This window comes from Miscanthus floridulus, chromosome 10 (genome assembly GCF_019320115.1).
Source record: "Miscanthus floridulus cultivar M001 chromosome 10, ASM1932011v1, whole genome shotgun sequence".
In the NCBI taxonomy this organism is placed as follows: Eukaryota; Viridiplantae; Streptophyta; class Magnoliopsida; order Poales; family Poaceae; genus Miscanthus; species Miscanthus floridulus.
In genome coordinates this window covers 72,393,440-72,465,528 of record NC_089589.1, presented here as the reverse complement: position 1 = coordinate 72,465,528, position 72,089 = coordinate 72,393,440, and the positions used below count along the sequence as shown (strand labels likewise).

Below are 72,089 nucleotides of genomic sequence, written 5' to 3'. Positions count from 1 at the left end.
TGTGAGCTTAGCCAAAGCCCTCCCACTCATCTCCATCATAGATTCAACATCTTTGTGAGATTGGGAGAGAATCCAAGTGCATTGCTTGAGTGTTTGCATCTAGAGCCACTTGGTGTTCGTGTTTCGCTGCGGGATTCATTTGTTACTCTTGGTGGTTGCCGCCACCTAGACGACTTGGAGCAGTGAGGATCATCGAGTGGAGGTTGGTGATTGTGTTCGGCTCCGATCATGGTGATTGTGAGGGGTTCTTGACCTTTCCCTAGTGGAGAGCCAAAAGGTACTCTAGTGGATTGCTCGTGGCTTGTGTGATCCTCATCTTATGTTGGTTGTGCGGCACCCTATTGAGGGTTTGGCGTGTGATCCCAATTAACGCGTGAACCTCCAAGTGAGTGAATCGCCACAACGAGGAGTAGCTTGCCGACAAGCAAGTGAACCTCAGTAAAAAATCATTGTGTTCATCATTTGATTCCGAGCTGTTGGGTCTTCATTGGTATTTATTCTTGTGATTGATTGGCTCCTTCCTCGACACGGCGGTATAAACAAATTACTCACTCTCTTTACATTACCGCAAACTAGTTGTCATACTCTTTGGTGTAGCTAGTTGTGAGAGCTTGTTAGTTTGGTTAGTGTGGCTCTTTAGTTAGCCTTTGAGAGCACACTAACTTAGTGTAGTGAACTAGCTATTGTGTGGATAGAAACTATATAAACTAGAATTGTGGTAGGTGGCTTGCAATTTTAGTAGGCTAGCGCAACACTTGCTTCATCTCATAATTGTCTAACCGGTTTGTTAAGTGTTGTTGTAGAATTTTTTAATAGGCTATTCACCCCCCTCTAGCCATTAGGACCTTTTAGAAGTGTGCCCTGGTATTTGCCTATCAAGAACATACCATCAATGGAGAAGACGGGACGACAGTGCCTAAAGGCCTCGACACACTGAGGGAAGCACCAGAAAGCACAGAAGAATATCTGCCTCCTATCCTTCCATGCATTTGGTTTTGGGATGTACTCATAATGCATACCTAGATTCATCGCTTTGATTGCATTGAAGAGTACTGGCAGCTGCTCATACCCATCCTCCCAGTCCTCATATATCATCTTCCACGCTCGTTGCTTAGCCCTCCAAGCTTTACCATAAGTTATCACATAACCTCTATACAATGCCTCAACGATCCTGATAATTGTCCTAACCTTCATGTTGGGTTCTCCCTGTAATATTCCCATCAACTGCTTGGCAATGAGGGTAGATATCAACTGTCGATACCTCAATGTCAGCACATGGTCAGTACAATTGTGTGGCCCGACAACTTTTGTGATTTTCTACTTTCCTATGACCTTTTGTTTCCTTGCACAAACCCTCCATGGGTAGTGTTCCTTGTCACACACAACTGTGTAATGGCGCTCCGCATATAAATGCAAGACCTTGTAAGGACTCTTTTGTATCACTGCAAACGCCTACAACCACCCCTTCAATGCAGGGAGGTCCTTGAACACCCTCCCATTCTCAATTACCATGTTAGGGCTGACCTCAGGAGAGCTCATCATCACTTCCTTCTACACATGCCTGATCGGAATGAGTAAGATCGCTGAACTCGTGAACTCTTGGATCACGGCGGCCGGGAAAGATACGCCTCAACATCATCACTCACTGTTAGCTCTCCAATAGGGTGATCATCATCAGAATCAAGAGCCCTTGCCATCTCATATGGCTCCGAATCATGCATAATTTCAACACTATTGGAGCCATGGAATCCATCTTCACAGTGCACTTGCACAGCAATAGGGGGCACATCCACATTCTTAGGAATGTCTCCTGCAACATAAGTAGAGAAATGAGGAAAGAATGAAAGAAATGGATGTAAGGAAGGGGGTAAGCTCCCAATAACCATGCGGTTAAGACACTTACTCGGATGATTCTGTGTCAAAGGGATCTCATGAGGAGGATCCGCCACAACAACATGTGTCTGCCAAGCATCTCCAACTACCGCATTGGGGGCAGATTGAGCATCGGGAATTGTAGGTGCAACCTCCACATCCATATCAGGTTCCGGGACAGGAGGGTCGATGTGTGCCTGCTGACCCATTGGTGGGGAAAACCAATGAGGGATGGGATCGACTAACACCCGACGCACAACCACGTCCAAACATTACAGCTGGCTCTTCATAGCTAATCTCACATAGTTCTCCCACTGATCCGCACAACCAATTGGGATCATTCGCCTGAGGATGTTGGGAGGAGAACCTAGGTGCAGTACACCCTCAACTGCAATGCCATCATCACCAAGGCAATGCAGCTCACCCCGAGCCCTTGCAACCATCTGAAAGCTCTAGTTTGGTTTTGGTTAATTGATGAAACCCTAAGTGCTAACCTAGTTTATCAAAGTGATTATGAGATAGGTAGCACTACTCCAAGTGATGAAGCAATGACAAAGATCATGACAATGGTGATGATCAAATGCTTGAACTTGGAAAAGAAGAAAGAGAAAAACAAAAGGCTCAAGGCAAAGGTATAAAATGTAGGAGCCATTTTGTTTTAGTGATCAAGACACTTAGTGAGTGTGATCACATTTAGGATAGTTAGCCGTACTATTAAGAGGAGTGAAACTCGTATCGGAATACGGTTATCAAAGTGCCACTAGATGCTCTAACTCATTGCATATGCATTTAGGATCTAGTGGAGTGCTAACACCCTTGAAAATATTTGTGAAAAAAGGCTAACACATGTGCGCAAGGTGTTTGCAGGGTTGAGATGGGTTTGGGTCCCTCTCTCCCTCCCGCCGAGCTTGCGAGGCGGGATTCGACGCTTTTGGGAAAATGAAATGTCTATTTTCTATTGCGCCGGATGCAAAATTCTTGGTGGTTGGCACATTTGAGTAAGGGTGAAGTAGTTAGAGTTGAAATGGAGTTGGTCAAAATGATGCTGGCGTCGGTCTACTGACCGGACGCTGGGTCACTCAGCGACCGGACGCTGAAGGGCTGCGTCCGGTCGAGCTGTCAGATGGCACAGTCGCTAGGGTTGAGCACCGGACGCTGGGCTACGTCCGGTCAAGGTGGACCGGACGCGTCCGGTCGAAAAAACATGCCTCGGGGAGCTTACTGGAAACGACCGGACGCTGGGGCTTCAGCGTCCGGTCAGTTTTGACCGGAGCGTCCGGTCAGCTTTATAGCCGTTGAAATCTGACGAACAGCGTTTGAAGCTGGTGACGCGTGGCGTCCATCGGGCGACCGGACGCTGAGGGCCAGCGTCCGGTTGGTATGACCGGAGCGTCCGGTCAGAGCGTGTTTTGCCCAGTGAAGGGGTACAACGGCTCTATTTGATGGGGGCTCTATTTATAGCCCCATGGCCGGCTCAAAGGAGAACCCTTGCACATTTTCATTGACATAGCATCCTTGTGAGCTTAGCCAAAGCCCTCCCACTCATCTCCATCATTGATCCATCATCATTGTGAGATTGGGAGAGAATCCAAGTGCATTGCTTGAGTGATTGCATCTAGAGGCACTTGGTATTCGTGTTGCGCTGCGGATTTCGCTTGTTTCTCTTGGTGGTTGCCACCACCTAGACGGTTGGAGCAGCGGTGGAGGATCGGCACGAGTTGGTGATTGTTCGTGGCCATCTCCGGTGATTGTAAGGGGAGTTGTACCTTCTCCGGCGGAGTGCCGAAAGGTAACTCTAGTAAATTGCTCGTGTCATTGAGTTACCTCACTTGTGGGTCGGTTCTTGCGGTGTCCTATCGTGTGGACGAGGTTTGTGAAACACCTCTTAGCCGCCGAACCACCAAGTGTTGGTCGACACAACGGGGACTAGCGTGTTGGCAAGCACGTGAACCTCAGGAGAAAAATCGGTTGTCTCTTGTCATTTGCATTCTCTCGGTGATTGGTTTGATCTTCATCTTGTGATTGGTTCATCCCCTACACGGCGGTATAATCACCCTACTTACTTGTTTACATTCTTGCAAACTAGTTGATACAAGCTCTTTAGTGTAATTAGAATTGAGAGCTTGCTTTATTATTTATATTCATCTAGTTGAGCTCTTTAGAGTAGCAAGGTTGAGAGCTCTTAGTGAGTAATTACATAGCAAGTTTGTGTGCCTAAGTAATCATTGCAACTAGAATTGTTGGATAGGTGGCTTGCAACCCTTGTAGAGCTAGAGCAAGTTTGCATTACGCTATTTGTCATACTAATCAAATTGCTCTAGTTGATTTGTAGATTTTTAAATAGGCTATTCACCCCCCTCTAGCCATATTAGGACCTTTCACCATCTCACTAAATGAAGGCCTATCATTGAATAGCACAGGCACGCTTTGCATGTCAATAAACTCAACATATCCATAGCGATTGTATTCAACGGTGCCTCCATGATATATGGTCACTAGGTTGTCCATCTAGTTCAAACACATAACGAAACACATGTCGTTTAGTCCAAATTAGACGATAGATAGTACCTAACAAGTACTTTCTAACTACAAACTAAGTAAATAAGATAATAACTACATATATAGATACAGTGTACTAACTAAATAGCTAGATCCTATTTAGTTAACTAAATATGTAACTACCTATCTAACTATATCTATGTACCTATATATCTATGTTTCTATCTATCTACATATCTATCTCACTAGATCACTAACTAAATCAACTACCCAAGTCATCACATTAACTAGTAAATAACAAATGCCAAAACTACTACACTACAATCAAAGCTAACTAAGTACGCACATTGCAAATTCACAATTTTTACCTATCCGATGACGGAGTCGCGGACATCGATGGAGTCGTAGCGGACGCCGGGCGTGGGTTAGGTCAACGAGCCGGGCCGGTGGTGGCACGGCCAGGCGCTGCAGGTGTCGGGGCCGGCGGGGGCGCGGCCGAGGACGGCGGTGGCGTGTGGCGGGCGCGGGCGGCACGGCGAGCGCGACCAAGGCCGGCGGTGGCTGGCGGCACGGTCACGATCACGGCACCAGCACGGCGGGGCGTGGCCAAGGCAGCACGTCGGGTGAGGCGTGAGCGCAGGGACCGTCGAGGGGACTGGCGCGGCCGCGGTGGCTGTGCGGCGTGGGCGGCCGGGCGTGGGGCGGGCGCGGGGACCGGCGAGGGGACCGGCAAGGGCGCGTGGGCGCACGGCGGCCGAGGGTGGGAGAGGGCGCGGGCGGCGACGGCGTTGCGCTGTTCGGGCGAGGGAGGTGCGAGAGAGAGAGAGGGAGAGGAAGAGAGAAAGGATTGGGGCCCATACGTCAGACAGGCTCGGCGCCAAGATCTACGGCATCGAGCTCGGCGCCAGGGTTACTGGCGCCGAGCTGTCTGCTATGTCACCGCCACGTCTGCTTCGAGCCCAAGAGCTCGGCGCCAGCAACGATGGCGCCGAGCTAATGGTCCAGATTTTGAAATCTTACCTCCAGAGGCATATTTGTGAATTTTTTTCAAAAAAGAGCTAAAAAATAAAAAATTTGGCGATTTAGCACACCCACATGAAGCTGATTCATTTCGAGCCCCCATCCGATGAGACCTACGGGTTTGACTGCCATCCCTAAACATACATGTTCTGGTGTTTTTTTTCATGCACTAGTCAATTTAGGTCTGGAGGACTCTATTCTTCGGTGCCTTTGGCAGGGCACCAACAGAATTGCGTTTTACGGTACTCCTAAGCAAAGCCCTTTGGCTCCATTCATCCGCTTCTTCACATTCGGGCTTCATCTATTTGGGATGTGTCTTGGACTTCTTGCATGTCTTTTAAAATCTTCATACTAGCTCCATATCCTTGCTTGAGGTGTTGACCACATGATTTCACGTTGCCTTTGTCCAAGTTCATCCTTGCATCTATTTGAACTAAACACCTTGTGTACTAAGAAACGGCATTAGCCAAATAATCATGTTGTCATACCATCACCAAAATTGCATATGACCCTTGATAGGTGCCATTTTCCTCACAGCGGGGGTTGGGGGGGCACATGAGATGGCAAGTGAAACCCCCTTGCTTCTTCTACCAAGTGATAAAAGTGTAATGATAAGTTTGGCATTTTTTGGAGATCTGGTTCACGAGGCATGTAGAACCTATGTTTCTCTAATCTTGCCAAAGCCAAGTAGGATACCTAGTCTATAGTTGCTCTTATGTCGATTTGGTTGAAACTACTCTCTAGTTGTCTATAGATAATATTATTAATTTGTACTCAAATGAGTGACTTGTTAATTATCTATGGACATGGATATCTATGGGTAAAAAAGATGTTTTTATCAAAATATGTGTTTTTGCTTTTTTTACTAATTTATTTGCAATTTTAATATTTTACATCCTAATTCAATTGGTTAAAAAATAGTCATCCACATATGCTTACAAGTCAAAACAAACATCATCCAAGTTAGATCTTTTCCTGGAAAACCTCACGTTACTAGAGCTAGGTAGTTACAAGTCAAATAGCTCCACCTGCTCTAAGATGGGTTTGCAACTCTACAATGAAGCTGTTCTATAGTGGAATTGGTGAAGTAGAGCCGGTTTTGATGGAGCAGAGCAGTTCTAAGGCCCCGTTCGCTTGGCTGAATTTGGCTAAAAAACACTGTTCCGGCTGAATTGTTGAGAGATAGAAACACTGTTCCGGCTAAAAAAAAAGCCGAACAAGCCGGATTTCTGGGTCAGCCGAACGGGGCCTTATGAGAATCTTGTTCGGAAAACAAGTTCAATGAGACTTATTTCAAAATGAGTCGTCATGTGTTTTTTTAGTTCTACCACTCGTTCCTCACATTCTACATTTATTTAGGAAAGTATAGTAGTGTTTGTTATTCTCATTACCTGAGATCTTGGTTGCACTTGTATCCACCTCAATCCAATTCAATACATGTGGATTAAGTTGAATACGAGTGCAGGCAAATAAACTCTAAATAAGATATGAGATTGAGAGGAGACCAAGAGTTGACTAATACATTCTAGTTGTGATTATGATGTGGTCTTTCACAAACCCAGCTAAATCTCCTTTGCATGCAAGTCCCGTAGCGCAATGTGCATGCTGATACCGCCTTAAACTTCGGGCCTATTCGGCTGTTGGTATTAGTAGCTGCAACCGCAACCGCTACATCCGTTAGACAGCTACGGTGGACAACAGTGAGAAGTGCAGCCGCTGCCACTGGAAAAACAGGCAGCCGAACCAGCCCTATTTTCCTGGTAGGTGGTTCTCCTGCAGTCCTGGTCCTACTTATTTACTCCCTTCATTCCAAATTATAAGCCGTTTTGTTTTTTTTATACATCCATTTTGATATGCATCTAGATATAATAATATGTCTAGATACGTAACAAAATGAATGAAAAAAAAAAATCAAAACGACTTATAATTTGAAACGGAGGGAGTAATTAAGAAAGAAAACTCATCTGGATGTTTTTTTTTCATTGATACCCATTATCAGAGGTAATCTATGCAGAAAGAAGAAGAGAAACACTATATGGAAGGATTACGGCCGGATATGCCAAAAGGTTGGGGGGTACAATAGTGCACATCTTGCTAGTTATGGGTAGAAGTTTAGCAATGTGTTTTTGAAACATTGGCCATGCATGGGCTGGCTTCTAGATGTTGCGTACGTACGTACTATTTACGTTGCGTGCTCGTGCTTCTGACTTTGGGAGTTTGGGTCTTCTAATACTAACTATTATGAAAGGCTTTGTATATCTTTAATTGATTTCATTATTAAAGATAAATAAGTCAAGCATCTCCATTATCAAATTTCTCCTCATATTAAATTTGTTGCAAGTAAATACTGTAACACAGTGAGCCCATGTTGGTATTAGGTGGGCCCTGACGTCAAAATTTGTAGCCCATGAACTTGGCCTAGGTAATTGTATAAACATGGGCCTGTTGATACTGGCTAAGTCCATATAGACCCTGATTGTTTTTTTTTTTTTGCTTTTCCTGCTTTAAATAGGTGGATTCGGCACATTAATGCTAGTTAGGCATCTTTTGACTTTTTCTCAAGATGGCTAGTGAGTTTTCCTTTTGGGCTGATGTAAGTTGCTAGCTTTGTCTTGTCGACAGAAGTATCTTCGTGTTTTTAATTTTCACAGGACCAAAGTTTCATCCTCACTCCGTTCCAAATTATAAGTTGCTTTGACTTTTTGGTTTACCCATTTTGTTATGTATCTAGACATAATATTATATCTAGATGCATAGCAAAATAAATTTATCAAAAAAGTCAAAGCGACTTATAATTTGGCACGGGGGAGTACTAAGTTGCATTAGCCTTTTGTCATAATTATCCTTATAATTATGTGCTTCCAGTGAAAGGTACATGTATGTTGGTAATATTTTGATTTTTTATATCTACTAGCAAACATGTCGGTGCATTGTAATAGGAGAATTAGGAGAAATTAAACTATCAAACGTTCATGAGAAATAAGAACGAGAATGGTATGTTTCATACTTTCTATAAAATTTTAAAACTATAATTTATTTTGTGATGACCATTACATCTATAATATAATGTTGGCAATAACAGGATAATGTTCAATTAATCCTGTATCGAATTAAAGTACAATCTTGATAGATTATTTTTTTGCTTCCATTGCAAAGTATAAAAATATTTGCTCGCATTGCAAAGCACATAAATGTTGACAATAATATGACAATGTGGTGCTGCTGTATTGCCATCTGTTTTCGTGGTGGAAACCGACGATGGTGTGAAGGTAAACATAAGTGAAGTAGTAGTAGGCCCCCACTACCGATTGGCCTTATTGGTTTCAATCACTGAATTGGGTAATTTGGGTTGGCTAGACGATACATAGCTCGTTTGTCTTTTAGAAAAGTCGAGAATCATGCTACATTGAGGTTGGTTAACAACCGGGACCGATCCACTAATAGATGCATCATAACTAAAAATTTGAATGTCAGGTTTTCCCCTCCCTTTTATTATGGATACCTAGAAATTTGCTAAGATTTTCTTACACTGAGGGTTTTGACAAATCTAACATGTGCAGCAAGAATATCCGCACATTCATCATGCGTCATGCTAGATCTGGAAAGTGGTGTCCGTCCGGACGCAACTCCCACGCACGTGCTCAATGCACGCAACTCCCTTTGCCACCGCACCAAATCCTGCTCTGGAGGCGACGTGCCTCCGGTCAGAGCTCAGCGCCTACACCCGACGCCCACCCGCATCGCATCCCGCGCCTTGCGCCCGCCCGCATCACGCGCTAGCGTCTGGAACCGCGCCCGCAAGTGAACCACCACGGTGCCCCGCAGCAGCACCAGGCCGCGCCCATCCCGTGACCGCATGTGAACCACGACGGCGCCCTGGCAGCGGAACTAGGCGACTGCGGCAGGGCGCTGTCCGCGAGCCACCAGCGCGCATTGCAATATGTGCAACACCGATCTATTTTTGAAACATAAAGATGAAATATTTGCAACATACAACTAAAACAAATGAAACATTTGAAATATACTTTTGAAACATGCGTTTATAGTCATAACAACATGGGACAATTATCTGTTGGACATCCAAAGTGATGATCCTTTGCTGACGGACACCCACTTTGGAGTATTTTGCCACAAGACACTCTGGTTCGATGAAATTAGGCTACAAGACACCACGGACCGGTTGCAGCCGGTTGAGGAGAGAGAACAGCGGTGAAATGACATTCTTGCCCTTGCTGCTTTCTTCTTCCTCTCTCCCTTGCCTTGATGAGCTGAGGGCAACGTCGGACTCGCACGCGCCCATGCCGAGCCACTGATGCCTCGGTCCCACGCGTCAGCGGGAAGCCGTCGTCTTCCCCACTCTGCATCGCGCGGACACTAGCACCGCCATCGATCCGCCCGTGCGCGCACCCCGAGGATGGCCGTGGCCTATAAAGGGCTTGCCCCTAAGCACCGTGCCCCTTTGGAACCCCAGTAGAGCCGCCGCCGCCGCCTAGACCCCTAACCCTAGCCGCGCCGCCATAGCCGCCGCCCCAAGCTCAGAGCCGCCGCCGTCGATCTCCGTGGCCACCGTGTCTCCACCAACAAGACTGCCACCGCAAGCTTCGCCCCGAGGTGAGCTATCCGTTGGTGCCCTTCCCGCCCTCTCCCTCGCTTCCGCGTGCCCGCGCGCCCTTGTCGTTGTAGCGTCGCCACCGCTGCTCCGCTCCTCCACGTGCGCTGCCGTCTCCGCCAGCCTCGGCAACCGTAAACCCTCGCAGCGAGATCGCAAGACCAAGCCACACCTGCCCGTGCCCTCGCCTTGGCCCGCCGTGCGCCGTAGTCCCGCGACGCCGATCTCCGGTGAGCTCACGTCGGCCACCCATGGGGCGCCACCGCGCGCAGCGCCACTCCGGCGACCCAAACTACGCGGCCGAGTTTGCGAGGCCGCGCTCCGCGCCCCTATGCCCTTCGCGCGCCCGGCCAAACCCCTCAGCGCCATCTTCACCGAACTCCAGCGAGGCGCCACCGCCTCCCATGGCCGCGTTGCTGTAGGGGCAAGAATGTCATTTCACCGCTGTTCTCTCTCCTCAACCGGCTGCAACCGGTCCTGTGGCCCAATTTCACCAAACCAGAGTGTCTTCTGGCAAAATGCTCCAAAATGGATGTCCGACAACAAATGTCCATCACTTTGGATGTCCAACAGACAATTTGTCCCTAACAACATATGTAACATCTAGATACACTTTTGCTACATAAGTCTGAAACATCTGAAACACATGAAAACGAACACTTGAAACATGCATGTGCAGCCATAGCAAACATATGCAACATCCAGATGAAAAACACTTGAAACATGCGTCTGAAACAACTGAAACACTTTGAACATAGGCTTGAAACATGCGTATATTGTCATTGCAACATAAGAAACATCCCATATCTACTTTTACAACATCCAGATGAAATACTTGAAACATAAGTCTGAAATACCTGAAACACTTGAAACACAACGTCGCCGCTGGGCACAACCTACCTGGTGGGAAACTCCGGTAGCCAGCAAGCTCAGGTTAGGGGACATCAAGAGCAACGGTCCAACGTACACCCTAGGCATAGCATGCAAGTCTCCCCTTCCTGCCGATGGGCGCCTAGATGGGGGTGAGACACAAGCCTCCCCTGCCTCTCCTTCTACGATGAGCGAGGTGGATGGGGCATGGAGCGGGGCGCAAAAGCAGCGTGGGATGTGGCTAGGCGCGGCGGCGGAGAGGAAGGCGGGGCGGAGCACGGTCGCAAAGCGCAGTCATGGACTAGCGGTGTTGTGGCGATATTTTTTTAAAAAGTTATGGTGCCTGAAGGGGTGTAGATATAGGAGCAGATAAAAAGCCTCGTGGGCATCGTGGCCCACCAATAGGGCCGTCTAGACGGACGGACGTCCTGGACAGAGCATTATCGCAATTTTTACCTCACATGAAGATGTAGCAAGAAAAGGGTCAAACTTGACATCTTTGATCTTCTTAACAACTCCCCGTTGCTCGAGTCCACCGAATTTTGGCCCGCCCATGGACCTTAGTGGACAGGAACTGGACTCAGATCTCGCTATCCATAAAATTTTTAATCGGCCTGAGCCTGGCCCAAAATATTTATTTTAGCAGTTTAACACTTTAAACCGCGTGGATAGCCCGCCTAGGTCCAAATAATTATTTCAGCCCAAATAACCAGGCTTTTTTTTTGTCTCGAGCCCAGTGGGACGGACATGGGCGTGATTATTTCAGCCCGGAATAACCAGGCTTTTTTTTGGCCTGACCTGAACCAGGCCTGGTCCGCAAAAATGCCCAGGTTTATCATTGATCCACCTCAAAGCATGCTAGGGCATACTCCTGATCGGCAACATCTCAGGCATTTGCCCTCTCCTCCATAGGACAGTGTCGCCTACCAAGTCTAGCTTGTTCGCTTACTCGTAAATGATCGTAAATTTCCAGCCAGGAACAGTGTTTTTCTCTCACACCAAACCAGCCAGCAGTAAATAATCCACGATACGATACGGCCTCCCGAACAGGCTAAACGGTCGTCTAGGGTTCACGTACAGTTTAAGCCCTAGTAATTGAATTAAACGCTAGATGCATCTGAACGGCCAAACTTGTAAAAAAAAAGTGGTTCAAATCATGGCATTAAATGGTGGCTAAACAGGTGTAAATGCCAAAACATATGTTTAAACAGTCATTTAGGCAATAAACACATGAAAGTTTAGGTGCTAGAAGAACTTTTTGAGCTGGTGAAATTGGGCTTGCACGTGTGGAGGGGAAATTTTGGTGCTATTTAAACGCTAAAAAAAATAAAGTCGTTTTAGACAAGGCTTAGGGTCAAACATTAGGAATATAAATCATGAATAACTTTAAAGTTGTTGAGTTTGGAAATGTGAAAACCATATAAATAGATTTGTCTTGAAAAATACTTTCATAAAAATATATATATATCAATTTTTGATAAATATTTTTATAAAAAAACAAGGAGTCAAAGTAATACTTTGGAGACCGTATCGCTGTCCAAAACGACTTTATTTTTTAGTATGGAGGGAGTATCTATTATTATATATATGACTGTATGTATAATTGTTTATTGTCTGTCAAATCATGCAACTATGTTCATGCTTCAAATTGCACTTAAAAATTATATAAAACTTATAATTTTATATGTATATTTACTACTTCAATGAAAATCGTTTAAACCATCCAGTCGGTCGTCTGCACTGTCTAAATACTAAATAGAGGGTGGCTGACCATTTAGTATTTAGCGTCTAGGAGTTGATTAGCCGAAGTCTTGTTGACTTCTTAGGATTGTTTGCATATGTAGGATTATCTTGCTTACCATCGTCCACTGTGGTAGCTAGATTTGTTTGCTTTCTTTTGAGTTACCAAAAAGTGTGTTGACGCTAAATCTAATTACACCAGGAAGGGCTTGATCGCCCGGGCAGCACATGATCGAGATAGGGAGATTTAAATGGTGAGGCTCACTAGTGTGTCATCGAGGACGATTTGACACTCATTCTTTGCCCGAAACACCTTCGTCGGAGCATACTGGAGGTGCCCTAATATCAGCATGGTCGCTTAGAATGCAGCAGAGATGTTCTAGATAGCAAGGGGGTTAGAAGAGTTTGAGGTAGAAGAAAGGAAAAAAAGGTAGTAGATTGGTTTTGATTGATTAGAGGGGTTGTTCCTATCCTAGTAGAAAACCTATTGCTCATGCAACTTACATGTTCCCACGAGATTGATGAGTTTCAAATAAGAAAACCTCAAAGTTGCCTCAGACTACAAAAACCGGCTCAGGAACTAACCTAAGCCACTTTTTTACTAGGCCTACGAATTGTGTCGCCACATGCACCTCGCTGTTGAGGGAAACGTCGTCTACCACTGAAAGTACAACACTGTTAAATCCTAGAATATTCGCTCCCACAAAGGGTCGAACCCAGGACCTAAAGTGCTACTGAGGCTCTTGTAACCACTAGGCTACATGCCCTTTCACGGTTTTTATTGAATTTTATCCATTTGCCCTAAATTTGATCCCTTTCAAAAGCATTTGATTTTTCAGTCTATCTTCAACTCTTCCGGTCATATTTTTGCCGTCACAAATTTATTGGTTAATCAAACATGCTATATAGTTCTAGAATATATATCCAAAACTTCAAATGCGGTTTTAGTCCTATTTGTCGAATTTTCATGTTTCTCTCGGTTAAATTATGGGCATCGATTGATTTAAGTCTCTTAGATGCGAGTTTCATTTCCCATCCATTATAGGGTTAAATACTATTAGAGGTGATTATTCCTTTGTTCTTGATTTCACTTAGAATCCTATCGGTTGACGTTACAGAAATCAAGTATCACGATGGTCCAAGCCTACCATCTCATGGTGACGAGAAAGGGACAAGGCCCCTAGGCTGGCCCAGGCCATTAGGGACGCAATCTAATAGGATCTTGACACAACCTATACCTGTGACCACCTCTTCTATTATGTTAAATGTTATGAAAGTTGCAATGTTTTACACTACTACAGCGGAGCTCAGCACTCGCGGTTCTAGACCTATTTCTACTGGCGTCTATTGCCACCACTAGTGTGAAAGGCCAGTAAAAATCGCAAATATTACAGGCGGTTACTTAAGATGTGCCAGTGTTAACATATTTACACTGGTGGTTCGTTTAAGGTAACCACCATTGTTAATGAGATTTACACAGGCGGTCCACCTAAGACGACCGCCGGTATGTATTTGTTAACACTGACAGTTGGTTTAGGTGAACCGCCTATGTAACTCTTTTTACACAGGCGATTCACCTAAAGCAGTCGTTCTAGAATATTTTTTAGAGACGGTTTATTTGTAAAACAGCCAGAGAAATGTTTTTAAAAATTAAAAATTTGGTGCCATATATTTTCCGCCAATGAATTGTTTTTATTTTTAAAAATTAAAACGAACCCAAATATAAATCACAGGCAATTATATATGCATGCATAGAAAAAACAATATTCATTTGAAACCTTCTATCTAACAAAAATTGTAGATCTTGAAAAGTTATGCAACTTTGTAGTTGACAACTTTTTCATTTGAAACCAACTATCTACGTTCGATTTCTAATGTTTAAAATTTGAATTTTTCAAACGACTTCGGATGGAGAAATAACTAAAACAAAAGTTGTAGATCTCGAAAAGTTGTGCAACTTTACGGTTGACAACTTTTTCATTTGAAATCATTTATCGAAGAAAAATTATGGTTGAATTTTCTCACATTTGAAATTCAAATTCTTTAAATGACGTTGGATGTAGAAATGACCAAAACCAAAGTTGTAAATCTCGAAAAGTTATAGAATGTTGTAGTTGAAAACTTTTTCATTTGAATTCGTTTAGGGTCTCATATACTCATTTTAAAATCAGATGAACATAAAAGGATTAGGACAAATATCTCATTTGAACACAAGCGTCTTACGGGTGAAGTGGATAGGGGACGAACACACGAACCAGAAGGTTGGGGGTTTGAGCGCCAGTCGCCGCGAAGCGTGCATTTTTTGCGCGAAAAATCACGTGACTTGACGCACGACCATGTGGCTGTCCAGTGGGGTGTCTCCCAACATCAATTTTCCCTATTTTCAGCCCATTTTTGGGGTTCTCTGGAAACTACATCACTGTCGGTTCGTAAGAACCGACACTGATGTGACACCCATCACTACCGATTTGCCTGTGTCGGTTCAAAATCCAGCAGTGAAGGAGGGTTTGAACCGACACTGATTTGAAGATCTGGGGCAGTGTTTAGAGATCATTGTTCTGAATATTATCGTTAAGAAAGGATGGAGAAGTAATAATATAAACTTTGAATATGATTATTTCATTTAGTTTTTGCGCCTATTTCCTTTTTTTTAATTGTGACCACACTTTGAGCTGAAACGTCATAAGAACGCAGAGGCCGGAACTTCTCCATTTCAGAAAAAAGGTCCAATAAACCAAAGACAACAACGCTTGGCGCTGTACATGTTCTAATCAAACCTCACCTATTTGCATCAGAAGGACGAGAGTAGAGATTCCATTCTCAAACTCAGCAAGTTATCAGTACCAGGACTTTGCGTAGGAAAAGATTGAAAGCATGCCGCAAATACTACAAAGAACAAAGGCTGCGCTTTAAACAAATTGTTAAAAGAAAAAGGTTAAAATAAAGCTGCTGATGACTTGTGGAATAGTATCTAGTACCAGTCCAGGGTATCTAACGCTGCACACAAAGAGAGAGCAAGCACAAGGTATCTATCTCGCCGCCTTCATCAGGCTTCCGGGACAAGCCCAGACATGTGTCGACGTTTTGCCTATCAATGTCTCCGGCCGGCCCCCCATTGTAGTGCAGATAAGCACGAAACGGAGACTGGTCCTTCGTCCTCGGTCCATGATTAGGGACGCTTTAGCGGACGTATCATCATTGTCTGTCTGCCATGGATCCGTCGCACGAAAAACTGCCCTTCCGTTTCCGCTTCGGCGCCCGCCGTTCTTTTTGCGGCGTGCTCGTGCTCCTGCCGGCTGGCGGCCGATCGTTGTCGTCTGGTCTGAATCTGGTGACTGATGGATGGTTCGACTTCTCCTGGCCCACTGTGTTGCTTTTGTCCCCTTGTTGCTGCTGAATGAGTGCTATGGATTATTGCTCCCACTCTTTGATGCGCTGGTATGGCTCACTGTCTCCTGGATTCAATCCTGTATATATGTAATATGTTGTCAAAAAGGATTTCTCAAAAAGACAACTTTTTTGTTTAACTCATAGTAAAAATCCTTGTTCCACGATTAGTAGACCACCTAAGGGCATGTACAGCGCGACGTCGGTCGTCTGTATGCCATACATTTTGCAAAAAAGTCCTTTGCGAGCTAGAAGCCGGGCGAGATCAGACGACGATGACGGCTCGTGCTCCCAGGTGACAAGATGCGAAGGAGGGCGCGTTGTATAGGTCGACGCCTCCAATCGACAAGGCGCTGATCCCGGATGTGGCGCTCGGGGAGAATCCAAGCTGCGCACCAAAATACCCTTTCTCCACTGCCACGGCCCTCGTCAGGCCCGCGCGCATCAAGGCACTGCTCGCGATCTCCAGGTCGCTAGCCCATGCCGTCTAACACACTGCAGATCGGGCCTGCGTCCGCGCCCAGGTGTTGCATGATGGCGCCACGTTCGTGCCTTGCATCCTCGATCAAGAGGAACTGCATGTTGAAAAGTAGGTAATTTTCAAGTTAAAACGAGAACATAAATCATCACAATCTCAGATAGTATGAGCATTGCTCGCATACTAGTTAAATTAAACAACATGAATACAAATACTAGCTAGTACGAGCATTGCTCGCGCATAGTAGTTAAAACAAACAGCATGAACGGAAGTACTAGTATGAGTACTAGTTAAATTAAACAATATGAACACAAATACTAGCTAGTATGAGCATTGCTCGTGCACAGTAGTTAAAACAAACATCATGAACAGAAGTAACATCATGAACAGAAGTACTAGTACGAGCATTGCACGCATACTGGTTAGATTAAACAGCAAGAGCAGCGAAATTGGATCATGGGTTGTGTACCTTTCGACTATAGAGGGAGACAATGTTGCTGGTGGTGGTGACGCTATTGCAGATGGTGATACGAAATCGTTGATGAGTGATGGAGGAAGAGCTCAGAGCAGTTGTCGATGAATATGCTAGGACGTGGCACCGCTTGACTTGGATGGAAGACGACCCGTCATGGAGGCCAGGAGCAGTCACGCGAAGAGCGATTCCCAAAATCCTTATTCGTCCTCTCCCAGTGCAGGATCGCAAGGACAGGGTTCCGAAGACCGCTCTCCCGATCACCGGTGCACGCAGGTGCTTGGGATGGAGAGACTACGACAACAGCGCAACAGCGAAAAGAGGCAAAAACCCTGGCTCGACTTGATGTGTTTTGGCGTGGCCGATAGGCTGCTTATATAGGCCTATCAACCCGATCTCATATCATGATCACGATCTAAACAGTTTAGGACTCTTATCCGCAAATTTGAAGGCTAAGAAACCAAAACTAAAAACTGCAAAAAGCGGCCGTGTCCCCGCAAGGCGAGGAGCCAAATTTTGTTGGACCATTCACGCAGGCGCCCACTCCCTTCACCCCGGCCTGCCCAGCCTGGCGAGGCGAGCAAGCATGCGCGTGTTGGCAGCCTTTGTCCTCCTCACACTAGAGTTGAGGAAGTGGAGAGGACTTCCATATTTAAATATGGCTACCTCCACTTTTCCAAGCAAGGTGGGAGAAAAGGTTCCCACTCCCCCTCTCTTCCTCACATGAATATGCCTTTGAGGTCTCTTCATGGGAATTTCAGAATTTCTATTGGGCCAAGCCCATTTATTCCAACACTGCAATGATATATTAAAATGATATTCATGATTGATCATGGCTACATACAAGCATTAAATCACTTGCAACCAGTCAAACAGATGACTCCTGTCTTTAGGTGGTATGAGTTGTCTATTTAGTTGTATGGTGGAAACACAATTTCAAATATGGCGGGAACTTCAAAAGGTTAAAAAGGATTTTTAGTTTGAGTAGAATCACACTTGTAAATAGATTTTTAGGGGATGTTCGTTTAAGCCAACAACCCCTGAAAATGTGTTTTTAGTAGCGGTTGCAATGCTACTACCGTCCAAGGATAGCTCCATCCTCGGTTAGATGTCCGGCGCTACAAACAACCTATCTTTACAACCAATAGCGTAGTGGCAGTGTAACATCCCTCATCCAAAATCTGCTTATCGGTTAGATGTCATGTCCGACGCTACAAACAGCCTATATTTTACAACCAATAGCGTAGTGGCAGTGTGACACCCTGCGTACAAAATTTGCTTACATGGCGCGTCCAAAATCTGCTTATATGGCCTAGCTCCACACGTGGAACGGGCCTGCATACGCGTAGCACCTCTCTTACACTTTCGTCATCACTTCGTGTAAAAGGGTTAACCCAGAGGTGTTACGTTTGGAACGACAAGGCTTATAAGCTGGCCCTCACACTCCTAGATTTTCAAGGTGGTACTAAACCCACCAACCACAACCACACAAGCCACTTGAGCCAACTTTATAACTACTGCCGGCTACTAATGGACCGGGGTGTTATAGGCGGTTTTTTGAACTGGCCCTGAAAACCATTTTTGACCATTAGCACAAATCATTCCTATACTGTGTTATTTGAAAATACTGCATCAATATCTCCACTATATTTCTTAGTGCGATGACCAGCTCCAATTATATCCATTTGGGCTTATTTGTAATATCTCACAACTTGGAGGGCTCTTCACCAAATAGCACAACAGAGCCCAAAAGGGAACTGCGTGCCTCCCTTTCGCATACGGAGAGTTCAGTTGCTTCTTCTTGGTTGAGAGAAATAGAGAGAGAGCAATTAGCTCCACGAGAAATGAGACGACGCTCCTGCGGGTCCCGCTGGGCTCCCTCCCCTGCCTCCGTGGCGCCCTCGGCGGCCTAGGCGGCTGCTGCCTGATGCGCCTCCCCCTCCCTTCCCCTCCCTCTGCCCTTCCGGTGAGCCCTTCTTCCCCCCGCCTCCTCCTTCCCTTCTTGGCAGTGCTCTGCCATGGCCGTCCCTGCTAAGCTGCCTTCTCTAGCTTCGGCGGCGGTGGGGGAAAAGTTCTCCTCCTTCATTTTTGGCAAGTATGGGATGCCTGTCGCTCCTGGTGCGCCATCTGCTGGTGCCTTCACTCTGCTCATCGCCCTTGGCAGGTGCCGTTTTTGACTAGATGAAAGTTTCGTTGCTAGTACTCTTAATGCCATTCTGGGTGATCTTGCTGAGCATTTTTGTGTCAGATTGATTAAGGATAGAATCTTCATCTTCTCCGTTTCGTCCAAGGCTATTGGTTTTGAAATCTACAGAATTAGAAAGTTTGTCTGTGATGAGCTTGAGCTTTCTTTCCATCTTTTTAATGACTCTGGCTTGGCCTCTGCTCGCTCTTTCTCAAGTAATCTGCCGATTTTCCCTTGGGTGGAAGTAAGGAAGAAATCTTCTTATGCTGATGTAGTGAAAAAACCTGCTGTAGTTCTTACTGGTGCAAACAGAGTTCCAATCCGCTCGTCACCTGTTCGACAGAATGCCACTTCTAGGGCCCAGCGAAAGTCAGTTTTTGATTGCTTATCCTTTCCAAGAATTTCTATCTTTGATCGATTGAAATAGGTTCCAAGGCATTCAGTGAAACATCAGGTATCTCAGGAGCAGTTCAGTCAGCCAATTTCTAACTCTTTTGCAATGGAACGATTGCAATGTTCTGATCATAACTCACATGGACTCAGTGTTGAGTGGGATGAACTTAACTTAGATTTGAATTTGGGATCTTTATTTGGGGTTTCCAAAGGTTCAGTTGATCTCTTCTCTTCAGTTTCTGTGTCTTGTCGGCGCTGTCACTCTTCATCCTACTCGAGGTTTGCATGCAAAGCCCCCATTAAATGTGATAAATGTCTTGGGTGGGGCCATGTTGCAGCCTCATGCCGTGCGAATTGGGAGAACCTGCAAAGACATGTGAATGGATGCCCCCTGGATAATTTCGCAAAGGATTTTGGTCCATCTTCTGATCACACCATCTAGTTTAACCCAGCCCGAATGACTACGGGCCCGTCTGCACCACCATGGTTCCTAGACTTCTTGGATTTCTCTGGTGCCCCTTAGCCTTCCTGCACTATACATTGGGACCCTCCATGCTCTTCGAGGCTCTTGGTGGATTGCGTTGCTCATCCCAGAAACCCCAGTCCTCACCACTCGCATTCTCTTGATCATCACAAGGAAGGGTCACCAATGGCATATTTCTGTGCTGATCCAGCGCCTTTCATCCCTAAGGGTCTGCACTAGATTGACGTCCAAGCTCGCAAGCCCATGGAGCATGTGGTTCTGATGTGTCCGCGTGCCAAGCATCATGATCTGGCCATCGTCTCCATCGACCCAATGCCTAAGCAGCAGGTAACTTTTCAGGTTATCAAAGAAGTTGTTTCAGATTTCATGGTGAATGAGCAGCATGTTGTCATCACTGATATGCAACCAACACACCTTGGTCAGGTGTTTGTTAGATTCAAGAATGTTTTTGATAGGGATCGGTTGATTCAGCATGGTGCGTATGTGTCGGGGACCTAATACCGGGGTACAAAATGAGGTGGGACTAATAACCGTTGAACGTTGACACTCCTGATCAGACGAGAACGTTACTACGTCTCTTGTCCGAAACGACGGAAGACTGGTTCCGCCTCGCCCGAACCCCGAGGGCTAGGCTCCGCCTCGCCCAACCCCCGGTGGCTAAGCTCCACCTCGCCCGACGTCCGAGGGCAAGCTTCGCCTCGCCCAACGGCCAAGGGCAGGCTCCGCCTCACCCAACGACTGAGGGTAGACTCTGCCTCACCCGACGGCCAAGGGCCTCCTCTGCTTCGCCCAACAGCCGAGGCCAGACTCCGCCTCGCCCGATGGCCAAGGGCCACCTCCGCCTCGCCCTACAAGTACACCCTGCTCCTTCATAAGGATGAGCACAGGGTATGACATGACATTCAAGTCAAACGCAGCACCAAGGGCCACCTTCGCCTCGCTCGACGGCCGAGGGCAGACTCCGCCTTGCCCTACAAGTACACCCTGCTCCTTCATAAGGATGAGCATAGGGTACGACATGACATTCAACTCAAACGCAGCACCAAGGACCATGCCCTGCACCGCGGCAGGAAAAGTACCACTAGGGTACAATGGGATGGGCGCTTTAGACCATTCCGGCATGGCGGAGTCCAAACAGTATTGTAGGCGCCGCCTTCAGCCCTCAAACACGGAACCCGACATAGACATATGACAACCACTATGGTCTAGGAAGAGACTCGCGCCCTCTACAATGACGGATGTACTATCACCACGCCGTGGTCCGAAAGGAGCGGCGCCTGCTCGACGACCCCTTGGGCCCACCACTCTGATCGAAGCACTCGCTTCGGCCTCTAGACACCCTCTCCGATCAGAAGGCTTTGCCCAAAGCGCTACTTCCGACTCCGACCCCACGCCCCTTTGACCGGGGCTCGTAAGAACTAGAAGACGTGTGGAGAAAGGCGCGAAGCGTTGGCTCATTACCTCCAGGTTGATCTCCCGATCAGAATGGGAATGGGCAACAGCGAAGGCTTGGGTGATCCTGGCATGAAAGGCGTCCTCCTCAAGTTGGCCCACCAGCGCCGTGATACCCGTGGCACGAGCCGCGAGCGAGCTAGTTTCCATCGGCTACGCCACCCTCAGGGCATCGATGACCACCCCGACAATGGCTTGCAGAAGGTCATGCTCATCACTCTCGATCTGAAGGATCCCTCGCACTTCAATAAGCTCCTTGTCTAGCCTGGCAGCGATGTTCTTGGCGTCCAACCTTCGGTTCACCACGGCTCCAAGATCCGCCCGGAGGGACTCGACCACCCGACGCTCCTTGTTGCGCTCTCGAACGGCCCGGTTGCGCTCCTTGTGGGCCATGCCGTGCTCCGAACAAAGTTTTCTTTGGTTCGGCACCGCTCATCCTGCTCCCTGCGCAAATGGGCGATCACCTCGGCGTCCTAGTCTGCCCTCTGCTATAAGGCCATGGACCTATCCTCGGCCTTCCGCCTAAGATCCCGCCTCGTCTCCAGCTCGGCCAGGACCTTGACGGCCCACTCACTGGCCGTGGCATCCTTCTAGAGTAGATCGTCCCATTCTTTTTGGATCCTGGCGGCCTCCTCGTCCAGCTTCACCCTCGCTGACAAGTCCTTGAACATCCCATGGACCTCCTCCACGTCGCGACGTGCCTCGGCCTCCCGTTGCTGGGCGGCAGCAAGCTGCGCGCCCACATCTCCTCGCAGCCGGGCCTCCTCGGTAAGGCGGTCCCTTTCCACCCTTTGCTCATGGAGGAACCAGGACTTGTTCTGGCTACGAGCAACGATACACTAAAAAGAAGACCGGTATCAAAAATATGAAAACACAAAAATGCGTGAAGAAAGAAGAAAACAAGGGAGAAGATCAAGTGGATACCTGGCTACTAGGAACGAGGATTTCGCAAAAGGCACCACTGGCCTGGTTCAAGGCATTCATCACGGCCGAGAACCCGATGTCAAGATTTTCCCGCTCCAAGCTCTCGGCAGCATCGTCAAGCGAGAAAAGGGCTGATGTTGGGTCCTCAGCAGCCATCCACTGGAGCAGCGGCTCCCCCCGCATGGGGGAGCAGCTGCCCCCCGACAACAAGGCTAGGGGCGACCTCCTACGGGTCCTTTCCACCACCGCCATGATGCCCGAAGACCCACCGGCTGTGTCCTCCTCCATCCATCCTACCTCGGGCACCGTAGCCTAGGCCACCGGTGACGCGGATCACGCTGCTCCCTCGGACGCCACCATGGCTACGTCTGGCTCATCGGGGTTGGGGACCCTCCGGCCGCTTCCTCCTCCGCCCGGCCCACGTCGAGCGCCGTCTCTTGGGCCGCCAGAGGCATGGATTGTGCTGCCACCTCGGACGCCACCATGGCCATGTCCGGCTGTTCCTGGCTTGACGCGATCACGGTCACCCCCACCGGCAACACTGAACTCCTGGCTAGCGGTGTCGCACCCGCCATAGAAGACGCCGCCCACATGACAACCACCGAGGGCGCAGGTGCCACCACGAGCGTCGCTAGATCGGCCAACGAGGCCACAACATCAGCACCGCTCCTACCCAAAACAGGAGTGACATCAGGCAGCGCCATCCGTTCCGCCTAAAGAGCAAGGCTCTTCTTGGGCGCCGACCCCAGAGGGTGGCCCCGTCACAAAAATCTACAAAAGGGAAAAAGGCATAAGGTCAGAACAGAAAAATAAAAAGGAAAAAACGAGGGGAATCGGTGACATACTCTGGCGCTTTCGGGCGGCGGGTACATTTTGGGGACGAACCCCTGGACCCCTACTCCAACTCATGTGGGCGAGACAATTTCAAGCCTACCCCCTACTCCGAGGTAGGGGGGCTTGTCTCCCTTGTCTCCAAGGGTGCGGCGACAGGGCCGCTCTCCTCCAATGGCTCATGGGGCGTGGCGACAGGGCCGCTCCCCTCTGTCGGCTCATGGGGCGCGGCGATAGGGCCACCCCCCTCCATCAGCTCACGAGGCACGGCATCGGAGCCATCCCCCTCCATCAGCACCTCAGGAGCAGCCACGGATCCATCCCCTCCCATCCACTGATCCCCCACCAGCACCCCGAGGGTGATGGTGGATCCACCGGCTCCCACCAGACCCAGGGACAGGCCCGGCTCCACCATCCTCATGGACTCGCTTCCCCCCATGTGGAACGGGAAGGGTCCCTACGTAGACAACAAGTCCTTGCCCTCTAGGTCACCCCAATCCACGCCAGCTACTACCTCGTCAGATTCGTCATCATCATCATCGTCTTCACTATTAGTCTCCTCTCCTCTATCTTGAGCTTGCTACTGCTGTATCACCTTTTTCTTCATGAGCTCCCTCATCTTCTTGTCCCAACCGGCCACGGCATGGTTCGCTGCCATCCAGGTTGGGTCATTTGGCAGTGGAGCTAGGCTATCTTTGAAGAATAGTCCCCCTGGCTAGTCCTGCTATCCCGAGGTTAGCATCAGGGGGCCAGAAATTCAACTGAAAAGAAAAGCAAGGGGAAAGGAAACTTATGAATTCAACAAACCCTGGTTCCGGCCACATTGGGGGATGCCCTGGCACCAGATACACGAAGTCAAGGATGATGCCAACGGAGTCCTTCATAGGCTCCATCGCCTCCTTGATGCGCTGCGCCACTTCAGAGGGAGGGAGCACTTCATTGGCGAGCACCGTCCCTTCGAACGATGCTTCGGGCACCATCTGGTACAGGGGAAGCACATGCACCATCAGCGGCGCAACCCTCCTTACATGGTAGGCGCCGATAATCCCCGATCCCTTCATGCCCCTGTCCTTTAGAGTTCAAAGGGCGGCAAGAAGGTCATTGAGGTGCTTCTTTTCCTTGCTCGTGACACCCCACCCCCACGACCCCGGGGTCTCCACGATGTAGCGCCCGGTGAAAACTGGCAAGGGGGTGGTGGCAGCATTCTTGACATAGAACCATTGCGAATGCCACCCTTTGTTGGAGGTGGATAGACGCATTAGTGGGTACACTCCTGCCCGATTGCTACAGAGGTGGATGTCGGCGCACCCCACCTATGCATGCAGCTCTTGCTTCCCGACCCGCCTCTTTAGAAGATTGACGGTGAAGAGATACCACCATAGGTTAAAGTGGGGACTGATCCCCAAGAATCCCTCGCATAGGGCGACGAACGCTGCAATGTGCTAGATCCCATTGGGGGTAAGGTGCTAAAGCTCCACCTGATAGTAGTCTAGCAGTCCCCGAAGGAACTGATGGGCAGGCATGGTGAATCCCCGCTCGTGGAAGTGGGCGAAAGACATGGCATACCCTTTAGGTGGCTGCGGCTCCTCCTCTTCACCGGGCAGCCGCCACTCCTCGGCGGTGGTCAACGGGCGAAGGAGGCCTCGACGGATGAGGCCCTCTAAGTGCTAAGGGGAGATGTTGGATTTGTACCCCGGGTCCATTGCGACGGCGGGAACAGCATGGGGAAGAAGGTAGCAACGAGTTCGATGGCAGGAGCAGTACGCGTGTCAGAGGCTCTAGCGATTGGCGGTGGAGGTTGGCGATGCAAAGGTGAAAAGGCGGAGTACGAAACCCTAGGGGTGAACCCCATGGTTTTATAGGGGCGACAGATGCGAGAAGCGCAACCGGCCGCCTCGATCTACAAGCCCACCATGACATGCCGCCACGTCACATCGTGGGATACGCACCCACGATCCCTATCCTTTCCCACAAAAATTGCCCTGGACGTTTTGCCTTCTCGAACGAATCAGACTCTCCCCCCACGGATGGGATATGAGTCGGAAGATCTCTTCGCCAGCCTAGGAGAGCCCAGAAAGCCCAAGGGTCGGCCCAGCAGTCTCGATGGCCATCCCAACAAGGGACGGGGCCATGGGTGACTAAGACCTAGGCACGCGAACATCAGTAGGGGGGTCTCGATCCACAATCGAGCCCTGGCCAGGCAGACCCTAGATGAAATCCCCGCGAACAGGATACCAGGGTCCCCTTTAAAACTATCCAGCTGACAAAAACCAAATCCCATAACCTTACCCACGAAGGATCCAAAATTACCCCCTGGGTGGTCCTATCCGAATCACTCGGGGGCTCGGGGCTACTGTCGGGGACCTAATACCGGGGTACCCAATGAGGTGGGACTAATAACCATCGAACGTTGACACTCCTGATCAGACTAGAACATTACTGTGTCTCTTGTCCGAAATGACGAAAGACTGGTTCCGCCTCGCCCGACCCCCGGTGGCTAAGCTCCGCCTCGCCCGACGGCCGAGGGTAGGCTCCGCCTCACCTGACGGCCGAGGGCAAACTTCGCATCGCCCGACGGCCAAGGGCCTCCTTCGCTTCGCCTAACGGCCGAGGGCAGACTCCGCCTCGCCCGACGGCCAAGGGCCACCTCTGCCTCACTCAATGGCCGAGGGCAGACTCCGCCTCGCCCTACAAGTACACCCTGCTCCTTCATAAGGATGAGCACAGGGTACGACAAGACATTCAAGTCAAACGCAGCACCAAGGGCCACCTCCGCCTCGCTCGACGGCCGAGGGCAGACTTCGCCTCGCCATACAAGTACACCCTGCTCCTTCATAAGGATGAGCATAGGGTACAACATGACATTCGAGTCAAATGTAGCACCAAGGACCATGCCCTGCGCCACGGCAGGAAAAGTACTGCCAGGGTACGACGGGATGGGCGCTTTAGACCATTCCAGCATGGCAGAGTCCGAACAGTATTGTAGGCGCCGCCTTTAGCCCTCAGACACGAAACCTGACATAGACATATGACAACCACTATGGTCCAGGAAGAGACTCGCGCCCTCTATAATGATGGATGTACTATCACCACGCCGTGGTCCAAAAGGAGCGACGCCCGCTCGACAACCCCTTGGGCCCACCACTCTGATCAGAGCACTCACTTCGGCCTCTGGACGCCCTCTCCGATTGGAAGGCTTTGCTCAAAGCGCTACTTCTGACTCTGACCCCACGTCCCTTCGACCGGGGCTCATAGGAACTAGAAGACGTGCGGAGAAAGGCAAGGCAAGGCTCACAAGTCAAAACCACTATACCAGAGACTATACCCTATGCGGAGCAGTACTCTACAGCCACCCTGACATTCTACAGTGACATCGATAGTGTTGTAGGTGCCTACCATTATCTGGTACCCGTCGGTGTAGGCAACAAGGCTCAAGAGATGTGGACAACAAGGCTCGGTAGCATACGCACCCTTTCCCTCTCATTTGTAAAAGCCGTCCCCTTCATCTATAAAAGGGGGTGCGCTTCCTCCAACAAGGGGGGCCGACTCTTGATGGATAAGTTGAACACACACAACACTTCATACACAGCTAAGCAGCGACCAAGCTCTGAGCAACCTTTTCGATCATTCTATTAGAGACTTGGGACTCGTCCCTCTCTCGACTGTTTTGTACCCCCTACTATGAACCATTTTTGGTACTAATAACACGAGCAGCAGCAGCAAACTGGACATAGGGACGTTTAGCCTGAACTAGTATAAACCTTGTGTCGTTTAGTGCACCATCCGGGCCTAATGCGCAATAATCATAAATTTACTAGCTGATGTTTGTTCGAAACACCGACAGTATGTGTTTGGTAATGTCACAATCACCTTTGTGGAGCATAATAAGGGTAGGAACTGGCGTGCAATTAATTTCAATAGGGAGTGCTAGATGCTTTTGCTGGGGTACCCGCCTGACTATAGAGAAGATGAGTATGTGGTCAACACAATCTTCTCCTTTGGTAGAGTTATTTCTTAGGTGGATGGCATAAGACATCTGTCAAGAATCCTGGTTAGGGCTTGTGTGGTTGACCTAGAGTCTATTCCATAGTTCTTGGTGGTTACTAAAGGCGAGGAGTTTCAGGGGGAATCTTGGACAGTGCAGTGTGAGATACTGCAAGGACAACTGCTGGGTGGTTTGCCGCAAGATGAAGACCCAGTGGCTGGACCGGATGATTTCCCTCCGATGGGCCCTTTTGATCTGTTTGGTTTTGGCTAGAATGGTCCTGGCCTGGCTGCTCAGCCCAATCAACAGGGTGGGCCTAATGTGTTTCCTACTGGTCTTGGTGGAGGCAACGTGGGACAGAATATCCAGCCTGCTAATGCTACCTGGGAAGGATGGCCAGATAATGTTCAGGAGATCCCCAATTTTGATCTCAATGAGGATGCTGAGAACCCACTAGAGCTTAATCTAAATGGGGTCCCTGACATGCAGGAGATGATTATTGACCCTATCATTCAAGGCCCTCAACATCACAAAATGTTTCTTGAGCTCAATGATTTGCTTAATCAAGTGAACGAGGAGGAGGAAGATGAACATGTGAACAATGGTGCTTTGGACCACATTCAGGAGGATTTTGCCAATGCCTTGAATGATCCACCAGCTGTTGAGGTGAATATCCCTATCTTGGATGGGTTGGCTAATAACTTCATGGCTTTAGAGATTTAGGAGGAGGACCTCATGAATGATGCAGAGATTCAATAGATTGTGGCTGAGGAAGCCCAAAATGAGGGTAATGGGGCCTCAAAAGCTGCAAGTTGGCATGGTCCTGATCGGTGATCAGCTCAATGCTTCCACCCAATCCCTTTTTGAAAGGCACAACTACGATAGCTCCTTTGTGGACTCAACTGGGCCTTGGGCCAAATTCTTTGCCCTTGGTCCTAACGAAGTCCTTCAGTTCCTGATCCCTAGTGATTGGGCCAACTACTTCACTGCCCTCCTATTGTCCCCAGGCCATTTTAGTCATGCCAAGCAATTCATGCAGTCCAATGCTCTCTTGGGTAGTATTGATAATGGTCAGAAAATTGGTTTCACTCTGCTTGCTTCTTGTCCTGTGAAGACCTTCCCTTCCTGCATAGTTAAAGCACATGTTGCAGATGATGAAGTGTTGGAAAGTGCCAGTATGGTGATAGAAAGCTTAGCTACAGATATGTTAGTGGACTTAAATGAATCCCCTCTTGTTGATGAAGAAGGAAGGGTGAGGAACAAGAAGAAGAAGGGTGCTGTTTTAGTGGAAACAGATGTTAGGAGGAATCCTAGGATCAAGGTGAACAAAAAAGGATTCAAGGATCCAATCTGCAAGGACAAGTCTTGCCTTGGCTGTAATGCCAAACCACCTTCCCTCTCTACTAAGGCCATCAGGAGTATTAGCTCCACTCTTTGTGATCTTGATGCATCTCAAGTTACCGATGCTACTCTCAGTAAGAAGAAGAAGAGTCAGCCGGCCCCTATGGGAACTGGCTCTCAAAGAAAGAAGGATGCCTCAAGCAAGAAGGATGCTGCAACTTCAAGCAAGAATGATGATGCCCCCCCAAGTAAGAAGAATGGTGCTGCTGATAAGTAAGGACTGCCCTCCTCACGGTGCATGGAAGAAGTGGGCAGATAGGATGGCCTTTTGCCTCCAGTTGGCTTCCTGCTTTTGCTTTTTTCTTTTAGTACCTAGAATGTTAAACTTTCTGGTAACTTTGGCTCAGTGCCTAGATGGTCTGTTGATCTATGAGATCATATGTAATGTTTCTTTCTATCTTTTGTCTGAACTATGTACTTATGCTATGCATACTTGTACTTGGGCCGACCTCTTTACTGTTCTCTATGGATAGTACAAATTACAATAGATCTTGGAATGTTCTATGTTGGAACATTAGGGGCATCAATGCTGATAACAAATGGGAGTCCATTAGAAATAAAATCACAGAAAGTAAACGTGATATCATTAGCATCTAGGAAACCAAGAGAGAGTTTTTTTTATCCTACTTATATTAGGAAATTTTGCCCTAGATCTTTTGATAACTTCTGCTTCATCCCTTCGGTCGGAGCTTGAGGGGGTATTCTTATAGTCTGGAAGAGTTCTATCTTCTTAGGTCATGAGGTTTTCCAAAATAGGTTTGCAATTTCTGTGGAATTCTCTTCTATCCACAATAATGATCCCTGGATTCTCACTTTAGTTTATGGGCCTTGTGTTAGTGAAGGCAAGGTAGAATTCATGCACCGGTTTGAAAATATTCAAATGCCAGATGATCTTGCCTGGCTTATCATTGGTGATTTCAATCTCTACAAAAAACCTGAAGACAGAAATAGAGCAGGTGAAAATGTGGGTGATATGCTCTTGTTCAATAATGGAATCAGTGCATTGTGGCTTGTTGAAATTCCTCTACATGGGAGAAAATTTACTTGGACCAATAAGCAGCATCCACCACTCTTAGAAAGGCTTGACTAGTTTTTCTCCTCTCAATCTTAGACTCTCAGGTATCCTCTTACCATTGCTCATTCCTTGGTCATGGAAACCTCTGATCATTGGACTTGTGTGATTAAGATCAAAACTTCCATTCCTAAGGGAGGAATCTTCAGATTTGAGAATTGTTGGATGGCACATGACAACTTCTTGCCTATGGTTGCTAGTTGTTGGAATGGCTCTTTTTCTCAACAGGATGCAGCCAAGCTCCTGACTGCCAAATTCAAGTCTCCAAGATGTGCTCTAAGGTATTGGTAGGGTAAACTTTCAAATCTCAAGATCACAATTGAGAATGTTAAATTAGTTATTTCCTTCCTTGACTCTATTGAGGAATGGAGGGATCTATCATTACAAGAATGGAATTTCAGAGACATCCTCAATCTGAAGCTCATTTCTCTCCTCCACCAGCAAATGATCTACTAGAAGCAAAGAGGCAATGTTAAATGGGTCCAGTTGGAGGATGAGAATTCTAAGTTCTTTCACTCAATAGCAACTGTCAGGCATAGGAGGAACCTGATCACTTCACTAAATAGCCCATCTGGTGTCCTAGTTTATGACCATAATTCAAAGGCTGAGCTCATTTGGTCTGATTTCAAGGACAGATTAGGCTCCTCAAGCTACCAGAACATGTTGTTTGACCTTGATTCCCTCTTTGGCCAGCCCTATGATCTAAGCTCTTTAGAAGTGCCCCTTAGTAATCAAGAAATTGATGAAGTTGTGAAGAATTTGCCTCTAGACAAATCTCCAGGGCCTGATGGGTTTAATAATGAATTTCTAAAGAAATGTTGGTTTCTGATCAAGCATGATTTCTATAACCTATGCTCTGCTTTCTTCTCTGAAGAGGTTTGCCTCCAGAGCATCAATGCTTCCTTTATAACCCTCATCCCAAAAGTTGATGGGCCAACCATAATCACTGAATACAGACCCATCTCCCTGCTCAACTCCTCGGTAAAAATCATCACTAAGCTGTTGGCTAACAGACTTCAGCCCAGGATTACTAAGTTGGACCATGTTAATCAATATGGCTTCATCAAGTCTAGATCTATCTAGGACTGTCTGGCTTGGTCCTTTGAGTATCTGCACCTTTGCCACTCTTCATGAAAGGAGCTTGTAATCTTGAAGCTAGACTTTGAAATAGCATTTGACAAAATTGAACATGAGGCTATGTTGCAAATTATGATAAAGAAAGGTTTTGGGCAAAAATGGCCGGCTTGGTTGAAGCTTATCTTTTCTTCTGGCACCTCTTCTGTTTTGCTAAATGGTGCTCCTAGTAAGGTCTTCCATTGCAGAAGAGGAGTTAGGCAGGGGGATCCCTTATCCCCTCTTCTGTTTGTGCTTACTGTAGATTTATTGCAATCTATTCTCAACAGGGCAAAGGAGCAAGGGTTGCTCAATCTCCCAATCCCTCTTCAGTATACTAATGACTTCCCAATCCTTCAGTATGCTGATGACACTCTTATCTTTATGGAAGGATGTGGTAGGCAATTGTTTGTGATGAAAGCCCTTCTAAACACTTTTGCTGATTCTACTGGTCTGAAGGTAAACTTCTCCAAGTCAATGCTAGTTTCAATTAATCTCTCGGAGGAAAGGCTTCAACATCTTGCTGCCACCTTTGGCTGCTCCACTGGTAGTTTGCCTTTCACCTACTTGGGGCTCCCATTGGGTACTACTAAACCAAGATTTGAGGACTTCTTGCCTTTGGTGACTAGATGTGAAAGGAGGCTGGTCAGCACCTCCCTTTTTCTCTCTCAAGCTGGGAAGCTCCAGATTACTAATTCTGTCTTCACATCCCTTCCTATGTTCTTCATGAGCACTTTTCATCTTCATTCCACTATCAGGGAGCAAATTGACAAATATAGAAAGCATTGTCTTTGGAGAGGGTCTGAAGAAAATAATAGAATCAATGCCAAGGCTGCTTGGCCCATGGTGACCAAGTCAAAAGAAGAAGGTGGACTTGGGGTGCTGGACCTCAAAACCCAAAATGAGGCCCTGCTCCTAAAAAACTTTCACAAATTTTACAACAGAGCAGACATCCCTTGGGTGCATCTTATCTGGAAGAAATATTATAGTAATGGTAGGCTCCCTAATCATGTAAAGAAAGGGTCATTCTGGTGGAAAGATATCTTGAAATTGTTAGATAAGTTCAAAAGCATGGCCTTAGTTTCAGTGACAGATGGTGCTTCTTGCCTTCTCTAGAATGATTGCGGGATGGGTCAACCTCTAAGATTAACCTTTGCTGAATTGTTCTCTTTTGCCAAGAAGCCTCTCCTTTCTCTCCAATGTGCAGCCTCAGTTACTAGCACCTCCAATCTGTTCAGCCTTCCTCTTTCAACAGAGGCCTTTGCACAATTTTAGCAGATTGAAATCATCCTACAAAACCTTCAGTTGTCTGATGGTGTTGACACTTGGATGTATATTTGGGGCAGCTCCATTTTCACCTCCAAGAAGGCTTACTGTCAGCTACGTGGAAGAAGTTGGTCACACCCATTTTATAAATGGATTTGGAAATCCTCTTGCCAGCATAAGCATAAGGTCTTCTTCTGGTTGCTCACTCATGATAGAGTGAGCACCCGTAACATTTTGAGGAGGAAGCACATGCACCTTCCTTCTTACAATTGTGTGCTTTGTTCTTCGAATTCTGAAGAAACTGTTCAACATCTTTTTTTGTAATGTGCAATGGCTAAAGCCTGCTGGAATCTTGTTGGCATCACAGTTAATTTAGCTCTAGACCCTTTACAGATCTTTGAGAGTTTCAAAATGCAGCTAAATGTCAGTTTTTATATGGAAATTATCATCATTATGAGTTGGAGTATCTGGACTATTAGGAATGATGCCATTTTCAGAGGACTCCCTGCTACCGTTCAAAGGGCTTTAGATGTTTTCAGGCACACTTTTGGCTTGCTCCTATGGAGGGCTAAAAAGAAATACTTTCCTTCAATTGAATTATGGCTAGAGCACTCTCTGTAATTGTCTTAATTTTCTTTATTTTTTTTTGTTTCCTGAATTTCTCTCTACCTGCGGTATTCCTTGTAACCTCTTGTAAAATTTTTGTTTTTTTGTTAACCTTCTTGGTTACTCTAATAAATTTCTAGTAGGGACTACCCAAGTCCCTCCTGTTCCCTCAAAAAAAAATAGAGAGAGCCAGGGTTAGGGAGATTGAGAATGAGAGAGAGGACTTTGATCCACCAAATCCACCACTAAAAGAGAGATATTTGTGGGAGATTTAGAGCCTCCCCTCACTTGTTAGCCCCCACTTATTGTATTTACTTCATGTCATAGTGGAATTGTCTCACCGTCGTCCATGGTTTTTCCCCGCAAGTTGTTGTTGGAAGATGGGGCAGCCTGTGGTTTGATGGATTCAAGTTTAGGTGCTGTTATGAATCATGCGCACAAGGTATTCGGTTGATATGCTTGTGAGCAGTTAATTTGCTAATTTTGATTATTCCACCGCCTCTCTGTTATCACACTTAGAATACCCAATGAGTGACTATAACCTGCATAGACAATGCAACATGAAGAGCACATACACAACCATCGCGATGGATGACTCCAGAAAAAGATACATCATACATTGGGATATTGAATTTCCTTGCCTTTACTATTCAAGAGGTTATATGCTAGCTAGTATCCAAGAACATACACTTCAACTTAATCATCTGGATGGAAGCCCGTGGCAACTATAGCTTTGGTCGTTGTTCCTTGTCCGGTGGCTTTTTAACTAACCGTGACCCTGTTCAGTAGCATGATACAGCAAAAGATACCCTAGCCGGGGGACAAGAAGGCGACTGATGTTATCACTCACCACGCTTGCTTTCTTTGAAGCACACTTTGTTGGAGCTATAGGTCTTGAAAGACAGGTTTGGCATCCGAGTACAACTTGAAGCTATGGCAGCTTTAATTTCGAGCTCCATATCCAGAAAGCACGAAGATCGGCCTGTCTTTTAGAAATTAAAACAAAAAAAAGTTCTAAGCTCTCCTTGTTCTAATAATATTATCCCTGCAGTCACATATCTAATGGAGGTCACTTTTAATGCCAATGGAATCGAACTCAAAATTGTGATATTCTAGATGTGGAAAAAATTTTATTCTTCGATGAGATTTGCTTGCCTTTTAGGGGCTGTTTGATTTATGCCTAAATTTGTAGTAATATTCTGTTCTCATCACTTTTTCTTTTTACTTGTCACTTCTAGTAGAACAGGAATTTCAGGTCTAGAGGTTAATTGTACTTGTGTCACCAATTTCGTCTTTCCATTATCTTAGGGTCTATTTGTTTGAGTTGTATCTTTTTGGCTTTTCGCTCAAAAGCTGGCTTTTTGGCTTTTGGCTTCTGACGGTTGGTTTTTTGTTATTGACTTTTGTAATAGATTTAGCTTATCAGCGCACCAAAAGCCAGAAAGTCTCCTCAAAACATGTTTTTCAGCTTTTACTTCATTTCCTCACAAGCCAACCTTTTATCTTAAACAATCAAGCTCTTAGATTTGCATGTAAATCATACTTACTAAACTTCATGTTTCTGCATAACATCTGGTGCACATTATATTATTCCTATTGTCAGTACACATATAGATTTCATATGAAACCCTTCTACATCCTTTTGGATTTAAAATGTTCCTTTTTCCATCGAAAGCAATACAGTTGCATTGCAAATTGTTCCGAACTGCAAATAAAATGAAGGACCGAGCAAGACGACCAGAGGGGCAGTAAATGGGAGCCTATAATCCAATTTTCTTTCAATTTCAGTCGGTCTCCCAACACCATCCAACAAAGTGCTCAAAACACCTAAAACTCCGAGGATAGCACACACGCCAACTGGTGGCTAGTTGCACTCAAGAGAGACCCGATGACACAATGGAACAACCACAGAAGCAAATGGAGATCAAAACATGCAACCTTAGAAACCAACAGCAAAACCCGGCCTGAGCCGATTTGCAAAATCGGCCTGAGCCAGTTTTTCAGCACAGGGAGGAGAAAATTTAGAAGACGATTTGAATGGACTTGAAACTTGATATGGGAGCTTAAAAAGCTAAGGAGAAGATCTCCACCAAAAATCAGATCAATCGGAGCAACTCAAAAAACTGGCATGTTCCTGTTTTCTAAACCGGACTTCGCCAGTTTACGCAGATTTTAGTAGAATTCTCTCTAAGAAAAATTTGAAATAAATTAAAATGAGCTCCAAAAATTCTAAAATTTTGTAGAGGGGTTTCTTTGGGTGCTTAGAAGCTATGCCATAAAGATCATCCCCCGTAAGTCAAGGGATCAACACAGATAAAAAAAATCCATCAAAAGGGTCGGGGTTTTCTAATTTTTTTCTCAAAGTGATGGATCCAAGTGCTCGTGAGGAATCTGCCCAAACCATTTAGTAAAGTCAGAGGTCCTAGCATGAACCCATCCACTCAAATTACCCACAAACCCGCAGGAAATCAAAATCCATCAAAAGCAGAAGAGAGGGAGACCAGGAAGGGAAAAACCCGAACAATTCAAACACAAGATCTTGCAACAACAATATCAGAGGAATGATTGATTTATTGCTGCAGGATTAACTTGAACAAGGTCAGGCCCTTTGCCACAGATGACAGGATACACAGACAAAGGTACAGACTCTCTCGATTGTAGATCTCTCTCGGTACAGAGTACAGACTCGGTGACCTGGCATCCCTCGCCGTGGCGTCCACCCTATTGACTCGGTGTCCCATGGTGTTAGTTGGCGTTACGCAACGTCACCCTACTATTTATTGCTTCATGCATATTTAAAGTTACAACTATCATGCCTGGTCGTGAGGTAATAAAAATGAAAGTATAGTCATCTTTGCTTGATTCACATGAAGACCTAGTTTTCACCAATGCGACGGTAAGTCTGTATGTTTCTATGTTTATTATATTTTATTTATAGGATCTGAATTTTCAATTTTCAACGTAAATACATTGCTATTAAGTAGTGTGTGGTATGTCGTTCATGTATTTGAAATAAATGGCATGGGTGGGTAATAGTGAAATTGGTATAATTGTATTTTGGGCTAACCTTTTAAGTAATGACAATGTTGCATAACTTATTCACACACATATGGGCAGTTTTATATTATTTTCTTTGACAATGTGGTGATTTCTAGGTCTTGAAAATTAAGGTGCAGAGTGGAAGACTCCATTTGTTGTCCAAATACTAAATATATAGATCATTTGCATTTACACACAGCTACATATTAGCTCAACCCGTGCAAGGGGGCTAGGTTTAGCTACCCAAACCACTTCTACTCATGCATCCTTGCAGGAGTTGAATTTACATAACTACTACCCTTAACATTAACTTGGCCCCGCCAAGGTTAACTTTTGATCAGCTATCAGCTTATGAGATTAATCTAACTCTCACACACACATATATCTTCTAATACCATGAAAGCAGAAAAGAAAAAGAAATAGAAAAGGTTAACTACACATAACGTACGCTAGGTTAATTGATTAATTGGCTGAGATATTTCAGCTGGGCCTTCTTTCCATGGACCCATATGCATATCAATCTCAGCACTCAGGGGTGTCCTTCTCGTGATCCTGCTGCTCACCGCCGCCGCTTCCGACTCCGACGACCTACACCGTCTCTACGCTCTTGGAATACCACCTTGCCCAGAAGAGGTAGTTGAAGAAGTTAAGGATGCTGAGCGCCGCAAGGAGCCAGTAGAAGAGATCGAGCCTGTCCTTGTTGAGGTCGTTGTTGGCAAGCCAGCCTCCATTGCCTGCTGCTGTGGAGGTGGAGCTGCTGGTGATCCTGTTGACGAGCGACACGAGCACGGAGCTGAAGTAGAATCCGAAGGAGTAGGAGCAGTAGGTCATGGAGGTGAGGAAGGCCTGCATGCCGGCGAGCGACTGCTTGTAGAAGAACTCGATGAGCCCCACGGCGGTGAACATCTCCGAGAGCCCGAACACCAGGAACTGCGGCGCGATCCAGAATATGGAGAGGAGCCGCCCCCCGCCGTCCGCGGCCGCGGCGTGGCGGCGCCGGGCCTCGACGAGCGCGGCGGCGACCATGGAGAAGGTGACGGCGAAGAGGCCGACGCCGATGCGCTGGAGCGGGGTGATCCCCGTGGCGACGCCCGTGAGGCGGCGCATGGCGGGCACGAAGGCGGCCTCGTAGGCCGGGACGAGCGCGACGAGCATGACGTAGGGGATAGCCTGCAGCGACGCCGGCGGGACGTGGAAGCCGGAGGCGGCGAGGCGGGTGTCCATGGCGCTGCCCTGCTGCACGGAGAAGGTCTGCAGCTGCGCCAGGATGGTGTTGAACACGATGGTGCACGCGAAGATGGGCACCACGCACAGCAGCAGCTTCACCTGCTCCACCTCCGCCGGCGTGCACAGACGCCACGGGCTCTCCTTGCCGGAGCCGTCCGTCGCCTTCACGCATGCCTTGTCCAAGAGCCTTGATTTGCAATAATCCAAGATTTGAGACACTTGATTATTAGCAAAAACTCCACAGGAAAACCTCGAATATTCTCTACTGGTAGTTCTGTTATATATTTGGCACCTGAACTTGTTGATGTGGCAGATGTCTGTGGTGTTAACGGACATCTCATGGACAGTAACACCTGCGATGGCCTGCACGGAGGCCGTCGTCGACGGGCACACCTGCTTCCTCTTGCTCACAGCGGCGACAAATACCTAAACAGAGAAAGTCCCAGGCCAGGGCCATGACGCATGTGACGAGCTCAAATAAAATGAGGTTACGTACAACATGCAAATCATTAATGAATTACTGTTGTAAACTATGTAATTTTAGTTTCTCCTAATAAAGAAGAAAACATGCATGCATGTCTAATTGGTCATGCCTTCGTTCATTCTTGTTATTGTATGCATGGTGGTGCGTACACATGTTACACGCCCCCACTATACAGGCCCGCATGACTGATTTGATTGATACAATGCGAGCGTAACAGAATGGGCCTCCAGCTACTCCTCCGTCACAAATTATCTGTCGTTTTTTATTTTCATGCCATAAGTTTAACTCAATTTATAAAAAATATATGCAATATTTATATCTCTAAATAAATTTATTATGAAACTACATTCAAAGGTCTTCGTAGAAGTAGTTCAAGCAAATAGGGCCTAAGCTTATAGTATATGAATATATTTTTTGGAGTAAAGCAGCGTGATGGGTCATGGGAGAGCTACATGTTATATGCCCCCATAGGCAAGCACAACGAAAACAAATATTTATCACCGACAGAAAAGCCGATGGACAAAAAAAAAATCAATTTTATTGGTGATGTGCGATGGAAAGAGTTTATCGGGCAAATTTTTTGTTGTTGGATCCAGCATGCTAAAATTTCACCAACTGGTTTGCACAAGTCCAAAACTAGGTGGGTAAATACCTCTGATAACCCTAATCTTAAAATCTGTTCCATTTTTACCTCCTCGTCATCCTAGCTACCACGCTCTCGGCTCCTACTCTAAGTCTCAATTGTCTCATGGCTATGCGCACCGTGAATGTGTTATATCTAGGGATGAAAACGGATCGGATTAGAACGAATATCACTGATATTACATTTGTTTTTATATTTCTGTCTGGATTTGGATTCAAATACGGATAGTGTCAACCATGCCGGATAGGATACGACTGGATGTCGACATCATAAATATGCGATTTGAGTATTCGGATACAGATACGGTATCGGATGTTGAATATTCAGACTCAAATACGAACATATCTGAACCACTCTAAACGGATTCGGTCTCGAATACGGTCGGAAAATATTCATACAATTTTCACCCCTAGTTATATCATCTCATTTCTATATTTTGTGTTGTATTCTGATGTTATATATTTTTTTGAAGATTTTCAACATGATTATCTTTGCAAACTAAGTTTTTTTTTTTAAAAATGTCATAATTGTTTTCTATCACCAGTAGTTTTACCATATTTCTAATATTCTTATTCAAATATCAATAATGTAAACCCTGTAAAGAACAAAAAATAGGAAAAAGGAATCTGTACAGCTTTAATTTGGAAGAGGGAAAACAAAGTAGTGTGTGTTTTGTTATTGGTTTTTCTTTATATATCTAGTCAAAATAAATATGTTTCAGCTTCACATACTCCTCCTACGTGGATGTCCTCCTAGTACCTAGTACTCCCTCCTACCGCTTCACAAAGCCGCTTTAACTTTTTTGGTACATCAATTTTGTTATGTATCTAAATAAAATAATATGTCTAGATATATTGTAAAATAGATGAACTAAAAAAATTAAAATGACTTATAATTTGGAACGAAGTAAGTACCATTTTTTATTTTGCCCTGAAATCTGAGTATATTCATAATATTATTTAAAAATGAGGGAATCACAAAGCAAATAAAATAAGTGGTATACCTATGCTAGTATAGTACTCTCAAGAGTGAATCGTCGTACAAAATAGATATATAGCGTCTCCGTATGTAGGTAGAGTGCAACACAGTAGTATATAGGAACAATAATATAATATACTACGTTGCTGCGCATGGCGTATACTACGTACCTTAGCTATGGGAGTGAAGATGCTGCCCTGTGGCGGCTTGTTGCGGTAGATGGCGACACCGGCGACGAGGCTGAGCATGCCGATGCCCATGGCGGCGGCGGAGACCCCGAAGCCGACGTCCATCCCGGAGCGGGTCTGCACCCAGACGAGCACGGTGAGCGCCACCAGCTCGCCCACACAGAAGCTGAAGTAGGCGGCGTTGAAGTAGCTCGACAGGTGGCGGGCGTCGCCGCCGCCGCCACCCCGGCGGAACTGGTCGGCGCCGTGCGCGATGATGTTGGGCTTGAGGCACCCGCTGCCCAGCGCCACCAGGTAGAGCGCCGCGAAGAAGATGCCGGCCTTCAGGCTGCTCACCTGCTCGCACGCCTTCTGCCCCGCCGCCGCCGCCGCCATCATGTCGCATGGCGGCGGACGGAGCTGCGGCAGGTGCGCCTGAACCGCCAGCAGGATGAAACCCTGCCAGTTCCATATATATATATATATATATATTAATAATGATATGGATTATTACTAATTGTCATTATTCAGAAGAGATTAACTTAGTTGGTGCATGTACTGCAGCAGCAGCAGCATTATATTTGGTGTTGCCATTCTTGTGATGCACTGAACCAGCGGCAAATGCACAGATGAGGCAGTGAGACGGTCTCCAACAAAGAATCTATATGGGCACTTAAACCCAAAATAGATATCAAGAGATTTAAAATTAGTCTCCAACATAGTACCTATACGGGAGACCTATTTTGGGTTACCTGAGAGATACAACCTAAATATAGGCATTCTCTCTGCTAGAAACCTATTTGCAGAAATGATTCTCTTTTGAGTCTAGTTGTTGGAGAAAATGCTGAATATGTATTGAACCTTTTGCTTATAACCCTATTAAAAAAAATAAATAGGTATTATATTTTGGATGTTGTTGTTGAAGATAGCAAAAGTGGATCGGCGTTCGGGGCGCGCACTCAAGGCGCACTAGCCGGCCGCCATTGGGGGTGATGATTTGTTCCTGTCAGTGCCTTTATTTGACAGTTGACAGCACTGTTTTCTTGCTTCTCATTGACAAAACTGTTTGTACAGTATATCTTTTCGTTTTATTTCAGGCCGTTAATTAAAGTACCAACCTTTCTTTATTTGTTGAACGTTTAATTAATTTCTGTTTCTTTTTGTCGTACTAGTTTACTTATAGAAAAAAAAACATAAAAGAACAGTAACCTGCAGAAAGTGGTTAATTAAATTAAACGCCATGATCCTGTTCATCATGATCAGGCAGGCCCTCTTGCACAGAAACAAACAAGAATGCAATCAACTGTTTTCAAATGAGGCCCCAGGTGGCATGGCATGGCATCATTGTTTTCTTAATTAGCTAGTAGCTTCTTTATGTGATCCGGCCTGTTCGCTGGTTGGTTTTTGGGCTGGTTTGGACTGGCTTGTGCTGGTTTGTTGTGAGAGAAAAACACTGTTGGCTGGCTGGTTTGGGCTGGCTGAAACCAACAAACGAACAGGCTGGATGATGATTGAAGCATCCAAATAAGTGATGATTATGAGATTAATTATGAATTGCGTATTAAGTATTACCGAGAGCTCGACGAATCCAAAGATGAACATGGTCCAGAAGCTGCCGAGGTAGGAGTCGGAGAGGAAGCCGCCGAGGAGGGAGAGGAGGAAGACGGTGCCGATGAAGTTGGTCACGATGTTGGCCGCCTCCGACAGCGGGAAGTGCATCTCGCCGAACACGTAAGTGATCAGGTTGTTCCCCACCGCCGCAATCGCCATCATTTCAAACGCCTGGATCCCTGCCAACATGCATGCATGCAAATTCATCGACCAAATTATGAAGAACAAACACAGCGAGCAGCAAAGATGAATGAAAAACCAGCACTTGTTCAACCATAACTCTGAACCATGACAGGAGAAGCTAAGGGAGGGGTCTAGCTCGCACGAACCTAGGACGAAGACCGCGGCTTTCATGCCGCCGTGCTTCAGGGGGTCGCAGGGTCTTCCCCTCCAGTCAACAGAGACAGCAGCAGCAGCAGCCATGGCGTCCCCTTTGGAACCTTGCCTCGACTCCACATCCATCCTTCACCTCAGCTTGCACTGGCAGTCTGGCACACCACTCACTCCCTTCTGCTCTGCCTGTGCTCTGCTCCCTGCTGGAGTCCAATGTTTCTTTTCTCTCTGTCTGTCTCTCTACCTCTGCTCTTGTGATACAACAAGCCTATTGAACTACATCACACTATTGAGCTAGTGTGTTGTTGTTGTGTTGTGCTCCACCTTGTTGGAGTTTAGTGTTGCCTTGATAAATTTCTAGGCAACTGGGCTGGTTATTTATAAGGGCCCTGGGTGGGTGCCAGTTATCATGGAAGACTGGTGTTTACCCTTGGGAAGGCCAATTTTGCCCATAAATATATTTAAACAATATCTTGATTAATCATGTGCTCTCTCTCACTAATGAAGAAATGAATTGATGAGAAACATATTTAATCATGTGCTCTCACTGATGAAGAGATGACTTGTTGAGAGATATGATGTAAAATGTTGAAAAAAGAGGGCGCCGCATTATCCATTTATCCTTGTTACTACTTTGATCCTGTTTACTTTTACTTTGGATATGGACATAGCCTTCAGCCTAGTGTGCACAGGTTTCACAATTATTTGTCAAAAAAAAAAAAGGTTACTAGAAAAGAAAAAAAAACTGCAACGATTTAAAAGTACTTTTTGTCATGAAGCTAGGTTAATATTGTTCCAAAAGTTTTATGACAGTGTAGATCTGATCTGAAGAGAAATACGACCCACATGCCATCTCTGGTAAGATAAGGGAGCATCTTCCTTTTTTTCATGTCCATTCAGAATTTTGATCCAGACAGCTGGACAGAAATGTGAGGCCTGTGATTCTGATCGTGATCGATCTGTTGCCATTTACATAGGCGAGCCTCTTCACCTGTTAGTGTTATTCAACTGTTGTAGCCCTTTTCAGGCGTTTATCTCAGAGATAAACACTTGAGCTTTCGCGAAAATGAACCGCACTAGATCTTTTAAACATCAGAGCTTCCATTATTAGAACTATACTATTATGAGAAATCATTCTACATGGATGATGGATGAGATATTTACAGGAGCAGTGCTCATAAATGTTAAATTTCTGTATGGAGAAGGGAAGGAGTCATGGAGTTGGCTATGGTGAGAACTAGGGGTGAAAATGGTACGGATATTTTTCGACCGTATTCGAGACCGAATCCGTTTAGAGGGGTTCAGATCTGTCCATATCCGAGTCCGGGTATTCAACATCCGATACCGTATCCGTATCCGAATACTCAAATCGCATATTTATAATGTCGATATTAAATCATATCCTATCCGATATGGTTGACACTATCCGTATTCGAATCCGAATCTGGACAGAAATATAAAAACAAATGTAATATCAGTGATATCCGTCCGTATCCGATCCGTTTTCATCCCTAGCGAGAACTGAGAAGTTGTGTTACACCCGATTTTAAGGATAAAATGGGATGCAAAATCTTATATGCGCCCAGAGATCAGTCACACACATAAGCCGACAAATTATAAATAGTATCATCACAAGTGTTTATTACATTACGAATAATAAGACATAGTCTTCACATAAATGTAGCAGAAGTATAAAGATAACTCTCTCGCGGAAACTCCATATCACAGGGACGTCAACTGGTTGACCACAAGTTTAGTATTCCTCAGGCAAGTCGTCATTACCATAGCCATCTGTTACCCATCCGGGATTTTTATCCAAATAATAAAAATAAACAAGCGTAAGTACATGTCGTACTCAACAAGTGTAACATAGGGTTCATGAGGCTCAATAGGCTTGACACAGGTTTAACAGCATTCAGTTTTTAGTTGTCACAATTTTAGCATAAGAGTAGGAACAAGTTGTTTCAATCCCAAAGTAAAACACATGATCAATGTAACATGAATAATGAATATCATAAACCAATAATTCTTAGTGATCATTTATTCCATAAGGGTCCAAGGCCACTCGTGACCGTGAGCACGGCTGATATACCAGTTTTACACTCTGCAGAGGTTGTACACTTTTACTGTGAGTCATGATACCCATATGCCCGGGTTAATTACTCCCAAAACACTTCCAAGGTGAGCAGGAAGGGGTCACTATGAAGCCTTTCAAAGGTTCGTCTAACAAATTAGGGCCGCTAGGTTTCTGTGCCCTGCGAATGTAGGGCTCCCCTTCCGATAGGCACAATGACACGCAGCCTACACACTGACGGACAGAGGCCACACTATATCTGTCGGTGCAGAAAATGACCAACAAGTAAATATTTATAGTTCTGTCGTACGTTGTGATCGGAGGTGGCCTAGCACTCAATGACACAGGGTTTATACTGGTTCAGGCAACGTCTCCTACGTCCAGTTTGAGTCGGTCGGTGACTTTATTCCTGAGCCCAGGTGCTCAAAGTTTGCAGTGGAGTTACAAACGAGAAGGAGAAAGATGGGGGTACAAGAGGTCCGGTCGGACTCTGGTCAGAGGGACCTAAAGTGACAGGAGCCCCGTTATGAGCTAAGTGTTCAAGCGTGTGCTTGTGGTTCGAACCTAGCGGTTCCATGGTTGTGAACTAGCACTAGTAGAGAACAGACCTTTGATCCTCGGCCAAAATGGGCTCTAGTCCCGGCATTTTTTACGCCCGGGACTAGAGATACCTTTAGTCCCGGTTGGTGGCTCCAACCGGGACTAAATGTCCCTCCCAACGGCTACTGCGCCAGACAAAGGTGGCAGGGACCTTTAGTCCCGGTTGGATCCACCAACCGGGACTAAAGGTAGACTTTTACTCTCGGTTGGTGGCTCCAACCGAGACTAAAGGTCTCTGCCACCGCAGGAGCCGTTGGGAGGGACCTTTAGTCCCGGTTGGAGCCACCAACCGGGACTAAAGGTCCACCCTTTTATATATCGGCCGTCTCCTTCTTCCTCCCCGAGCCCGAGCTCAGCACATTTTGTAGCTCACTGCATTAGTGTTCTTCCTCCCTCCATTATTCCTCCATCCATTCTTCGATTCCTCCGTCGATTCTTCAGTTGTAAAGGTTACCAATCTCATACTCTCATTTTTCACCATTGTCTTATCTCATTTTGTTCACTATATATATATGGTTCTTTATTGTGGTTTTTTTCATTTGTAAGCAATTTGAGCTCAAAATCACTTCAAGCTTGCATATTTACATGAAGGAAGGTTAAAGTAGCTATTAAAAACTAGTATTCACTGTTCATTTGTAGCATGCATAGCACACTTCATTGTTTAGAGATATAGAGAATTTTAGAGTTTTTTAATTTTATTTGTTTATAAAATGAGAAATTTATAGTGTATTAAAAAATGAGTATAGGGACTAGTGCCTCCGACTGGTATGACAGATGCAATGCAAGGCCGTGCAATAGAAAGCAAATCCGTTCTCTTTTGATGATACGCCCGAACAGCCGGGCCTGACAGATTTGATGGTTGAACGGGTCCGTCGGCCGTCGCCGTGCGACTGTACGACAAAGAACGGCATTGATCGACCATAGTATTTTATTGTCCGGAGTCTGGTCCGGGGTGCAATGCAACGCAATGACAATTGACAATGCGTTGCTAGGTCAAAATATGGTCATTTCTATGGACTCCGCGACTAAACATTTTATTTTAACTTTTTATGAAATGAAAAACTTAGAAAATAGTTAAAAAATTATAGAAAATCCGTACTAGTTGAACTTGCGGACCGTGTTCAGCTCAGCGAGCATGTTCTCTGCCGAGCGGTAACGAACATCAAGGAGGATCTTTGATTCTACAAGGGAGAGCGGCAACGGTCATGGAAGACCGTGTTCCCTTCCTCGTAGAATCGGAGCTCTTCCTTGACCAAGTACGGTGCCGTCCGGTGGAAAAATGCTCGCTGAGATGATCACGTAAGCAAGGTCAACTAGTACGGATGGTTATTTATTAAAACATGTTTTTGAGCTATAAATCCTGCTGGCCGTCTTCTTCCTCCCCGAGCCCGCCTGAGAGCTTAAGTTCAAATTTAAGCAGTGTTCTTGCTCTTTCTCCATCCATTCTTCGATTTCTCCATCGATTTCTTCGATTCCTCCATTGATTTTTTCGGTTCTAAAGGTTACCAACTTCATACTCTCTTGTTTCATCATTGTCTTATCCCATTTTGTTCACTATATATATATGGTTCTTTATTGTGGTTTTTTTCATTTGTAAGCAATTTGAGCTCAAAATCACTTCAAGCTTACATATTTACATGAAGGAAGGTTAAAGTAGCTAGTTGAACTAGCGGACCGTGTTCATGTCAGCGAGCATGTTCTCTGCCGAGCGGTAACGGACGTTAAGGAGGAGTTTTGATTCTACGAGAGAGAGCGGCAACGGTCGTGGAAGACCGTGTTCCCTTCCTCGTAGAATCGGAGCTCTTCCGTGGCCAAGTACGGTACCGTCCGGTGGAGAAATGCTCGCCGAGATGATCACGTAAGTAGGAGCAACTAGTACTGATGGTTATTTATTCACACGTCCTGATATCGTCGCAGTAGTCTATCAATCACCGTACCCAAACGTAAGCAAGGTCAACTAGTACTGATTGTTATGTGTGTACACTCCCATTCTTCTGTTAATTTGCGGAAATATCATGTGAATTACTTACCTGCCGTAGTAAAAGACGAGAACACAATGACCATTAAAAATATCATTGTTTAGAGATATAGATAATTTTATAGTTTCTTAATTTTATTTGTTTATAAAATGAGAAATTTATGGTGTATTAAAAAATGAGTATAGAGAGTAGATGGCAACTGCTTCCGGGTCCTCGGCCTCTCATGGGTTTCCAAAGCGAATTAGGCCGGGCCTCCCTCTCATTCCATGCGGCAAGTGTCGTGATGAGACGAAGATTGTGATGGAGTACCGAGTGAAGAAGGAGGGTCCCAACAAGGATCGTATCTTCTACAAGTGTCCGGATCACAATGTGAGTTATTTTATCGTATTTAATGATTATGGTTAGTTTATACCTATTTTAATGATGGTTGTGATTAAAGTTCTAATTTTTTGTTTTAACTTCAGTGGGATGGCAGTGGACGATGTTCAGGCTTCTACTGGGAGGAAGAGTATGTTGAACTCGTGCAAAAATATCTTGCACAACAGGCAGATACGACAGCTAATGAGACAGTGATCCAGCTGAAGAAGCCCAAAGATGTTGCACAATCGGGGGATCTGTCTGTTTTAGTTGAGATTGGTCGTGAAATCCTTGTGCTCCTAAAATGTATTTTAGCTTTAGTTCTTTTAGTGGTAGTTGGGATTATCTACATTATAGCGATGCTTTCATAAATTTGTACCTTTTGTGGTGGCACACATGTTGTATAAATAATTAATTATGATCTAGGTTTTAATATGGTATTTATGTCATGTAATGCAGATGAGCCGGCATTGGATGTACAATGCTGATCGCCGCTCCCAAGAGTTCATTGACGGCGTGCATTCTTTGTTACGTGTGGCCGAGGCAAACAAACGCGATGGTTTCATATGCTGCCCATGTGCCATATGTAAGAATACGGTGGAATATCCTTGCTCAAGGACTCTTCATTCACACTTGTTGAAGTCGGGTTTCATGCCAAACTATATTTGTTGGACGAAGCACAGAGAAACCGGCATTGTAATGGAAGAAGGTGAAGAAGAATAATAGGACGACAATGATATTATTCCCGATGGTGCGTGCTTCAATGATACTACAATGGGAGAAGCTAAAGATGAGGTAGCCACAGAAGATGAGCCTGCTGATGATCTTTGTCAGGTCATTCGTGACGCACAAAGAGAATGTGAAAGTGAAAAGGAGAAGATCAAGTTCGAGCGGATGCTAGAAGATCACAACAAATTGTTGTACCCAACTTGTGATGCAGGGCAGAAAAAGTTGGGAACCACACTAGAATTGCTGCAATGGAAGGCAAAGAATGGTGTATCTGACAAGGGATTTAGAGAGTTACTAAAAATCCAAAAGAAGATGCTTCCGAAGGACAATGAATTGCCCGCCACTACCTATGAAGCAAAACAAGTTGTCTGTCCTATGGGGCTAGAAATCGAGAAGATACATGCATGTCTTAATGACTGCATCCTGTACCATGGCAAAGAGTACAAGAAATTGGATGCATGCCCGGTATGCCATGCATTGCGGTATAAGATCAGGCGAGATGACCCTGGTGATGTTGAGGGCGAACGTCCGCGGAAGAAAATCCCTGCCAAGGTTATATGGTATGCTCCTATAATACCACGCTTGAAACGTCTGTTCAGAAACAAAGAACATGCAAAATTATTGCGATGGCACAAAGAAGACCATAAGGTAGACAATATGTTGAGACACCCTGCTGATGGGTCCCAGTGGAGAGCAATCGACAGAGAATTCCTGAAGTTTGCAAATGACGCAAGAAACTTAAGGTTTGCTTTAAGTACAGATGGTATCAATCCTTTTGGAGAGCAGAACAGTAGTCATAGCACTTGGCCTGTTACTCTAAGTATCTACAACCTTCCTCCTTGGTTATGCATGAAGCAAAAGTTCATTATGATGCATGTGCTCATCCAAGGCCCGAAGCAACCTGGCAATGACATCGATGTGTACCTGAGACCACTTATTGACGAACTTCTCATTTTGTGGAATAAAGAAGGTGTACGTGTGTGGGATGAGTACAAATAGGAACACTTTGATCTGCGAGCATTGTTGTTCGTAACAATCAATGATTGGCCTGCTCTAAGTAATCTTTCAGGACAATCAAACAAGGGATATAATGCATGCACACACTACTTCGGTGATATTAGAGGTGTATTCTTGAAAAAATGTCGAAAGGTCGTGTACCTTGGCCATCGTCGATTTCTTCTTGCAAATCACCCCGTAAGAAAGAAAGGCAAGCATTTGAAAGGGAAGGCAGACCACCTGACTCAGCCTCACAACCGAACTGATAAGGATGTACTTGATATGGTCAATGATGTGAAAGTCGTCTTTGGAAAAGGACATGGCAGCTAACCTGTTCCAAACGACGCTAACGGTCACGCACCCATGTGGAAGAAGAAGTCCATATTTTGGGACCTACCCTATTGGCAAGTCCTAGAGGTCTGCAGCTCGATCAATATGATGCACCTGATGAAGAATCTTTGTGTGAACCTGCTAGGCTTCATGGGTGTGTATGGAAAGCCTAAGGACACATTTGAAGCACGACAGGACCTACGTTGTTTGAGAGAAAGAGACAACCTGCATCTAGAGAAGACAGATGATGGACGCCATTACCTATGTCCTGCCAGCTACACTCTAAGCAAAGAGGAGAAGGAAATCATGTTTGAATGCTTAAACAACATCAAGGTACCACCTGGATTCTCCTCGAATATAAAGGGTATTATAAATGTGCCAGAGAAGAAATTCTATAACTTAAAGTCCCATGACTGTCACGTTCTCATGACGCAATTACTTCTAGTTGCATTAAGAGGAATTCTACCTCCAAATGTACGTCTAGCCACCATGAAGCTATGTGCATTCCTTCGTCTTCCCCTGCGCATCAGCCCGCCCTCGTGACACCGAAGCCCGCGCCTCGCCTCATGTGGCCCTCCACCACCGACGACCTCGCGTCGACGACCTCATGTGGCCTGGCCTCCACCGCGCGTGCCCGTGGCCCTCCACCGCGCCCGCCCAAGGTGAGAGTTCTCTCGGCTTTCATCGTGCATGGTGAAACGGCGTCAGTGAGGGCCCGTGCATGGTTGGGGTCTTTTGCTACTTGTCGTCCATAGCGGAGGAGCCATCAGCTGCTACCGTCTTGGGGGCATGCCATGGTTATCAGTTTCAACAATGGCGTCTTGGGGCAACGGCATGCCATGGCTGCAGCGAATCATTTCCTTGAAGCACGCCACGTGCAAGTCAACAGTGCCATCTTCTTCCTTGCGTTCTTCGCCGATTCCTCTCCCCCTACGCCCACGCCACCCGGCCCGCCACACCGAGGACGCCGCCGCCACCCCGCCCGACACCGGTCGTCGCCACCGCCTCGCGCGCGTCCACGGTCCCCACGCCACCCCGTGCGCCGACGACCTCACGGTGCCAGCTGCTGCCTGCCTCGGCCCAACGCGCGCGGCTTCCTCTCCTCCATTCCTGAGGTACATACGTACGTTCTACGACGGCAATGATTCTCCGCGACCGTCGTTGTTGGTAAGTTTGTTCATGATGCGATCTTGAACAATGCGGTATGTGTGTTGTTAAAATTTTAAGTTCGTCGTCCGCGACCGCAACGATTCTAGAACGTGACCGTCGTATAATGTTGTTGCTAATTAACAATTCTACAACGCGACCGCAACGATTCTACAACACGACCGCGACCGTCGTATAATGTTGTTGCTAATTAATTCGTTCTACGACGGCAACGATTCTCCGCGACCGTCGTATAATGTTGTTAAAATTTTAAGTTCATCCGCGACCATCGTTATGTGCGTTAACTACAACGTGATTTGGTGATCTGACATCGATCCTAGGTATAAGTTTCATGGCTAATTAATTCGTACCTGTATGTGTGTTGTTAAAATTTTATTTTATAAATGGAAAGATCAAAGGTGGAAGTTTGTTGCAATTAGTCAGGAATGGAGCTGGGAATTATTCCGGCTTACCAACATTATACAAATTAGTGAACCATTTCGACCGAGTACTCCCGGCTGGTGGCTGACATATGTATACGGCCCCTGGTATATAAGCGCCATGCGTTTCTATGTATACGGCGGAGCACCGCCACCCTCGTTCGCCCTAGGGTTTAGGGTTTATACGGCGGAGCACCGTCGCCCCCGTTCACCCATGTGTACAAACATATATATGGTGGAGTGGAGCACCGCCACTCTTGTCACACCGCCCTTTCTCTCTTCTTCCTCGCGCCACCGCCCTTTCTCTCTTCTTCCTCGTTGAACACCGCCGCCCTTTCTCTCTTCTTCCTCGTGCCTCCGCCGATTCGTCTTCCATGACACCGAAGCCCGCGCCTCGCCTCGTGCGGCCCTCCACCCCCGACGACCTCGCGCCAACGACCGTGCGGCCCTCCACCATGTGCGCCCGTGGCCCTCCACCGCGCCTGCTCGAGGTGAGTTCTTATCTCTCGGCTTTCGTGGCAATGGCACATGGCTGTCATGGCCACTGGCCAGGTTCCAAAAACCAGTGAGAAGACAATGCTAGCAACGACGAGAGCAATCTTACCGTACCTTTCAAGCCTTTCAAGGTTCAAGCCTTCTGTTGGTAGCTAGGGAGCGTGGGCTGGACACAACCATCGCAGACCCTGCCCTGGATAGGGTACGGGGGTTCGAGGAGCAAGCAGAACTCCATCTTGCCATAGCCATAGAGAGGATGCACAAGATTTGACGTACTATATATTGGTTTTGTTTTTTGAAGCTAGATGGCCGACCCGAGAAACATGGATGAGGAGGAGTTGATGATGAATTTGATCAACACTGGCACTCAAATTGCCGGCGATAATGGTGCTAAAAATAACGTGCAAGAGGATACAGATGACGGGAGTCAGTACTTAGCTCTTGAACAAAATGAGCAACAACATATTGGCCAAGTATATATTTTTTATTATTAGCTATATATATTATCATATGTCTTATGTGTGCTCATGACATTAAAAATAATGTTTATGTTTTGTAGCCCTCTGGATCGACATCAACAACTACAATGAAGAGTAAAAATGTTCGAGGTCCCAAAAAGCCATTGGAGGGCCGCTTCATCATCTCGGAGTTCAATGTGGATATAGGCGAACCGGGGGGGGGGGCAAATAAAACGAAATTCGTGCACCACTGTGGTTACCTTGTACGGGACCGGCTCCCGATCAGTACCCGTGAATGGAAGAACAAGACCAATGCTCCTCATATCAGTCTTGTCTCCGATCATGACAAGACGTTAATTTGGAATGATGTCTTGGAACATTTCACGCTCCAAATAGATGGTTATGATGATATAATAGATGGTGATGAATTGAAGGAGCGAGTTAGGGATTGGGCAATGAAGAAGATGGCCACCCAGTTTCAGACTTGGAAGAAACACCTATACACGACGTGTGTCAAGAAGAACATAGCACCAGATTTTACTGTCCCAGGCCCGATCTCAAAGCAGAGGCCCTATTGGGATGAGTTTGTACAGTATAAGATATCAGAAGAGGGTGTGAGTTGGGTGATAAAGAACCAACGTAATGCCCAACAGAAGACATACCACCATAACTTGGGATCAGGTGGCTACCCGACTACCATTAAGAAGTGGAACAAAATGGAAGCAGACCTTCTTGCCAAGGGTATCTCACCACAATCACTCGAGTGGGGAGGGCGTGCAAAGAATTGGTTTTTCGCTCATGGGGGAACACTGGACCAGGAGACAGGGAAGTGCGTTTATGGCGTAAGACTGCAAGAAGCAGCAGAAAGATTGTTTTATGCTCAGAGAGCTATTGCTAGTGGTGCGTTCAGGCCCAACAGAGAGAATGATGAACTGACATACGCCATCGGGACTATTGAACACAGTGGCCGAACTAGAGGCAAAGGAAGTGTCTCATGGGAGCATGGATTCCCTCAGGACAGACCCTCCTATAGAAGCCGCCAGAGAAAGAAGGAAGAAGAGGCACAGCGGCTCTAGAAGTTGGAGGAAGCGGTGCGTGAAGCACAGGAGCGGGAAAAAAACCTTGAAGCGAGAATGCAGGAGGAAATTAGAAGGCAAGTGCAAATAGCAGTGAGTGCAAGCAAGCAGGCATCAGAGCCAGGAATCAACATTAGCCAATCTGTTCAGTTGAAAAGTAGCTGCGCTTCCACAGAGATACCAAAACAAGGGGACACAGGACTGCGCTTCCCTATGGATGACATCACTGAACCTTGTACATCATGTGAGCTACACATTCCGAAGGGGAATTCCACAATCAAGGTGGCTATCGGTCTTGTTAATCCTATCGACCGAACCATGACACCAAGGATTCATGGGAATATAATCCAAGAAGGATATGCTACCATCTCGGTAGATAAAGCTAAAAAAGGTTTTAGTGATTTGCCTCTTGACATTCCTAGAGGTGATGGCGAGAAGACTCTCGGAGAAGCAGAGAAGACATTCATTCTATGGTGCAAGCGCTACATCATCATTCCTGAGATGTCGCCTCCACCTCCTCCTGAACTACCTCACCATAGGTGCGGATGAAAACACTACATCATTAATTTATATTGGCTTAAATAATTAACAATCTGCTCATAATAATATATCATTCCTTTTTTTGTAGCAGATCCTCCCCCAACCTAAGTGTTCAATCGCCAGATCATCATAGTGCTCTGCACGATGACAATGTGTTGGAAGGCGAGGTTGCATCCACACCATCTCCAATGAGGTCTCCAACACCGCAGCCACCACCTCCAAGGAGGTCTCCAACGCCACTGCCACCACCTCCAAGGAGGTCTCCAACACCTCCCCCGCCCCCACCTACCAAGAAGCCAAGTACTAGCAAGAGGCTAGCCCCGCAAACGAAGAACCAGCCCCCGCCAGCAAAGAAAGCCACCGTGAAACCAAGGGCTATTCCCAACATAATATCTGAAGAGAAGAAAGAAGTAACTGATGCATATAAAAAAGATATGTCCAGATTCTATGACAAACTTAAAAAGGATAAAGAAGCAAGGAGTAACCCGGAGAAACCGTACTTCTTCATAGCTCTAGATATTCTAAGAAAAAAGTGGCTTCTTACCAGCAACAACAGCGGGAATCTCGTAAGCCGTCTAAAGCAACAGACTATGACCGCACTCTCACCAAGTCAATTGAGGCGGCATAGAAAAAGAAGCGGGTAGGGAAAGGAGTTGCACAACTCAGACAACAATCGCACCAATCAGTCCCCCCGCTAGTTGTTGGTAATGAATATGGTTCGAATTTAGGATTAATGCATCAGGCAAACATACCTCCGGATGTCGATTTGGATCACCTTGGTGAATTTATTGAAGAGACTGGTCTCGACCTTTACCAGATGTTTGGTGATGGAAACATTGAGAGTGCGGCGGAGGTTGATATTTGGAAGAAAAAATATGTACTAGGCCAGAGTCTATACAACCCTCAAGCCTTAGGTGATCTGGGGATGCAAATGTACCTGCTAAACAAGTGGTACATGCAGGCGTCTACTGGTGGAGACTTCTGTGTTGGTGTCAGAATTAGAGACGAACATTGGTTCCGTGGCGATGATGTTATGTATGTTGACTTTGCAGAATTTCATCAACTATGCCACCTGACCTCTCTGGACAAAGTTATCATTAGCTGCTATTGCCTGTAAGTAATAATTCTTTCGATCTATTATTAAACTCATCATATGTGTGTATATGCATATAAATTATCCTAACAAGTACTATATATATGCAGATTTACAATGACAGAGCTTAGAAAGAAAGGTTGCAATGAAATTGGTTTTGTTGATCCTCATATAGTATTCAAAGACCCAGTTACTCCAATGCCTAATTGGAAGTCAGAGTCAAAGAGTAACATCATGAACTTCTTAGTGAACCAACGCCACAAGAAGGATATACTCTTTCCCTACAACTTCAAGTGAGTGTTAATAATGTCGATCATCCTTAATGGCTCATATGTTGATTCTAGTTAATTAATGAGTGTTATGCGTTATATCCTATAAACACATGCAGCAATCACTAGATATTGATGGACATCGATCTGGTTAAAAGTCACTTGATAATCTATGACTCGATGAGAAAACCACAGCAAGACTACCAAGATATGATAGATATTATCCAGAGGTAATTTCGGTATCTCTAGCAACTATATATACACACAAACATGATGATTAACTATATCTGATGACGTGGCAAATTTTTTATTGGGCAGTGTTTGGAAAACCTTTATTGAGAAGCAACACATGGGAAAATGTAAAGCGCCACTGAATGTAATCCCTTTGAAAGTAAGTCCCCTAAATCGCATCATCTTTATTAATTAAATATATAGCTTTCACCGGATCACCAGAAAGGATGACAAATCTTTTCTCGTAAAGTGGTATCTGAGGCAGGAACAGGGGAACAACTACTGTGGTTACTATGTTTGCAAGTTTATCAAGGTGGTCTCCCAAAGAACTCCTACAGAGACCCTCAAAGTACGTTAAAAATACACTATATATTCATTTAATTATTATTATTGATTGTGTTACTATGTCTTTATATATATATGTATGTACATATATTAATTTATTTTCCTTTAATTCAAACCTGTAGGCTCGATAGTTGGAGGAAAAGGTCATATGACGAGACCAAATCAAAGCAATTCAAGAGTCTATAGCCGGTTTTTTTAATGACTAGGTCATCGATTCCAAGGGCGAGTTCTACTTCGACCCAACACTGCCATAGAAGCCAAGCTAGAGGATGAGAGGAAACTTGTTATATCACAACAACTGTAATGCAATCTTTTGTAATATATGCACATGAAATAATATAATGTAAAATACACATATGCATGCATGCATGTATATATATATATATATGTATATATATATATATATAGATTCTATGCTTGAATTGTGTGATTTAATATGTTCATTGTGCTTGAACCGAAACATACTATACACGCGTATAAATGTATAATTAGCAGCGTACAATACGACTTCGAAAACCTATTTTAAAAAGAAAACAAAAAATGAAAAGAAAAGAAAAAAGAAAAAAAAATTAACCTTTAGTCCAGGCTGGTATTACCAACCGGGACTAAAGGGTGCCGGCCCCGTGGCATGTCAGGAGGCACCTTTAGTCCCGGTTGGTGTTACCCACCGGGACTAAAGGTCCCCCTTTAGTCCCGGTTCCTTACCTAGGACTAAAGGACCACCCTTTAGTCCCGGATGCTTGCTCCCGGGTGGGGAACCGGAACTAGAGGGGGGTTCCCCACTAGGAGTAAAGCTCTGTTCTCTACCAGTGTAGTGAACTTGATCGATCTAATAAATCTGGAATGACTTAATCATTTGGGAGAGAGCGCATCCCCTTTTATAGATGAAGGGGATGGCCTTACAAGTGAGAGGGAGAGAGCATGTATGCTTCTAAGCCTTGTTACCCACACCGACGGGTACTGGATGTTTGTAGGCGCCCACAACACTATTGAGTGTTAGATGCACATGGGAGGTGGCGTTGCCTTCTTCGGGCATGGCAGACATCGGTGCCTATCACACTGTTGATACCTAGAGGCATGTAAGGGGTTTTACCATGTTTGCTCGGTATGGTAAATGCTGGTGCCCACAACACCGTCGATGCCCAGAGGCATGTGGGGGGAGTCTTACCATATGGGATTTAATGGCGCCCACAATACTATAGGGGAAATGTCGGTGCCTACAACACTATTTAGGCTCTATTGTGTCAGGGAGGCTATAGAGCACTGCCTGGCAGGTGCGTAGGGTATGGTCCCTGTATTGTGGTTTGACTTGTACACCCTGCCTTACTTTCTCTGGACATTTCCTGGTCCTTACCGAGCGGGCATCCCCGGTCGGTTGGTCCCAGTCGTCTCTGATCGCGCCAGTTGGAGAAGAGCAGTGAGTAGGGGCTTGGCGTATCCCCAGTCGGAGAGCGCGGGATTAGAGCCGAAAGCGGTGCTTTTGGCCAGGCCTTCCAGTCAAAGAGGCCGTTCGGAGGTGGGCTAGAGACCGAAGCGAGCGCTCTGGTCGGAGAGGTGGGCCATAGTCAGAAAATGGGCGCTGTTCCTCCTCGGTCTGGCCTTCCAATCGGTGGTTGGATCACCTTTCTATCCTATCGTTCAGGTACTTGGGCCAGCCCATGAGTCACGCGTTGTTCGCAACGTTGCCTACTAGGTCGAGCCTTTTATGGGAAGCCGGTCCGCGAGGGACCCCGGGTTTGTGAACCCGACAGGAGCCCTCGAGCCCCCGGGTGATTCAGGTAGAATCGTCTGGGGGATTTTTGTCTTGACGGCGGGTGCGCGCGAAGCGCACCCATAGGTGTAGTCCCCAAGCCCCTAGGCGATTTGGGTAGAATCGTTTGGGGGGTTTTTTGTGTTGCCAGCGGGGAAGGTTTTTTGTTTCGTCAGCGGGTGCGTGCGAGCGCACCCATGGGTTTAGCCCCCGAGCCCCCGGGTGCGCGCACCCATGGGTGTAGCCCCCGAGCCCTCGGGTGATTCGGGCAGAATCGTCCAGGGGGTTTTTGTCAGCGGGCGTGTGTGCGTGTTTTAGTCGAGACGGAGTTGTCAACCAAGGTGTCGTTGCGCAAATGAGGCGTTTTTTAGTTTTTAGGAATCGGGTGAGACGGAGCTCGTGGATCCTGGCGTCGGTGCACGCTGTGGGATCAGGCGAGTCGGTGCAGCCGAGGTAGTTAGTATAGAGATCGGACAAGACGGAGCTCGCTGATCCTGGCGTCAGTGTGCGATGTGGGATCGGGCGAGTCGGAGTCGTGGATCCTGGCCTCGGTGCAGCCTGCGCAGCCGAGGTAGTTAGTTAGTTAGTTTAGGGATCGGGCGAGCCAGAGCTCGTGGATCCTGATGGGGTGAGTTTGGGGTCGTAGACCCTGGTGTATTTTGGTGTGTAGTCGAAGCGTAGCCAGATGGGGCGAGTTTGGGGTCGCAGACCCAAGCGTTTGGTGTGCAGTCAAAGCATAGCCAGGTGGGGCGAGTTCGGGGTCGCAGACCCAGGCATTTGGTGTGCAGTCGAAGCATAGCCGGATGGGGCAAGTTCGGGGTCACAGACCTAGGTGTTTTGTGTCTTGAGCCCCCGAGCCCTATTGGGCTTTGTAAGGGGTCGGTTTGAGTTGTGTGCCTTACCCCGTCCTCGGTTTTTCACAACCAGAGGGGCTGAGTTTTGTCCTTTGTCCCGATCGCTCGGGCTCGAGTGACGTGCTCGGTGAGTTCGCTAACAGGTATGATCGAGCAGAATCTGGGTCCGTCGTTCGTGATGGGGTCAGCATAGCCCTCTTGTGACATTTCACTACTCCTTTACCTACAACCTGGTAGATGCCTAGGTCATTCTAGAGATCGACTCGGGTGGCCTAATGGCCTCCCCTCGATGAAGATTTTGTGGGCTTGGCAGAGGCTTAGCATTGAACAAGAAGGTTGAGATGACCCTGTCTGCTAGAATGGGCGAGGGCTGCACGGGGCTCATCTATGTTTTTCTCCCCTGGCTCTGTTTGATGTGGGGCGGCCTCGAGCCCTTCGTGGGCTAGCCATTGAACCCCGGTCGGTCGTTGCTCATGTCGAAATGAGGCAACTGCCACTTCGTGACACAACACGGAGCGTTGTGCTGCATTTCACTACACATGCGATGCTTAGTTCCTGAGCCCCCGGGCATATGGAATGAATGTGCATATGGATGTATGAATGAATTATATAAAGAAATAGCTGGGGTCGGTAGTGTTACCTTGATGACTCGAGTGACGGGCCTTGAAGAGCTCCAATCGGAAATGTCCAACCGAGACCCATGCTCGTCGTTCATGATGGAGTTGGCATGACCTGCATGGGGCATCCCTTTGCTCCTTACCTATCACTCGGTGTGTTTTCCTAAGCCGTTTGATCAACTTAGGAAGTCCAATGGTCTCCCTTGGCGGAGATCCTGTTTTGGATTTTTCCAAGTCCTACCTAGGGATGCGGAGAGCTACCCATGTGCAGTGGCGGTTTGGTTCTTATGCCCGGTGTGCGGTAGTGGTTGACGTGCGGTAGTGGTGGGCCATGCCCAGGCCACGTCCCGTCTGATCAGGAGCCATTCCATTGGGCAGGGCACATCTCTTCGGTCAGGGTGCATCCCATCTACATTAAATGGGAAAGAGAGAGGGTTTTCACTCCTGTCGTTTTGCCTACTCCCGATCGCCGTGCCTTCTAACCGCTGTGCCCTTTTCCTTAAGTAGGAGAAAGGAGAGGGCGTTCACCCTGTTCTTTTGCCTATTCCTCGTCTGCTGCCTCTTCTCATCTTCCTTCTTGCCGAGAGCGCCTTGAGAGCCGCGGAGGCTCCTAGGAGAGAAAAAGGGAGAGCGAGGGAAAGGAGAAAACCCACAAATCCTTTTGCGAGCCTAGAGCGAAATGTCGGACTGGAGGTCATCCACCATGAGGGAGTCGGTATTGAAGTCCTTCGCCATGAAGGGGTTTCTGCTGCCGAAGGAGGTGGCACACTAGAGGGCTCCCGGGAGGGAGGAGTTTCCACAACCTCGGCCTAGTGAGGTGGTTTACTTTCTCGCCTTCCATGAGCGCGGGTTGGGACACCCCGTGCACTGGTTCCTACATGGACTCCTCAATGAGTGGGGTCTGGAGTTGCAGCACCTTAATCCAATGGGGGTGCTACACATCATCGGTTTTGTTACCGTTTGTGAGGCCTTCCTCAGGATGGAGTTGCACACGGATTTCTTCCACCGGTTGTTCTCTGGGAGAGCTTTGATGGCGAGGAATCCGCCTGAGGCTACATCGATGGGGGGTTTCACCCTGTAGAGGAAACCGAGCATGGGAGGCTCGTATGTCGTGTACATCCCCTGCGACTCCAACTAGGGGTGGCACGGGGAGTGGTTTTATATTAGGAATTCAGCGGAGGCGCCGTTCCCGGCATTCATTGATGGGAGGCCAGAGAAGTAGGATAGTTGGTCGTGGGGTTGTGCCTGTAAGGAGAAGAAGAAGGTGGAGATCATCCAGGAGGAGCTCCAGAAGCTTGTGCGGTGTGGCCTTGATGGGGTGCGGGTGTTCCACACTCTCTACCACCGCTAGGTTGCTCCGTTGGCAGAGAGATCATGGCCGATGTGGAGGTACGACGACCCATCAGACCCAGATCATGCGTCGTCGGAGGAGCTGCCGAACGACGAGGTTTGTACTCGCCTCGACTGGGTGCTGCAAATGAAGCCCAAAGAGAAGGTCAAGGGAAAGCCCATACCTCTTAATGCCTCGGTGGTGTCTAGAATGGTGTGCTTCCTTTTTTACTCTGTGTTCCTTTCCCCTTCACTTTCCTGATTTTTTGATTTTGAGTCGCCTGTGCATAGGGGCTTGATGCTTATAAGTCCCGTCCGCACCTTCTGAAGGGGCCAGAGGGCGTGGCTCGGTAGGCCTCCCAAAAGGAGGCAGCAGATGCTAGGAAGAAGAAGAAAGCCGAGGTGGCTCAGCGGAAGTATAAGAAGGAGAAGGAGATCACCCGACGCGTGAAGGCCGGGGAAAAAAGAGCGACGTCGAGTCGGAGGATCCCACGGAGGTGGATGACATGGTTTTCTTCGAGGAGGAGGAAAGCCGAGAGGTCGCCGTGACCTTGGCGGTGTGTCGCGACCCTACGGCAATGTCCGCTGGTGATGAGCAGGAGGTGGAGAGGCACGTGGTGGTTCCCGTGCCGAGGAAGCATGCGGCGAGCATGGACGCTGTCGACGAATGGGAGGCAAAATGGACGTGGTTGCCGTGCCCCTCGGTGGCATCGCTGGTCTCGTCCCCGCCTACCGTGGATGCGGCCTAGCAAACCGGGCGGTCTGAGGAGTGGGCTCGTACCCATACATCCCAGGACCAGTGCTAGTGCGTGACTTGTAGCCGGAGGATGCCCCATCTGCTACTTCGGTCGGGGCGTCCCGAGCCGAGGGTCATGGTGACCCGTAGGCCGAGCAGGAGCCAGTTGGAATGACTCTGCCCCTGGCCGAAGTGAGGGGGCGCGGGTCACAGCCTGGGAGCGGTCCTCGCCCTGTGGGCCCATCGAAGCTAGGCCTTGGCATCAGAGTCATGCCGCTTACCTCCCGATATGTTTTTCTTTGTTTTTTTTTTCAATTGTGCTGTCGAGTCTTTTTGGAGTATGATTGACCCATTCTCTTTTTTGTCAGTAGCCGGGTGATGACAGGGTTGAGCGTCGCCCCAACTCCAATGCAGGAGGTTTGGAGGCCCACCCTGCAGCGCATCGCGGCGAGCGGCGGGGGGAATAGGGTGGCAACGGTAGGCCCTTCCCTTCTGGGGGTGGTGCCCCTAGGTTGGTTGCTAGTACGATGGTAGTGGTGGTGGCGGCATTGGCGGGGATCCCGGTGGTGACGGTGGATGTCACGTCGGAGGTAACTCTCATGGCCCCTCCTCCACCAGCTATGGCAGAAGAGGAGAGAGAGGCCGAGCTCCCTGCCTCACCGGATGGAGGGCTACATGGCTCACTCTCATGGTCAGAGGTGAAGTCACCGGGGGGAGATGCGGCCGGGATGGAGTCGGAACACCCGACGGTGGCCCGCACAACCGACATGGTGGAGATCCCGTTAGACGACAAGGCAAATGACATGGTGGAGCTGCCGGTGTCATCGCAGGAGCTGTCGATGGTTCAGTCAGAGGCTAGGCCCTCCGGTGGGCTGTTGGAGGGCGACCTAGAGTGGCCCTGCCCTGAGGACCCAGCAAAGGTGCGGTTCATCCTTCGGGATTCCTAGGTGTGTCAGCTCTAGGACATCATTGGGGGGAAAGGACTTGCCATGGTGTCCAAACTCGCTAGCCTATCCACAAAGCTCGAGGACGCCTAGGAGTGAGTTAAGTCTGCCCAGCAGTTAGTCTAGGTCAACTTGCAGCTCGCCATGGAGGTGAGTTTCCTATATTCATCCCTGACCTTGAACTTTCTTGTTGGTTGCCTCAGCCTGCTTGCTTTTCGTAGGGTCTGAAGGAGATTTCATCCCACAAGTCCCGCTTCCTCCAGATGGAGCATGCCTAGGTGGCTGAGTTTGAGTGTCAGCTAGAGTCCGCCCATTGCGAGTCCAAACACTGGGCGTCCAAGGTGACCGTGGTGTGGGTGGAGGAGCAGTGTGCAGCAGAGCGGGCGACTGCCCCAGAGCGAGGTCTTGAGGCAGCGAAGGCCTGCCAGGCGGAGAGCGAGGTGGGGTTGTGGAAGTCCCTAGCGGACACCGAGGCGGCGCTCCAAGAATCCTTCATGGCCCTTGAGTCAGAGCAGAGCGCCTTGGTGTCGGAGCGGAATGCCCAGGAGTTGGTGCAAAAGGCCCTAGAGTCGAAGCAAAAGGCCCGGTCGGAGGCAGACCAGGAAGTGCTCGTGCTTCGGGGCTGGGTGATGGGGATGGAGGAGGCAAGCACCCGACTGCATGAGCAGGGGCCTCGGCAAGCGGAGGAATTCTCCACCCTTGAGAACTTCCAGGTTGGTATGTACCTTTTCTGTTTTTTGTCGTGTCGGTTTCTTGCTTCAGCCTGTTTCTGAGCTTGTCACCCTTCATTCAAAGCTGCGTGGAAAGGTGAAGTCGCTGGAGTGGGACCTGGAGACGGTCAAGGTGACTTTTAGCCCAAATGTTGAGGAGCTGGCCAAGTCCCATGAAGAGCGACATGCTCTCGAGGGGGAACTTGACCAGATCCGCAATGTTGCCCAGCCTATCGTCTCGGAGGTCTTCGGGTCAGCGCCAAGCACTAGCACGCCCGCCATCCAGCTGGCGGAGGTCCCGGATGCGGTCTAGGATCTCATCACAAGTGGGCTATTCTACGGAGCATCAGGGGTGTTGACCTTGGTGGCAACATACCACCCAAACCTAGATTTTGCCACTATCTGTAGTGGGTATGCTGACGGCTTGAGCACGGAGGACATCCAAACGCTCTGGGAGAGCTTGCTGCCGCACACAAGGTTGGTGGCAGAGCAAGTCTCTGTGTAGTGGGTGATGGACGTCTGCTGTGAAGACATGGCCAGAAGCATGCGTCGGGAGGACGTTGCCCAGCCTGCGGATGGCACGGAGCCTGGGTCGGAGGTGGACATCGCCCCAGCTTCGACTGAGCCGAATGTTGTCCCATTGGGGAGCGAGCAACCCGAGCCTTCGCCGGTCGCACCGACAGCAGATACCGCCGAGCCACCCCAATAGCTTGTAAAGTATAAGTAGTTTAGTAAATGTAAAAAGTTTAAGTTTATGGGGGAGCCCCTGTGTAAATGCTCTTGTGTACTTAATGACTACAATCAGTTTCATTTTTGTGATGGAGTCACTCCATTCGGGGAAGCTTGTCCCTTTCGTTCCTTAGTTTTCCCTTAGCATATTTTTGTTTTTTATTCTTTCTTTCTCGTACTTGCCTGTTTGTCCTATAGGCTACAACCTTGGGAGCCCGGGGCATGGCCCACAAGGCTCAGCTGCTCATAACTGTAGGTAAAGGCAGGGTGCGATTGGTCGGAATGTTTTAAAGCAAAGCTACGTAAGGCAAATTAAAGGAACAAACTACCCTTTTATTTGGGAAGGAAGGAGTTTCACCGTATAATAGTAAACGGAAAAGAGAGGTAGTAGTGTACCCTCGTGGAGCCCCCGAGCGACCCGGGCCAAAAAGTGTTCGGGTTGGGGTGCTCTTGTAGTAGCAAACGCTAAGTAAACAATGGTAAGACTGAAAATTAGGGGAAGAAAAAATGACATAGTTGTTCCAAGCGTTTGGTGAGAATGTCATCGTTGTCGTCCTCTAGTCGGTAGATGCCTGGTCAGATCACTTCAACCTTTAGTCATCCAGAACCTTGTCCGCTACACCCCCTTTCTTGGCCACTGCTTCTACGCCTTTTTCTTCCTTTGGCCTGTCGGCCCGTCGCAGAAGGCGCTGAGGAGCTCGTAGTCCTTGTAGAGGTGTTTGATGGGGTAGGCATGGTTGGTGCATGGGCTATCCATGGGCTCATGGAAGCGGCCTGGAGGGTCCTGCTGGGTCTGCTTGCCCATGTGATCAGCCGTGGTGACCAACGAGGAGTTGGCCGATCGGCGGTGATCTTTTCTGTTCTTTTTCCCCTTCTGAGTGGAGGGGCCCTCGTCCTGATCCTAGCGCTTGGCCTTGCCTTTGCCTCAACCTCCGTTGGAGCATGGTGGGAGAGGCGCTCGCTGGGGGCGTTGGCCAAAGGTCCGTGGTCCCGGGCCATCAGGGATGGGACTTTGGTTGTTGCTGCGTGCATCTCGGTTCGGTCCAAGCCACGCGTATATCAGTGGTCAGAGCAAAACGGTCGTCAAGTCAAGACAAGGCATAGGTGCGACCTCTTGTGCCACGCTCGGCAGTTGTAGTGGTGAGCAGGTGGAGCGACTCGTCTGCTGCGTCCCCATTCCCCTGGTGGGGAGAGAGGCCGCGAGTCGGTGTCGTGATACGAAGCTCTCCGCTTGTTGAATGGCGGCGGTCTCCACTAGTGCCCGGAGGTTCCTATGGATCGCCTGTTCTTGAGGGTCGTTCAGCTCGGGCAGGCCGCGCAGAAGCATCGCCACAGCGGCGATTTTCTGATTGGCCTGAGCAAACTATGGGGGATCATTCCTCCTGTCCATGGTGTCACGCTGGACCCAACGGGCGTGACCCTAGGCGCCACTCATTGGTTCATGCACACGGGGCACAATGTGGTGCGCCGAGCGCGCTAGCACAGTCGGTGGTTGGTGCAGCCACTGTTGTCCTAGTTCCTCGCCGTGCTCCCATGAGAGCGCAAGGGTCTCCGCACGAGAGTCCAGAGGGGTGTGAGTCCGTAAGGACTCTGCTACCTCCAGTGGCTGTCCCAGAGCATCCGCCATAGCGCACTCCTAGGATGGACGGTGGCTAGGCGCCACATCACCGATGCTAGAGCCGTCACTCTCAATGTCGTCATCCATGAGGTCGAGGAAATAGGTGGGAGCATAGCTCACCATCCCCACGAGTTCAGACATGAGAGGGCGCAGCGTCGGCATCCTTCAGAGCCCCTAGGCGTCCGTGTCCGCGAGAGACATGAGGCCGTAGGGGAATCGGTTGTATGGCGGTCGCGGCGGGTACAACTGGGTCCCTTCGGATAATCGGCGTAAGATAGAGAATAGTTAGTAAATAACATCATGTACATTACTTATAGCAGGGTTGGAGCAGAGAGTTTGCTCAGAATGTAGCGCAGATGTCGTGTCATCGAAGTCGTGCATCTCGGAGTCGATAGAGGGCGCCCCTCCGACAAGTGCCAGAATGAGTGCCTCCTCACGGAGGTGTAGTACGCTGAGCCAGTCAGCGACGAAGTCTAGGCTTCTAAGGAGGAAGGCCTGGGATGGCTCAAAGATGGGTGGAGCCCACATCCCAACAGGTGGGAGCGCAGGAAACTCCGGTGAGCCGAAGCGAATCGTATCGCTAGAGCCTACCATGGCGAAGGTGGCAGAAAAGTGGGCCATCCGATGACCAAAAAGTGTTGAACGTACATCGTCTTCCCCACAGACGGCGCCAACTGTCGGTGCAGAAAGTGACCAACAAGTGAATATTTGTAGTTTTGCCGTACGTTGTGATCGGAGGTGGCCTAGCACTCAATGACACATGGTTTATACTAGTTCAGGCAACGTGCCCTACATCCAGTTTGAGTTGGTCGGTGACTTTATTCCTGAGCCTAGGTGCTCGAAGTTTGCAGTGGGGTTACAAACGAGAAGGAGAATGATGGGGGGTACAAGAGGTCCGGTCAGACTCTGGCCAGAGGGGCCGAAAGCGACAGGAGCCCAGCTATGAGCTAAGTGTTCAAGCGTGTGCTTGTGGTTCGAACCTGGCGGTTCCATGGTTGTGTACTAGTGAACTTGATCGATCTAATGAATCTGGAATGACTTAATCTTTTGGGAGAGAGGGCATCCCCTTTTATAGATGAAGGGGATGGCCTTATAAGTGAGAGGGAGAGAGCACGCATGCTTCTAAGCCTTGTTACCCATGCCGGTGGGTACTGGATGTTTGTAGGCGCCCATAACACTGTTGAGTGTCAAATGCACATGGGAGGTGGCGTTGTCTTCTTCGGGCATGGCAGACGTCGACGCCAGTCACACTGTTGATACCTAGAGGCATGTAAGGGGTTTTACCATATTTGCCCGGTACGGTAAATGTCGGTGCCCACAACACTGTCGATGCCCAGAGGCATGTGGGGGGAGTCTTACCATATGGGATTTAATGGTGCCCACAATACTGTAGGGGAAATATCGGCGCCTATAACACTGTTTGGGCTCTGTTGTGTCAGGGAGGTTGTAGAGCACTGCCTGGCAGGAGCGTAGGGTATGGTCCCTGTATTGTGGTTTGACTTGTACGCCCTGCCTTACTTTCTTCGGACGTTTCCTGGTCCTTACCGAGCAGGCATCCCTGGTCGGTTGGTCCTAGTCAGCTCTGATCGCGCCAGTCAGAGAAGAGCAGTGAACAGGGGCTTGGCATATCCTCAGTCGGAGAGCGCAGGATCAGAGTCGGAAGCGATGCTTTTGACTAGGCCTTCTGAAGGCGGACTGGAGACCGAAGCGAGCGCTTCGGTCAGAGAGGTGGACTGGAGTCGGAAAATAGGCGCTGTTCCTCCTTGGCCTGGCCTTGCGGTAGGTGGTTGGATTGTCTTTCTGTCCTATCGTTTAGGTACTTGGGCCGGCCCATGAGTCGCACGTTGTTCGCAACGTTGCCTGCTGGGCCGAGCCTTTTGTTGGGAAGCTGGTCCGTGAGGGACCCCGGGTTTATAAACCCAACAATATCCAACCTGAAACACACCCCTCTTGCGCCATAAAGGTAACCTCTAACAAGCTAGAAAAGGTCCTTGTACTGAGCTAAAACCAGAGCCATGTAGCCCTCATAGCTGTACTGTAAGTCCTGGATATTCGCTTACAGATAAGTCCTTAGGGAGAGGAATCTGAAGTATTTAGAAAGTAGCTAAATACTCCAGCCCCCTGTTTCCAAGTTGCTAAAAAGTCATATTTTAATGTTTATTGCATATACCATTAGTCAAGTTACAAGATTATGGTTTAATTGAGCACTAGCAATGCTACCCAATGCATATCCCATAGGAGACAAGGTATAAGTTCAATTCTAGAGAATCCCTATCAAGAAGACATATGCAACATGAATTAAATGTATTAAAGTTGATATAAACAAGGATAATCCCATGCTATACTTGCCTTGAACAAAGTGCTCTTGCTGATCCTGCTCATCAAAGTAGTACTCTTGATCACCCACGAATTGCTCACCGACTATACTCGATAATCACAGACAACATACAAGCATCCAGAAGCAATCATGCATAGCAAACAAAAGCTATATATTAGAACAGTACACCAACAACATAAAATGAAGATGAAAAGTTTGTAAAATGAATCTACGTCTCACTACGAACACACAGACGTAAAGATCACAAAAATCGGAGCTAAAACGAAAAAGCTATGAATTAAACAAGATTTCCTTTAGTAAAATAATAAATTAAATCTAACCTCGAATTTTAAAAGTTGAAAACATACTTAACAGTAGTATGAACATATAGATTATGGAATTACGAACCTAATGCAACTTGAACGGATCAAATCGGAGTTGAAACGAAGATTTTATGGCCTACAGAAGGTAGTGGCAGTTTTGTAAATAGATGAAACTTGTTTTTTGAATTTAAAATAATTAAAATCTGTTTTTAAACCGAACCAGGGACTGCTGATACAATTTGAAGAAAAGGCAGGGGCTCTTTAACAAAAGTTCAGGGACGACGGGTTAAGATCCAAATAATTGTAAGGGTCATTTTGCAAAAACAACAGGCGAAGGGGTACGGTGAGATATGGATCGTTGGATCGAGATTGAACGACTGAGATAGAAGAGAGGGAGATGGGGTCACCGGAGCGGCGCTGTGCGCGGCGCCGCCATGGCCGGAATCGGCCCGACCTCGCCGGAGTTTGTCGATACGGCGACTCTGAGCATCATTGGTCCAAATAAAAGCATGGGGAGGGAGAGAGGAGTACGGCGAACTCGAGGTGGGGATTGGAAAAGGCCGCGAACAAGCGAAGGCGGTGCCATGTTTGATTTGGCGGCTCGAGACGCCGGCGTTGCTCCATCAAGCGTGTTTACGCAAGAGGAAGGGAGGGAGAGAGCAAGGAAGGTACCGGTGTACTCCTTACCAGCTTGCGACCCTTAGGGATGAAGTTACGGTGGCAGAAGATCAGCGCCGGCGGAGATTGAAGCGGCGGAAGTAGATTAGGGTTCTGGGGCTGCTGCGGCTCGAGCGATGGCGGCGCACGCGACTAGGATCTTGATGGGATGGAAGCGTGGCACGAGCAACAGCTATTTATGGAGCGGAGCGGCGTGGGGCGCAAGGCAAGGGAGGAGATGGCGCGGGCGCGGACTTACCGGCGGTGAGGACTCCAGCTCGAAGCCGACTCGAGGTAGAGGGCGACGCTGACAGAGCGGGCCCACCTGTCAGCGACTCAAGGCGAGGGGCCAGGCTGACAGAGGGGGAGAAGGAGCGCACGGGCGTGCTGCCTGCCAAGCGGGCCGCAAGCGAAGCTGGGCCGTGGGGGAGAGGAGAGTACGCTGCGCGGGGAAAACGGGCCGCACAGGAAACCAAGCTGAGCTGGGCTGTTCAGGCCGAAAGCATAAAAGGGGGAAGAAAACAATAAAACTTCTTTTTTATTTTCTTAACACATTTTCAAATCCAATTTAAACTCAAATTCAAATTCTTTTGCAAATTCCAATCAAACCAAAGCATCACAAATAAAATATGCAGCATCATGTATGCACATACATGTATGTATACCTATATTTAATTTTATTTTTAACAAAGTTATTATTTTCCTAAATTTAAATACTCACAAAAGACATAATTAAATCATTTCTCCTATTTTAAAATCGTGCAAATTTTAGGGTGTTACGAGTTGCTGTCCAGTGCAGGTCTCTGTTAAAGGTTCAGAGCGTGTTTGTGCTTGCTTTGGGGAGGGCATTGACAGAGGCATGGGCCTGAAACCAACACAGGCCATACACACAACTTTCCAATGGGAAGTGGACACCTCTTCTAACTAAAATATTCCTACCTAGCCATGCCCAATCATGTACCTTTTCCCACTGATGCTGGACAGAACTGTACAGCACATATATTCTCCTTAAGCAGTGGCTAATCAAATGGTATCTGTGCTTTGCTGATGCAAGTGGTACAGGACCTGGGAAGCAGAAAGCTTGGGCTACATCTGATTGTATAGCTTGGTACCACAGCATCGGCAGTTAATCTTCATAGTTTTATTGCGAAGATACGACGGCGTATTTAATTATTCCTAACATAAGTGGATCAGATGTCGAGAATGTTTCTAAATTGGGCAAATGTAGCTGTCGGAAGCACCGATTATCTCTGCTCCGGTGCATTTTTTTTGGTTGATATGAAGATTTGTATCCATCATGATTTGACTGAACCATATTAATGTTGAGGAACTTGTTCCTGAGAATATAGATATAGGAATTAGTAAGCGCTTTTGGTCATTGTTCAGGCAAAACTAAACTCTGAATGTAGGTAGTTATCCATCATGAATGGTACCCTTAATTACTCCAGAATTAATTCAGTTTAAAATTCTTTTAGTTCATTTAAAGGTGTGTTCTTTAAACCAGTGTACTAAATAATTAGTAGAGCAAATTTATAATAGAAACAAAAGGATTACGCTAACTTGTGAAGCACTGTGGCTTTTGCTGGGCTTGACAACTTGACATATTGCTCAAAGCAACCGTTGTCAACAATCACTAGGATTAATTATTATCATGTTAAGTTCTTTTGGGTGACTACTTTTACGATTGTGTGATAATGCATTGTATCTCCAGATTCATCAGGATCCAAACATAGATCTTGATTAGGCAGCGTGCATTTGGATCCATGTGGATGGCATGATCAGCATTTGCCATTTACCACTGCAAGAAGAAAGATAGCACTATTGTACTAGCCACTTGTTGGCGGAAAACGTTTAAGGGCAATATTATTAGTTAAAAAACTAGAAGTGGTTCGAAATTGGATTTCATAATTGTTTCAAGCTCATCAGAATCACAGCCAAGTAGCGCTCTCTCGCTCTTTCTGGACAATGATCTTCTATGAATATAATATGTAAGTCAGCTGCTGTGTCGAGGCTAAGAACCATATATTAGAATATCCTGTAGTGAACTCAGCTAGTCATCTTGTTTGCTGTAGATCAGAATTGCCTTTGCCTGCACCATATATGTTTCCAATTATTTACGCATATGCTTTCTACCTGCTTGCAGGAGAAACAAATGGATGATGATCTGTGCTCCAATATCATTGCGAGTCAACTTGCAAGATAGATCACAAGCTGTAGCTTGATTTGCATGCACATATGCCAAGAGGTTAACACGGTTGTCTAGTTTATGCCCACAAAAGCAACAAGCCTTTACACTAGCATGATTATGCAGCAGATAGATGCCAGGACATTCATGTGTTGAAAGTGAAATAGCGAAGCACAAGAAGTTGATCAACCACAGATGTATTGATTGTGATGAGTTACATATATACGAGTACATGGGAGGCTTAGCTCCAATAGAAAGGCGACGTGGAGCATGTATGGGACACGGGCGATGGGTTTGCGGTGATGTCTCACGTGATCATACTTGTACACAAATCTTTGTTTTATAGTCGGCAGCGATTTCTTACATTGACAGCCCAGATAATAAGCCGCCTCTAACTAGGACAGGGAGCACTATAGCAAGTGAACTGCCACTGAAAATCTATTTTCATAGGCGGTTTCATTAAGAAGACCGTCCCGAGAAATGTATCCATTTTTAGGAGCATTCTCTTAAAACAACCGTCCCTGAAAATGAGATTTTCAGGATCAGTCTTATTAAGTGGATCAGTCCTGGAAATCCGATGTTTCTTGGGGCTATTCTGTTAGAGTTGCAAAAATAGAGGGGGAGGTATTACATTTTGAAACACTGAAGGAGTTGGTTTTAAGAGGTAAGATTATGCCATCCAACTATCTTTTTAATCACTCATACATTTCGTTTGTTTAAGTATGGTTTCCATCTAGAGAGAGACATGCTTTTTTAATTTTACATTTTGTTAATAGTTTTCACAAAAGTTTTTCCCAACACTACAACAAAAAACATTTCTAGGGGCGGCTGGTAACCCTTTGTAGGGGCGGTTTGCCCAACCGCCCTACGCAAGGGTCTCTACAAATCATGCATTTGTAGGGGGCGGTTCCCAGGCCGCCCCTACAAATCGATTTGTAGGGGCGGCTGGTGTTTTCAGCCGCCCCTACAAATCGATTTGTAGGGGCGACTCATGTAGGTCACTCAACTCTTCCTTGCCAATCGTCTTTTGTGAGATCTTCGAAAAGAAGTAGCACATGCGGGTGATGGCCATTTTCAAGAACTCTGGCTTTATAGCCCTGATTGCAATAGGTAGAAACACTGTCAGCATCACATAGCAATCGTGAGTCTTGCAGTGTGTTATTGACAAGTCCTTCATCGACACTAGCTTCTTCACATTTGCTGAAAACCCAGTCGGGACTTTGATCCCCCCTCAGGAAAGTGCATATAGCTCTCTTCTCGTCTGGTGTTAGGTTGAAGCACGCCGCGGGCAGAGTGTATTTTCCATTAGCCTCAGGTACCGGGTGAAGCTGTGGCATCACGTTTAGCTGCACCATGTCTTTCCATGCTTTCAGACCATCCTTTGACTTGCCCGTGTCCATCAAGGTAGCAATGGGACTCTCAAAGATATTCTTCTGCACGTGCATAGCATCAATGGCATGGGGCACCTCCAAGTCTGGCCAATAAGGCAGATACTGAAAGAAGATCGATTGTTTCTTGAAAGGTATGCCTTCGACAGGAGGTGTGCTTCTATCTCTGTTCGTCCCATCCGGATTCTTGTTTCCATAGATGACACGTATGTTTTTCACCATTCTGTACACGTGTTCTCCGTTATGACGTCTCTCCGGAGGGGGTTCAATCTCTGGGGCGTTGTCATAAAATCTAAAGAATAATTTGCTACGGTACTTGTGACTTGTCTTTAAGAAGCGTCGGTTCCTTAGGTAAACTATCTTCTTGGATGCATCCAGGTACACTCATGTAGTACCATTCAAGCAAACCAAGCATCCCATCTTCCCTTTGATCTGTCCAGACAAAGCAAACAACGCGGGGTAATCATTGATAGTAACAAATATTATTGCTCTACATATGAAGTCCTCCTTTCAGAACGCATCGTACATCTGCTGCCCATGCCTCCATAGCCTCTCCATTTCTTGCATCAAGGGCTCGAGGAACACGTCTATATCAATGCCTGGTTGTTTAGGGCCAGAAATAAGAATAGTGAGGAGAAGGTACTTTCTCTTCTGACACAACCATGTTGGGATGTTGTACATGGTCAAGATCACTGGCCATGTGCTGTGGTCGCTCATCCTCTCATTGAAGGGATTCATTCCATCGGTGCTCAAGCCAAACCGTACATTCCTTGGGTCATCGCTGAATTCTTCGTGCTTCTCATCAAACCTTTGCCACTGACTACAATCAGCCAGGTGTGCAATCTTATCATCATCCACCTTGCGCTCATCATCCCACCATGTCGTGAGTGCGGCTTTTTTAGGGTTTAGGAAGATACGTCTCAAGCGGTCGGCCACTGGGAGGTACCACATTACCAGGGCAGGAATTCTTCTCTACTTTGCATCGTTGCCTAATGGAGTGTCCTCTGGGGGCTGAGATTCTTGTACCACCTTTTTTGTACCCTTCTTATTCCTCTTTTTCCCCATGGAGGGTTCGTCCCCACCGTAAAGGTCATTGTTCTTGTACCGGCTGGCCCCACATCGGGGACATTTATCCAGTGACTTGAACGTTTCACCACGAAAAAGTATACAGTGGTTGGGGCATGCATGTATTTTTTCAACCCCCATTGTCAATGGACTTATGACCTTCTTCACTTGGTATGTGTTGGCGGGAACTGAGTTTGGTTGTGGCAGCACCCATGATAGGAGATGCAATAGATCATTAAAACTATAGTCTGACCAGCCGTACTTAGCCTTCAGGATGAGCAGCTAAAACATGAAATGTAACAATGTCTAATGTGTCGAACAACCCTTTTCAACACCATACACAGTCTCATTCGATGCTTTTGTCACCCTTTCCAAATTTTCTAGACCTTTCGGGCTATTTAGCAAAATCTCTGGTCCAAGGGCTCGAATCATGTCCTCTAAATCATCTTCATCCCCGACACGTGTTCCACCATCATTAGTGGCACCACCTTCATCATTACCATCCCAACCACCAGCATCACCACCTTGTTCATTACTAAACTCGAAATACCACCTTGTTCATTACTAA

The 72,089-nt window shown here is 47.2% G+C and overlaps 1 protein-coding gene across 1 annotated transcript; it reads right to left on the bottom strand.

Moving 5' to 3' along the window:
* Nucleotides 1-35,836: 35,836 nt before the first annotated feature.
* On the bottom strand, nucleotides 35,837-41,497 carry LOC136486727 (protein NRT1/ PTR FAMILY 4.4-like). Its single transcript, XM_066483692.1, has 5 exons — nucleotides 41,138-41,497; nucleotides 40,770-40,987; nucleotides 39,201-39,656; nucleotides 37,218-37,351; nucleotides 35,837-37,112 (listed from the first exon to the last, which is right to left on the bottom strand). The coding sequence occupies exons 1-5, from the start codon at nucleotides 41,268-41,270 to the stop codon at nucleotides 36,287-36,289; spliced, it is 1,767 nt and encodes a 588-aa protein (XP_066339789.1). The 5' UTR covers nucleotides 41,271-41,497; the 3' UTR covers nucleotides 35,837-36,286.
* Nucleotides 41,498-72,089: the final 30,592 nt, after the last annotated feature.

What these genes read in the sequence shown, in the direction of transcription:
- LOC136486727 (XM_066483692.1), bottom strand. Translation starts at nt 41,270, where the DNA reads ATGGATGTGGAGTCGAGGCAAGGTTCCAAAGGGGACGCCATGGCTGCT. An exon ending in AGCCGCGGTCTTCGTCCTAG is followed by an intron (nt 40,988 to 41,137) that starts GTTCGTGCGAGC and finishes GCATGTTGGCAG; the next exon opens with GGATCCAGGCGTTTGAAATG. An exon ending in TGCCACATCAACAAGTTCAG is followed by an intron (nt 37,113 to 37,217) that starts GTGCCAAATATA and finishes TTGCAAATCAAG; the next exon opens with GCTCTTGGACAAGGCATGCG.